General features: G+C 34.4%; 3 protein-coding genes and 1 long non-coding RNA gene across 4 annotated transcripts; 1 reads left to right on the top strand and 3 right to left on the bottom strand.

The window, feature by feature from the left end:
- Positions 1-29963: 29963 nt before the first annotated feature.
- LOC132273376 (uncharacterized) lies at positions 29964-31209 on the bottom strand. Its single transcript, XM_059774338.1, has one exon. It carries the CDS (start codon positions 31135-31137, stop codon positions 30322-30324), a length of 816 nt encoding a protein of 271 aa, XP_059630321.1. The 5' UTR covers positions 31138-31209; the 3' UTR covers positions 29964-30321.
- Positions 31210-32600: 1391 nt separating this feature from the next.
- On the top strand, positions 32601-34812 carry LOC132274598 (uncharacterized). The gene is made up of 2 exons (XR_009470481.1): positions 32601-33138; positions 33222-34812. It is a non-coding gene; the product is annotated as an uncharacterized LOC132274598 (long non-coding RNA).
- Positions 34813-37280: 2468 nt separating this feature from the next.
- On the bottom strand, positions 37281-38051 carry LOC132272962 (E3 ubiquitin-protein ligase SDIR1-like). The gene has a single exon (XM_059774020.1). It carries the CDS (start codon positions 38049-38051, stop codon positions 37281-37283), a length of 771 nt encoding a protein of 256 aa, XP_059630003.1.
- Positions 38052-39499: 1448 nt separating this feature from the next.
- LOC132272961 (E3 ubiquitin-protein ligase RDUF1-like) lies at positions 39500-40078 on the bottom strand. Its single transcript, XM_059774019.1, has one exon. It carries the CDS (start codon positions 40076-40078, stop codon positions 39500-39502), a length of 579 nt encoding a protein of 192 aa, XP_059630002.1.
- Between the last annotated feature and the right edge of the window lie 15765 nt (positions 40079-55843).

Genomic DNA, 55843 nt, shown 5'->3' with positions numbered 1-55843 from the left:
CAGCCGGACACTGCCGGAATTGGAGAAACGACGCACAGGGGAAGGAGCCTGCTCTATTTCAAGTAGAGCAGGCTCAATTAAAAAGTGGAGCAGGCTCTACTTTGTAGTGGAGCCGGCTCTACTTGGTAGTGGAGGCGGTTCTACTTGGTAGTGGAGGCGGCTCCACTTTGGGTGGAGCCGGCTCCTCCAAGGTTTCCAGTTTTTTTTTTTATTTTCTTTGTTTTCCCTGCGAATCTAGGCTACTGTATTTGGAATTTTGAAGTTCCAGAAGGTTTTAGGAATGGTTCTAGGGGTATTTTGTAATGAATAAACTCTTGATAAATTCTAAGAAGGCATGGTAACTCATAATATACCATAAGAAGCTAAATAAGGAACAGCCGGAGACTCTTAGGAAGTGAATAGTTTTACGGTGATGCGGATAATTCAAGTTGCTTGTTTTAAAGGTAGCAATTGAATTAGGAATTTTATGTGTAAATCATTTGACCGTGGTATTGGATTAAGCATCTCAAATTATATAATGTCAGTTATGTTTAACGGGGAATTAATTGATGTTTACAATGCTTAAGGAAGTTTGTGTGACGACTTTGTTACAGACAATTCAAGTTGCTTGTTTTTAAGCTTAGCAATTGAATTAAGAAGTTTATGTTTAAATCATGAAACAGTAATATGGGATTAAGCTTGTCGACGAATATAATTTCACTTAATGTTCAATAAGAAACTAGTTGATGTTGACCAAGAATTGTTTATGTCAACTTGTGGTATGTTGTGGAGTGATTACAAGTAAGCATGTAGATACTGTTAATGTTGTTATTATGCTTATTGTGAGTTACAGGATGGTTATATTTATTCTCTGCATTTAAAATTCGTTAGAGAATCAGGTACTGGATGCATTGAACAAGCATGCTGTAACACCCCCACATTTTTCACGCATAAGTTGATCAGGCTTATACACGAAAAACGAGGGATATCAAAACAATTGGCAATATACAAGCATGGAATACAAAATGATGGAATTAAAAGAATTTAGACAGGAAAGAAACATTAAATAATACAACATCCATCCATCCTTTATTTAATACAGTACTTCATTACAACTTGGAAATCCTACGTCAGGGATCCCTAAATATAACCCTGAGAGTTCAACGTCAAAAGTAAATAAAAACTGAAACTGAAATACTACATAAAACTTCTACCCTGCACTGGATCGTAGGAGTAGATGAGTTCGGATGATGGTCCCACACTGCTAACCTCAGCCTTGAAACGGATACTGACCGTATCCTGAAATAACAACAATGGTGGGTCAACCCCACGAGCAAGTCCTCTCTACTATGACCCAAATCAGAGAATCAAATAAATTAATCATTATGAATCGGATGAGTACTATATCTGTATACATCCTACGGGAACTATCCGATGTATAACATGACCTCAACCAGAATAGACGGTGATCACTTAGACTCACACTAGGTGGTCAAGTGTCGCCTTTCCCTACCCGGGAAATCAGCTATTATACATGGTGTACGGTACTGACAACGCAGACTATAACGAACTACACAGTGATAACACCTCGCAAAGTACTGATGAATATACTGAGCATATAAATTAGGCAACACATGCCAACAATATTAATAAATGTACCGAGAATGTCAATTTAGGCAACACATGCCAATAATATTAATAAATATACCGAGTATGTCAATTAGGCAACACATGCCAATAATATTAAACCACATACCCCGACAGCCACACATCTGTCTATCGCAACGAATGCATAAGGTATAAATGAGTCTAAACTTATTAGCCAGCTCATATGGTTCTATATGGCAACACATCCATATAATATAAATGCGACATAATTAAACAGTCCATTTATTTCCTGAAATGCACACAGCATAATAATCATGGTTTATATATCAATTAACAGTATAAACATCCTATAAGATATCATGGATAATTTATCTGATTAAAACCATGGCCTTATTTAATTTAACAGTAATGTTTGATACCATTAAATACGATAATAACACTATTTATATTTAACAATGTCGTTAAATAAATCACATTAGTATCCGTACTGCGAACGAGCCAATAAATGCTTAGAAAAGATTAATCAGCCATAAGAATAAGTAACGGGTGTTAAAATAATAATTTCGTGGCCCGTTAACCCGTAATTACCAACACAGTACCTAAAAATCCAAGTTTAAGGTTCTGGAATTTACAAAACAGGCCCTAAGGGTATTCTGGTAATTTCCAGCAGCTGTAGGGACCCCACACGCGCCCTCACGCGCCTCCCAGAGCCTCCCCACGCGCAGCCCAACCTTCCCACTCTCCCACGCGCCTCCACGCGCGTCTGGCATCAGCCACGCGCTCCCACGCGCGCGCACGCGCTGCCACGCGCGCACTAAGGGTGCCTTGCTGACGTGTCACTTCCTGGTTGGTTGGCTGCATCCGGATTCCGTACTCGCGTCACACCGGATCATCTCACCCTATCTTCCCTCCATCCAACGCCCACAGATCCGGGTGTACCGCGGTATCATGGACCGCGATGCACCGGATCAATCAGACTCCACTAATGGCCAGGATGCGCGCGTACACCCTCCTATGGTGTGCCGCGTCGCACCGGATCACTCCGGTCGTCTCCCCCACTGCCGGCGACCGGAAAACTCGCCGGAAGGTCGCCGGAAATTGCAGAAAATGCCCGGAAAAATCTAGAAAATTCTAGAAAAATCCCTAAAGTCGTATTTAATTATTTTTAGCCATTATTAATTTCATAGGACATTAAATAAATATATACCATCCTATATAATTAAAATTCCATTAATTTAATAAAATAAAATTAATAATTTATTAACCTCCAAACCTTGGCTCTATGCATAAAAATAAGCTAAACAATTAATTTATTAATTCAAAGGGGAAAAGTAGATAATAACTTGCCTTTTTGGATTTAAAATAAATCCGCCGGTCTGCGCGTAGTCGGGTAAAATTGCCTACACCGGTCCAAGCTTCTTTCTCTTTCTCTTTTCCTTTCACTCTTATAAAATAGCTCTCTAGAATTTATACTTTGCTTCTAACTCCCTTTTATTTTTTTTCTAAGGCAAGCTAGTTAATTTATACACAAAATATATAATATAAATATTACAAATATCTAATTTATAATAACTTCTCACCCATTTCTCATATTCCTACCTATATGGCTTTAAGACAATGCTATCTTTAATCAAGATATTTGATCCACCATTCTACCATAGTAAATGAAATTCTATCCTAGTATTTAATTTTCCATCATTACATTGATTTATTATAACTATTATTATTATTATTACTAATATTATTATTAATAAACTTTTATTATTATATGATTATTATATTATTATTTTTTTATTATTATTATTAAACTAATATAATTATTATTATTACAAAAGAATACATTATAACATCATAATACTATATAACACAAATATAATACTTTAATTAGCTAATAATGATTAATATAAGCATAACCAACAAATAAAATTATTATTAATAATACATGCATAATTAAATGAATAAATTTACTATTTTAACATACACAATTACTTTACATGCACAATTAAATGAACATAATATAATAATGTAGTATGCACAAATAAATAAAATTAATTAACCTAACACAAAATTAATTTAAATACATTCTTTAAAATTACGGGGTATTACATTCTCCCCCCCTAATAAAGGAATTTCGTCCCCGAAATTCACTACATACCTGTAGTAAAAAGTTCTGGATACTTGGCACGGATAATATCTTCCCGTTCCCAAGTAGACTCTGTAGCATTATGATGACTCCACTGTACACGTACTAATGGAATAGTCTTCGTGCGCAGTATCTGATTCCTACGATCGAGAATACAGTAAGGTTGTTCCAAATAGGTTGCATCGGGTTGCAACTCAATCTCACCCACATCAATGTGTTGGTATCGATCTTCATCCCGTAGAAATTTTCGCAGCATAGATACATGAAAAACATTATGTACCCTATGAAGATTATCTGGTAGAGCCAGACGATAAGCTACTGCCCCAATCCGATCTGTAATCATAAAAGGACCCACAAAACGAGGCGATAACTTACCCTTTGACCCAAACCGCATTACTCCCTTCATGGGAGAAACCTTAAGCAAAACCTGATCACCAACCTTAAACTCCAAAGCACGAGTTCGACGGTCAGCATAACTTTTCTGTCTGCTTTGAGCTGTACGCATCCGATCCCTAATGATAGCGATCTTTTCTGACGTGTCCTTAATAAATTCAGGACCCAGAAAGTTGTTCTCACCAACTCCAAGCCAACAGACAGGAGACCTACACGGTCTGCCGTACAAAGCCTCAAATGGTGCCATACCAATAGTTTTCTGATAACTATTGTTATAAGCAAACTCTGAAAGCGGCAAATATTCCTCCCAATTGCCCTTAAAATCAAGAACACATGCCCGCAACATGTCTTCTAAAATCTGATTAACTCGCTCAGTCTGTCCATCTGTTTGAGGATGATAAGCAGTGCTAAGATAAAGTTCTGTACCCAAAGCCTGCTGAAAGCTCCTCCAAAATCCCGATACAAACTTCGGATCTCTATCTGATACGATGGGCAATGGTACTCCATGAAGTTTCACCATTTCTGCAATATACAGCTTAGCATACTGTTCTGACGTAAAGTTTGAACGAACAGGCAGAAAGTGAGCGGACTTGGTCAATCTATCAACAATGACCCAAATAGAGTTGTGATTATGCTGTGAAGTAGGTAATCCCTCTATAAAGTCCATGGAAATACTCTCCCATTTCCACTCTGGTATGGGAAGTGGCTGTAACGATCCTGGCGGTCTCTGATGATCAATCTTAATCATCTGACAGGTGCTACATTTAGAGACAAAGATAGCTATATCTCTTTTCATGCCGGCCCACCAAAACTGGCGTTTCATGTCCTGATACATCTTGTCTCCCCCTGGATGTACAGAGAACTGAGAAGTGTGTGTCTCTCTCATCACAACATTTCTCAAATTATCAGCTGAAGGCACAATTAAACGTCCCTTGTACCTCAATCCTCCATCAGTCCCTATAGAATAAAAAGGAACATCTCCGGAGGCTAACTCCGAAACCCGATCAATACACTGTTGATCTGAGAGTTGCGCTTGAATGACCTGATGAATGATAGAAGGAGTTACTACCACACATGCCATAAAAGCGTCTGCTAACTCATCAACAGTCTTCAAAGCATCCCACTCTGTTGTAAACAAAGCTGAAAGGCTGACATAGGGTCGGCGGCTGAGTGCGTCTGCTACAACATTCGCCTTCCCTGGATGATACTGAATAGAGAAATGATAGTCTTTCACGAACTCCAACCATCTGCGCTGTCTCATATTCAGTTCCCTCTGTGTGAACAAATACTGTAGACTCTTATGATCGCTAAACAATCGAAAAGTCTCCCCCAAAAGATAATGTCTCCAAATACGCAAGGCAAAAACCACTGCGGCGAGCTCTAGGTCGTGAGTCGGGTAATTAAGCTCATGAGGCTTAAGCTTCCTAGACCCATAAGAAACTGGTCGCTCTTCTTGCATCAACACACAACCCAAACCCTTCAGAGAAGCGTCGGTAAATACTAAATACTCGATTCCACTCTGAGGTGTGGCTAAGACAGGTGCAGAAGTTAACTTACTCTTCAATTCAGCAAAAGCAGTCTGACAAGAATCATCCCATACAAATGGTACATTCTTCTTAGTTAGATGAGTAAGTGGACCCGCAATTTTGGAAAATCCCTGGATGAACCGGCGATAATACCCCGCTAATCCCAGAAAACTGCGAATCTCTGTCGGTGAGGTAGGCTGTCCCCACTCCATAACGGCCGCAACCTTGGCTGGATCTACTGCTAACCCTTCTTCTGACACTACATGTCCCAGAAATTTGACCTCTTTCTGCCAAAATTCACACTTCTCAAACTTCGCAAACAACTGATGTTCTCGAAGTGTCTGCAATACTGTGCGTAAATGTCTGGCATGGTCCTTCTCCGACTTAGAGTAAACCAGAATATCATCAATGAAAACAATGACAAACTGATCTAAGTATTCTCTGAATACTCTATTCATCAAGTCCATAAAGACAGCTGGAGCGTTCGTCAAACCGAAAGGCATAACACGAAACTCATAAGATCCGTACCTCGTGAGAAATGCTGTCTTTGGAACATCTTGTTCTCTGACTCGTAGCTGATGATAACCAGACCTCAAATCGATCTTTGAGAAGTAAGTAGCTCCCTTCAACTGATCAAACAGGTCATCAATTCTGGGCAACGGGTACTTGTTGCGAATAGTGACCTTGTTCAGTTCTCTGTAATCAATACAAAGACGAAGAGATCCATCCTTCTTCTTTACAAACAGTACTGGTGCTCCCCATGGTGAAGTACTCCTGCGAATAAATCCCTGGCTGAGCAACTGTTGAATTTGATCTTTCAACTCTCGCATCTCCACTGGTGCCATTCTGTACGGCGCCTTAGCAATAGGCGTAGTGCCTGGAGCTAAATCAATAACGAAATCTATCTCTCGACTCGGTGGCAAGCCTGGAATTTCCTGGAATACATCCTGGAATTCCTGTACTACCGGGATGCTGTCAAGAGATACCGCAGTCGCTTCCTGTGAGTCCTCCTCAAGAACGAATAAATAAGTGCTAGGCCCTCTATCAGGTTGTGGTACAACAAGAAGATACATCTCCTGTCCTGGTATGGAAAATACAATAGACTTTTCGTAACAGTTAACCTGAGCATGGTACTGAGATAACCAGTCCATCCCAAGTATAACATCATACGAATGCATATCTAACACTAACAAATTTGCAAGAAATCGAAGCCGGCCCATATCTATAAGGATATCACCGCTATACTCTCGTAAAATTGCGCCAACTCCCAATGGTGTATAAATATTAAGAGGTTGGTCACATAACTGAGTCGTCATACCAGATAAGATAACAAAAGATCTAGACACAAAAGAATGTGATGCACCAGTGTCAAACAGTATACGAGCAGTTCTACCATGTATAGAAAACATACCCTCAATAGCCTGAGGAGCCTGCGTATTATGTGGCATGAAGTTATAAACTCTGCCATGGTGCAACTGCTGTGGAGGTTGTCCCGGAGGAAATGGTGGTGCTGGAAGTGCCGGAAAATTCTGAACTTGCCCACGTGGCATCGGTGGGGCCGGTAGAGGTAACGGCTGATTAGGTCTCGGCTGCCCATACTGTCCCTGCTTAGCTTTGGGACACATCTTGGCCGGATGCCCAATCTCTCTACAGTGATAACAACGTCCCGTAAAAGGACCTGCCTGCCTTCTCTGTTGATTTCCCGACCACTGTTCCTGTCCGGTCTGAGGTATCCCACCTTGTCTACCCTGATTAGGGACTCCATCCCTCTGCACATCTAGGTTTCCTTTGTTTTTCTTCCAAGGTTGATGTCCTTGAAATCTGCCCCGATCATTGGACCTGGTACCACTGCTGCTTCCTTTCTCCACTGTCTGGTAGTCTCGGTTAGTCCGCTTATCTCCCTTGGACTTCCGGTAATCACTCCTCATCTGGCAGTGCTGTAAGGCGGCATTAACCACCTGGATATAAGTAGTATATGCTGGACTACCTAAGATCACCACTTTAATCGGCCATATTAACCCCTTCACAAAGCGGTCTCTCTTCTTTTCTTCCGTATTGACCTCCTCTGGTGCAAATAATGACAAATTTATGAACTTCTGTTCATACTCAGCCACAGTCATATCTTCCTGTTGCAGATCCAGAAATTCGGTCTTCATCGCTGATCTTACTGACATAGGAAAATACTTGTCGTCAAAGCGAGTCTGAAATTCAGCATACGTCAATCTGGTCCTGTCTTCGACAGTAGTAACAGACTCCCACCACTGCAATGCATTGCCTATCAGCATAAACGTAGCCAGCATCTGTTTCTGCACTTCGGTACAGATTACCATCCGAAGATGACGCTCGCTCTCCTGTTTCCACTGATATGCTAACAAGACATCTGTGGACCCCGCAAATGTCGGTGGATTTCCCCGGATGAACGAGTGACGAACTTTGTCCCATGACATTGGCTGTGCCACTGGTTCAGGAACAGGTACTATCGGAGGAGGTTGCTGGTTTCGTAGAGCAGATGCTACTCCTGCTGCCACCGCTCGTGCAATGATATCAGCAACTTGAGGAGAAAATTCCTGATTCTCATTTTGAGTTGGGGAAATACTGCGATGACGGTTCGCATTCCTTGTCCCACGCCGAGACATCCTTCTATTAAATTCAGAAAGAATCTAACGTCAGTACATTATCATGGACCGACTAAAAGAATACAAAGAACCCTAATACTTAGGCTCTAATTATCAGAATACACAACGCGGAAGTATAGTAATCACAGATCCCTAAGACACTCGAACCTGGAATGCTCTGATACCAACTGTAACACCCCCACATTTTTCACGCATAAGTTGATCAGGCTTATACACGAAAAACGAGGGATATCAAAACAATTGGCAATATACAAGCATGGAATACAAAATGATGGAATTAAAAGAATTTAGACAGGAAAGAAACATTAAATAATACAACATCCATCCATCCTTTATTTAATACAGTACTTCATTACAACTTGGAAATCCTACGTCAGGGATCCCTAAATATAACCCTGAGAGTTCAACGTCAAAAGTAAATAAAAACTGAAACTGAAATACTACATAAAACTTCTACCCTGCACTGGATCGTAGGAGTAGATGAGTTCGGATGATGGTCCCACACTGCTAACCTCAGCCTTGAAACGGATACTGACCGTATCCTGAAATAACAACAATGGTGGGTCAACCCCACGAGCAAGTCCTCTCTACTATGACCCAAATCAGAGAATCAAATAAATTAATCATTATGAATCGGATGAGTACTATATCTGTATACATCCTACGGGAACTATCCGATGTATAACATGACCTCAACCAGAATAGACGGTGATCACTTAGACTCACACTAGGTGGTCAAGTGTCGCCTTTCCCTACCCGGGAAATCAGCTATTATACATGGTGTACGGTACTGACAACGCAGACTATAACGAACTACACAGTGATAACACCTCGCAAAGTACTGATGAATATACTGAGCATATAAATTAGGCAACACATGCCAACAATATTAATAAATGTACCGAGAATGTCAATTTAGGCAACACATGCCAATAATATTAATAAATATACCGAGTATGTCAATTAGGCAACACATGCCAATAATATTAAACCACATACCCCGACAGCCACACATCTGTCTATCGCAACGAATGCATAAGGTATAAATGAGTCTAAACTTATTAGCCAGCTCATATGGTTCTATATGGCAACACATCCATATAATATAAATGCGACATAATTAAACAGTCCATTTATTTCCTGAAATGCACACAGCATAATAATCATGGTTTATATATCAATTAACAGTATAAACATCCTATAAGATATCATGGATAATTTATCTGATTAAAACCATGGCCTTATTTAATTTAACAGTAATGTTTGATACCATTAAATACGATAATAACACTATTTATATTTAACAATGTCGTTAAATAAATCACATTAGTATCCGTACTGCGAACGAGCCAATAAATGCTTAGAAAAGATTAATCAGCCATAAGAATAAGTAACGGGTGTTAAAATAATAATTTCGTGGCCCGTTAACCCGTAATTACCAACACAGTACCTAAAAATCCAAGTTTAAGGTTCTGGAATTTACAAAACAGGCCCTAAGGGTATTCTGGTAATTTCCAGCAGCTGTAGGGACCCCACACGCGCCCTCACGCGCCTCCCAGAGCCTCCCCACGCGCAGCCCAACCTTCCCACTCTCCCACGCGCCTCCACGCGCGTCTGGCATCAGCCACGCGCTCCCACGCGCGCGCACGCGCTGCCACGCGCGCACTAAGGGTGCCTTGCTGACGTGTCACTTCCTGGTTGGTTGGCTGCATCCGGATTCCGTACTCGCGTCACACCGGATCATCTCACCCTATCTTCCCTCCATCCAACGCCCACAGATCCGGGTGTACCGCGGTATCATGGACCGCGATGCACCGGATCAATCAGACTCCACTAATGGCCAGGATGCGCGCGTACACCCTCCTATGGTGTGCCGCGTCGCACCGGATCACTCCGGTCGTCTCCCCCACTGCCGGCGACCGGAAAACTCGCCGGAAGGTCGCCGGAAATTGCAGAAAATGCCCGGAAAAATCTAGAAAATTCTAGAAAAATCCCTAAAGTCGTATTTAATTATTTTTAGCCATTATTAATTTCATAGGACATTAAATAAATATATACCATCCTATATAATTAAAATTCCATTAATTTAATAAAATAAAATTAATAATTTATTAACCTCCAAACCTTGGCTCTATGCATAAAAATAAGCTAAACAATTAATTTATTAATTCAAAGGGGAAAAGTAGATAATAACTTGCCTTTTTGGATTTAAAATAAATCCGCCGGTCTGCGCGTAGTCGGGTAAAATTGCCTACACCGGTCCAAGCTTCTTTCTCTTTCTCTTTTCCTTTCACTCTTATAAAATAGCTCTCTAGAATTTATACTTTGCTTCTAACTCCCTTTTATTTTTTTTCTAAGGCAAGCTAGTTAATTTATACACAAAATATATAATATAAATATTACAAATATCTAATTTATAATAACTTCTCACCCATTTCTCATATTCCTACCTATATGGCTTTAAGACAATGCTATCTTTAATCAAGATATTTGATCCACCATTCTACCATAGTAAATGAAATTCTATCCTAGTATTTAATTTTCCATCATTACATTGATTTATTATAACTATTATTATTATTATTACTAATATTATTATTAATAAACTTTTATTATTATATGATTATTATATTATTATTTTTTTATTATTATTATTAAACTAATATAATTATTATTATTACAAAAGAATACATTATAACATCATAATACTATATAACACAAATATAATACTTTAATTAGCTAATAATGATTAATATAAGCATAACCAACAAATAAAATTATTATTAATAATACATGCATAATTAAATGAATAAATTTACTATTTTAACATACACAATTACTTTACATGCACAATTAAATGAACATAATATAATAATGTAGTATGCACAAATAAATAAAATTAATTAACCTAACACAAAATTAATTTAAATACATTCTTTAAAATTACGGGGTATTACACATGCTAGTTAAACATTCTTGTTATGCTTATGGTTGGGTATGTTGATATTGATATGTTATGCTGTCATATATATATTATCAATTCTGGATGAATGTTTTTGTATGCACCGGTATGGGACGGTGACATACTAGGGGGATTAGCTTAAAAATGCTAAGTCCTACCTACTCTGGAATAAGGGATGGATTAACTACAAAAGTTAAGTCCTACCTGTCTTCTATGTCAGATCAATAAATAATTGAGGGACACTTTGGTTTGGAATGGAATTTAAATATATTTTTATGATGCCACGATATGAGCCTGAGTCTCAGAGTCGTTGGTTAGGGAGCGTATATGCATTGGGATGCATAGCTGGCTATGATGGTTGGATGTGTACCTTGCTAGGACTAGGTAGTCATGTCCACCTTTGGGTGCGCTTTCGCATGGTGCCTACTAGTCAGGTTGAGACGGGCCTGTAGTCCAGTGAGAGTCCTGTAGTGTGATTATATATATATATATTTATCTACGGACTATTAGTTATTGTTGGATTGGTTAGGATGTACATGTTTATCGGGTCTCTGCTTGGGTTGTAATAGTATAGAACTTGCATGTGGGCCTGACCCACTCATCATTTTTCAGGTATCGGACATTTCCAGTCTAGAGCTTGTTCGTGCTGAGTAGGGACGATCTTCCATTCTACTGACGACGTAGGACTTCTTTCCAAATATTAGATTTGGATTTTATTTTCAATTTTTACTTTCATTCAGTTTGGGATTTTTATTAGGGGTCCACTAGAGATGGATTCCCGAGTTGTTAAACTGATGGAGTTTTGGATTATCAGATTCTAAGTATTTAATTATAAAGGATTTTACTTTTAGTTTCTTCCAGCTTAAACTTTATTTATTAAATTCATTTTGTCATCTGTGTTCGCTTTTAAAATATTAATTGTTTGATATTCCCTCGGAACTGTGCACGGACTTGATCACCCGTGGCTCTAGAATCGAGGGGTATCACACCGGTTAACGGTTCGGACCCACGGGTTCAGGTCGTTACAATCTTAATGTAATATTTTTGTTGACAATTAAAGTTTCAACCACCATGTATATGTATTTTTGTTTTATATTTCAAATTGCATCTCTGTAAGGATTATTGAGATACTTTATATTGTGTCTTTAATCATTAATAATTTAATATCTATCTATTACTTTGATAAACATTTAGTAATGGCTATAATGATCAAAGCTAATGATCTATGACTACCCAAAAACAAAAACAAGAGGAGAATTTTTTTTTTAAAATTGCAAAGCATGAAAAAATTATAAAAACATTGCAATTTTTGCTCTAGATTTTTTACAAATCATATTATTAAATTTGAGTACCATGCATTAAACTTGATGTGAAAAAAAAAAGAAAAAAAAAAAAAGAAAAAAAAAAAAGGATGATACAACTACGATAACTAAAAAGATAAGAAAATGGGATATGGAGGAAAAGAGACGTATGTAATGAAAACAAACAAGGGTAATAATGATGCTTGTTTAAGTTGAAATTTTAGAATAACCATGTCATATTTTTATGTGAATACATTTAATAAAGGAAATGTGAAATGCATTAAAATGTTAGTAAAATTTATATAAATGATGTCTCAATTTTGTATCACAAAGTTTTTATATGATCAAATATTAAATAGTTAAAGAGTATGTAATTTAAATATTTAAATTTTACTACATTAATGAGGAAAATGATAAATTTGACAATATATTTGTTATGGACAATAAATAATGAGACCTGCTACTTGGCTCGACAAATAAAAACCTAATACTTCACTGAATCTATGTGGCTACTCATTTGTCAAATATACTGGGACCCATTTTAAAATATAAGGTAATTGACTATTTGAAAAGTTGTAATTCCTTTTCTAGGTTTATCTTAATATAGTATCTTTGTTGACAATTATAGTTTCAACCACTATGTATATGTATATTTGTTTTATATTTCAAATTGCATCTCGACTATTGAGATACTTTATATTGGGTCTTTGATCATTAATAATTTAATATCCATTTATTACTTTGATAGACATATGATAATGGCTATATTGATCAAAACTAATGATCTATTGACTCCCCAGAAACAAAAACAAGATGAGAAATTTTTTTAAAAAAAATTTACAAAGCATGAAAAAATTATAAAAACATTGCAATTTTTCCTCTAGATTTTTTACAAATCATATTATTAAATTTGAGTACCATGCATGAAACTTGATGTAAAAAAAAAAAAAAAAAAAAAAAAAAAAAAAATGAGAACTAAAAAGATAAGAAAAGGGGATATGGAGGAAAAGAGATGTATGTTATGGAAACAAATAAGAGTAATAATGATTCTTATTTAAGTTGAAATTTTAGAATAATCACTTCATATTTTTATATGAATACATTCAATAAAGAAAATATGAAATGCATTAAAATGTTAGTAAAATTTATATAAATGATGTCTCAATTTTGTGTAACAGGGTTTTATATGATCAAATATTAAATAGTTAAAGAGAGTGTAACTTAAATATTTAAATATTATATATTAATGAGGAAAATGATAAATTTGACAATGTATTGGTTATGGACAACAAATAATGTGACCTGTTACTTGGCCCGACAAATAAAAACATACTAATCCACTGAATTTATGTGGCTACTCGTGTCAAATATACGGGAACCCATTTTAAAATATTAGGTAATTGACTATTTGAAAAGTTGTAATTCCTTTTCTAGGTTTATCTTAATGCAGTATCTGTGTTGACAATTAAAGTTTCAACCACCATGTATATGTATATTTATTTTATATTTCAAATTGCAATTCTGTAAGGACTATTGAGATACTTTATATTGTGTATTTGATCATTCATAACTTAAAATCCATTTATTACTTTGATAGACATTTGATAATGGCTATAATGATCAAAGCTAATGATCTAGTGACTCCTCAGAAACAAAAACAAGACGAGAAAGTTTTTAAAAAATTGCAAAGCATGGAAAATTTATAAAAACTTTGCAATTTTTGCTCTATATTTTTTACAAATCATTTGAGTACCATGCATGAAACTTGACGTGAAAACGGCGAAAAAAAAAAAAAGAAAAAAAAAAAGATGATGATACGGCTAGGAGAACTAAAAAGATGAGGAAAGGGGATATGGAGGAAAATAGAAGTATGTTATGGAAACAAATAAGAGTAATAATAATACTTATTTAAGTTGAAATTTTAGAATAATCACGTCATATTTTTGTGTGAATACATTCAATAAAGGAAATGTGAAATGCACTAAAATGTTAGTAAAATTTATATAAATGATGTCTCGATTTTGTTTAACAGGATTTTTATATGATCAAATATTAAATAGTTAAAGAGAGTGTAATTTAAATATTTAAATTTTACTACATTAATGAGGAAAATGATAAATTTGACAATGTATTTGTTATGGACAATAAATAATGAGACTTGCTACTTTGCACGATAAATAAAAACCTACAATTCACCGAATCTATGTGGTTACTCATGTGTCAAATATATTATGACCCATTTTAAAATATAAGGTAATTGACTATTTGAAAAGTTGTAATTCCTTTTCTAGATTTATCTTAATGTACTATCTGTGTTGAAAATTAAAGTTTCAATCACTAATGTATATGAATATTTGTTTTATATTTCAAATTACATCTGTATAAGGACTATTGAGATACTTTATATTGTGTCTTTGATCATTAATAATTTAATATCCATCTATTACTTTGATAGACATTTGATAATGACTATAATGATCAAAACTAATGATCTATTGACTCCCCAGAAACAAATGCAGGATGAGAAGTTTAAAATTTTTTTTGCAAGACACGAAAAAATTATAAAAACAATGCAATTTTTGCTCTAGATTTTTTACAAATCAGAGTATTAAATTTGAGTACCATGCATTAAACTTGATGTGAAAATGGAATAATAATAATAATAATAATAATAATAAATAAATAAATAAATAAATAAATGACGATAGGGCTAGGAGAACTAAAAAGATAAGAAAAGGGGATATGGAGGGAAATAGATGTACGTTATGAAAACAAACAAGAGTAATAATGATATTTATATAAGTTTGAAATTTTAAAATAATCACATAATATTTTTATGTTTGTCGATTTTAATTTGAGATATTAAAATCGTCAATAATATTATTTTTCATAAATAATTAAGATAAACACTTCTAAAAGAGAGATTATATTCTTTTTTAATACTAAAAGACTACTCCCTGTTAAAGTTGCACAAAGCCCACGGAAAAGGGAGAGTGATGTGAAGGTTAAACAATGAATGTTTGCATTGAGATATCTCTAGCCAAATTTCCCACCTTAATTTCGTATGCATTGGTGAGTTAGGCATACCACTATTTTAATTTTTTGATAACCGATTTATTATTATTTTTTTTTATAGTGAGAATTAGATATTAGGTACGTTCGGTACACCGTGCACCATACTCATTCAAGCTTAAGTTTTGTGTACGTGTTAATGATTATTATGCACCTACCACTCAGTTAAACCCAGCACGATGCGCCAACTACACCTAATCTTCTTTCCGAAGTGAGACCGACCTCACTGAATGTTGAATGTACATCCGGTGAACATATTCAAGGCTTATCTAATACTGACTATCTTTTTAGTGATGTGAATGTCTCGAGCAGTAAATGCTTGGATTAACAGAGGCTCAACCCCAACCTCAAGGTAAATTATATATTATTTATTATTAATTTTTAATGCATTAATTATGCTTCATTTTGGTGTATTAATTACCAAATAAATATATCCTCTCTTATTAATCTCGTTATATTACTTATATGTATTTTTTTTCCTTTTTGGCTTCTTTTAAATTTTAAATTATCTTTACATATTAATACTTGTTTAACATTAAATTTCTTTTGGACTTTATAATTTATTTCTACACTTATTTAGCATTATATTTCTTTTTAAACTTTGTAATCTATTGACTCTCTTACAAATTCCTGCACAACTAAATCACTATTATAAAAAATAATTTTTAAATAAAAATTATTAATATTATCTTAATATAGTTAATGATTTAATTTTATAAATCAAACCATAATCAAGTCAGCCCTGACATTAATTATGATTTCTTATGCAAGTGGTAATAAATGATCATTTGATCCGAAATACAAATTTAGTATCATGTTAAGTACTTCGGATAGACAAAATAATATAACCATAATAAGAGCATTACAAGTTTGGGTACAAATAAAAGACACATTACATAATGCAACTACCTTTCCCAAAATAAAAAATTACATCTGAAAATAAAATGAGTAATTAATATAAAGTAATCACTTAAAAGGATCCACGTAAGAAGGATGATAACTCTTATGCGGATAGTACTGTTTAGGCCTGTCCTTGTTACAAGGATTACTTTATATTTAAAAAATATTCAAAGAAATTGATGCATTTTGTAACTAAATGTAAAAATTCATGAAATTTTGTAATAGTACGATAATATTGACTGTTACATTAAAAAATACAGCACAATTATTGTATTGAATCAAACGATCCGCGACAATGTGGAGAGAGAGAAAATAATGGATGGGGAGGGTCCATAAAATAGAGTGAGTATTGTTCTGACACTCTGATAAAACATTTTGTGAACATGTTGTTATTAGAATATTGGCCTTGAACTATATCTCCGGTCAATTCAGTTGCAAAATGTCCCACCAACATCTTTCAATATCAGTATGCTTTTGGTATAAAAGCCCAAGCATAGAGGGATTATCGGTTGGTATTAGTTAAATCACATTATCTGGGCAGATAATCATATTGATTATGAAAAGACTGTTTTCCCATATATTGTTATTATTATTATTATTATTTTTACAAGTTTGATATATATAAAAAAAAAGAGTTTTAAGAAGACTATCTTCTAAATAATTTTTATTATTATTAGTATCAATTTATTATAAAAAATATATATAGATTTGTAACTACCACTTCCTAGAATGATTAACTTATTATTAAGGTAAAAAAAATACTTATTATTAAAATTTTATTATTTATAATAAATTTTTTTATACTCACTTTAAACTTTTTTACCATAAAATAACTTCTTTTTCATGCAATATATTCACAAAAAATTAATAAATACTTAAATAAAAAATACCTATTTTTTATGCAATATATTTATTAAAAATTAAGAAATTACTTAAATTGTTTTAAAATTTTGCACTTAATATTTTTATTTGAAAAATTAATTTCAAAAACTAAAGGTAAAATTTATGCAAATTTAATGAAAGATATGTCATCAAATTAGTATAATTTTTTTTTTTTCATAATTTATTTCAAAATGAAAAATCAGTTAAGTGTAATCTAATAAGAAAGGACATTATGGCCATTTAATGAAATATACTCAAGGCATTGGTACATTTTGCAACTAAATATAACAATTCATAGAGTTTTATGCACAAAATATACTTCAAGTGATTATTTGTAAATTTCAAAATAGTTTAGGAATATAAGAGAGAGAGAGAGAGTACCTTTATTTTGAAAATATAACACCTTTATTTATTACATCCTCAAAAGTAAATGGATTATATCAGTGTTATTTTATGGAACTTATAGTGTTGCATATTTATTAAAAAATATTTGCACCGGTTGAAGAAAGTCTTCTCGTTGATTAATATTGAAACATTTAGAGACATATTGACATATTTTATGAAAACGACACATTAAAAAGGAATGCTAGTTATGGTCGCAGCTATCTAAATAATTATCTCAATCATTTTAAACATATGAGCTCCGTTGTAGATCTTAAATAATCCAATGGTCTAATAATATATAATGGCAATCATAGAAAATGCCATCACATAGTACAATCATAGAATTGGATTGGCCCTATGCCAACGCTACATGATATTTGGACTAGCCATTATACAATGCAATCATAGAATTTGGACCCCCAAGCAAGATATTCTAATTCTGAGTTGGAAAAAAAAATCCATCATTTTGCCCTCACTTAACATTCAAACTCATCATAAGTGTTTGACTTCTTACGTATAAAGTTTATGCAACAAATGAGTTTGGATAGCTGCGACTATCCGCATGTAGATGTTCACAATATTTTTCGAGCTCATCCATTTACAATTGATGAAAATCCCACACCAATGTGTAAAAATTCACTTTTTTTTTTTTTTTTTTCTTTTCCAAAAAGTTGTGAATAAGATTGGACAAAGTAGTCTTACCTTACCACAAAAGGTGAAAAGAATAGCAATGTAAAGTTTCAAAAGGGATTGGATTCTTGATTTTGTTAATTTATAATGGATACCCACATTTTTATTAATTATTATTATTATTATTTTTTTCTACTGTAAACTTTGAATGATGATGAGGCATGAGCTCATCATGTTAAATACTTCTTAATAGTGATGGTGTAACAAAATGTTTATGTTTATACGAGTGTTGGTGTCAAAAGCTCTTTGTGAATAATCAAAAAGAGTAGCTCAAGCAAAAGCTGAACTGAATAAAAAGGGAGACAATCAATTCCTTTAGAAAAAGGCAGCAGATTTGAAAACATATTCCTTTTAGAGTAGGCACACTCACTTTCATTTTTTAAATCATTAATCATTCAGTGTCAAAAGTTGATTGAGAATCAACAACAGTATTTTCTTTTCTCCTTGGATGAAAAAAAAAAAAAAAAGTTATTATTTTGCTTCTACAAAGAAATATAATTGATATCCGAATAATCATGGTGTGTTCACTGCATGAATTTAGAATCTTAAAATTATAATTGGTGAATTTTTTTTTTAAAATAACTGAATTTAATTAGTTTCAAAGTCCATCTTATTTAGTTCCATAATTTATATATATATATATTATGGTTTTGTGAAAAATTACATTTTATTATAGGAAATGGTAGCCTTGATGTTACGGAATTTGAAACTGAAAATAACCTCTCCAGATTGGAGCTTGAGTTAGTCAATTTAGCACTCTTTACTTTTTGTTGCAAGTAAATATCTTCTCAATTCTATATATTCATAGAAAACATTATCTTTATTTTTAAATAATTTTTCATAATCAAAATCATATTCTCATGCTTGATAATCCGCGTCCCATTGTATCAAACAACAATCGTTGTTTGTTTTTTTTAGTTTAGATCTTAAATTTCTTCATTCAAAAAGGCAATGACGTCTAATTAGTTAGGTATTGAATGGAATCTTTATTAAATAATTGAAAAGAGCATCTTAAAAATGGATTATTTTGTTTGTACAAAGGATTTTAATTTTGTGAAACATTATTTTTTGTTGTCAGAGAGGGTAGCCTTGATGTTATGGAATTTGAAACTGAAAATAACATCTCCAGACTCTATAACGAAGTAAGCTTCTTTTTAGCACTTTATATTTTTTGTTACATGTAAATATCTTCTCAATTTTATATATTCATAAAAAATATTATCTTTATTTTTAAATTATTTTTTCATAATCAAAATCATATTCTCATACTAGATAATCGGCCTTGTTACCATTATATCAAACAATAATAATAACCCTCGTGTTTTTTTTTTTTTTTATTTAGATCTTAAATCTCTTCATTCAAAAAGGCAATGACTAATTAGTTAGGTATTGAATGGAATCTTTATTAAACAATTGAAAAGAGCATCTTAAAAATGGATTAGGTGGGTTACAGAAATTAGTGCATCAAAAGAAACAAAGAGACAAACTTTATCCTCATTGTCGAGATCATTAGGTTAAAGAACCAAAAATCTGATTATAAAGCAGCACATAGATTCATCCACAGACCGTGGAATATATATACATATTTTAATATAAAAGCCAATTATGCATGGAGTAGAGGAACCTTCCTTTTACATACATGTTAACTTCCTTATATTGGTGTTTATATCTTTAATTGAACACCCCTTTCTCTTTTTCTTTTTCTTTTTCTTTTTTTTTTTTTTTTTTTTTTTTTTTTTGTGGAAAATAGATATATGGTCCTTACCACAAAAAGAATGGCATGGTTTAATGGTCTCTTTAAAAGGATTGATTATTTAAAGAATGTAACAACCCTATAAAGTTTGTTCTACGCTTGTTAGCGGATTGGCATGGGGAAGCTATTCTTCTGTCGCATGCTAAAGAATTATATTTATGTGTGTGTGTGACAAAAACTATATGTAAAACTATGATGTAAATATGACATGGTTTTGTTCATTTAACTCCAATTATTTTCAATCGTTCTGAGTTTTTTTTGGGATATTTTGGTATTTTCATACTTGTAATATAATTTCTTCATTATTATAATGATTCGGTCATCGTAATTTAAATTTGCGTCAATTGCATAAAACATGGAAAATGATTTTTACACTTAATAGTTACAGTGAATTACTAGACCTACTATTTTAATTAGTCAATTATGTAATAAATAAAGAAGTGGAGTCATCCATTTAATTGTATTTTGTATAAATAGCCAATTAAAAATTATTGGGTTAGACAATTCGCTACAATTGTTCGGTGTGGGTATCACTACTCATAAAACATTCTTAATGTATATTTTGTATAGCACTTTCATCCTCTATTTAAAAAACTGTGTTAAAAATACTGTAATTGTTCGGTGTGAGTATCACTACTCATAAAATATTTTTAATGTATATTTTATATAACACTTTCATCTCCTATTTGAAAAAGTGTGTTAAAAATACCTCTATTCTTTTAAAATTGTGCGAAAATACCCCTCAACCAAATCTGACATAAAATAATGTTGTTGTTGAAGCATAAATCAGCGCGACCCGGAACGACACCATTTTTCTGCAAAGAAGAGGGAAGAAGATCAATGAACTTTGACCGACACCGGTGTGATGACTGTCAAGAGCTCTCCGACGATTAAGTCAGTCACCAAAGATCTAAAATAAAAGTAGGAATTTAATATGTTGTTTTTATCATACCCGTTCAGTTGGTGAGAGTTTGTACCGTATCGGGTAGAACTGTTGCCATTTCTTGATGATATTAGGAGATTTCTACGTATTTTGAATTTGATCCCTGTTATCCGCATTTGATTCAAATGTAGTTGGACTTCCTCATCTGGTTAGTTTGTTGAGCGACCTTATCTCAATTCTCCTTATCAATTGTAATACTCGTTTTGCACTTTTACTCTTTTAAAAATGCTCAAGGGGGTGTGTATGCTAATAATCTCATAGTATAGATGTGTTATGTGCGCATTAACTATATTTAACTCACTTTTAAGACTTTTCTATCAGCTTTTCGAAAAAAAAAAAAGTTCTCTATATATTTCCACTAAAAGTGTATTATCTCTTTAAAAATTTTGTTCTCACAATTATCAAATTAATGTACAATATATCATATGGATTGAAAACTTCAATTCCTTTTATAATTAAATAAAAAATAAAAAAATCCCAATTAAATTTTAATATATTTATCAATTTTCATTAAATATATATATGATTTACAAGATAAATTAAAGATACTTATTCATTATATATAAACAATGTACATTTAATTTTTTTAACTTTAGAATTTGCAATCAATTTTCACAAATATATATATATATATATATATATATATATATATATATATGGGATTTTTACATATAAATGTATTTATGGAGCCATATTTACTATATGGTTAAGTCAAAGTATGATAGTTTCAATAAAATGAGGTTGACCCAAATGCTGATGTGTACATGAATTTTTACTGTTTATTTTAATTTCTTACCTAAAATACCCTTTTTACTTTTGAATCAAATTACATTACTACCCCCTTTCTCTTTCCTCTTCGGAAGTTCGTTTTCTCTCTACTCTCTCTCATCAGACCAAATCTCATTATACCGCCCCTTTCTCTATGGCCATTCTCTCTCTACCCAACTGAAACCCAACAATTCAATCTCCTACCACTCTCTCTTTAAATTGAAAATTAGAAGCAAAACAGAGCTTAAGTATCATTTTGGCCCTACCTGGTACGAACTGGGTCTTGCAACTCTCGCCGAAAGTAAGCCCGCCGCCTCTTATCTTTTCCTTCCATCACATACATATTGCAGACACACCCATCATATACATCACACATATATTTGCACACACAGAGGTATATATATATATATATATGGGTAAATACATATATGTACATGTATATATAACAGAGAACATGAGAGATGGTCGACGACCATCGCAACGTGGCGAGCTCAAAACGGCGGTGGCCCTCCATGATTTCGCGATGTTCCACAACAAAGTTCACCAGTCACTACCACCACAAAGGCGGCGCCGTAGAGCTCGGATCGTCGCACCCGCCGTTCGCTGTGGGTCGAATCAAGATCGGGCTGTGGTCGTGGAACTGGGTTCGAGGAGCGTCGTGACCGGAATCGTTGCTGTCTCAGGCCTTTCGTTGTGGGTCGAATCAAGATCGTGATCCATGGTCGTGTCATCGGGTGACGATTGAGAGGTTGGGTATGGGGTTGATGATGAGGGCGATTGAGGAGGAATTGAGGGTGATATGGTGTATCAAACTTCTGTTGTCATAGAAGACCTCTGTTGTTGGGTTTCTTTGTGGAGAGAGACTGAGAGAGTCCATAGCGAAAGGGGACTGTTGAGAAGAAAAGAAGTTTTGGTCTGATGAGAAAGAGTAGAGAGAGAAAATGAGCTACGGAGGAGGAGAGAGAAAGGGCCAGTAATGTAATTTGATTCAAAAGAAAAAAAAAAAAAAAGGGTATTTTAGGTAAGCAATTAAAATAAACAGTAAAACTCCATGTCCACGTCAGCATTTAGGTTAACCTCATTTTATTGAAACTATCCAACTTTGACTTAACCCAATAGTAAATATGGCTTCATAAATACATTTATATGTAAAAATCCCTATATATATATATATATATATAATTATTTAGATAGCAACAATTGGGCACTCAATCTTTATTGGAAAAAACATAAACAAATGAGTGTTCAATCACCTACCATCATTACACGATTCAAATTGTGATAAAACTTCGTTCTCAATTAAATCTAACTGTTAAAATCAAAAGATTCAAAGTAACAATAATTTATGAAGTGCATAAAACACCTTTATAATATGCTTACAGTGCATATCAAACCCCTCATGTACTAAATGACCATTTTAGTCAATTCATAAAATGATGAAAATTTAAATAATATGTAAAATGTGTATATAAGGATAATTAAGTTAAATTATAACTTACATGTGTCAGAATGGACCTATTTGCACCAATTAAAACTTTAAAGATTTGTTATGCTCATAAGAGGTGTTATATGTACAATAAGCATACTATAAAGGTGTGCTGCACTTAACCTTTTAAATTTTAAGTAAACCACGCAAGTACATTGAGAGGACATTATTAGGAATTCATTCTCACTTTCTTCCTTCACATTGCTTCCATGACACATTTGGAGAAGAAAAGGAAATATAATTTTTTTGTACATAAACCATTTTTTTATTTCTTTTTACGATTGGATACTTTTTCCATTATCATGAATTGTGAAATTAATACCACAAGGTTTTGTTATCAACTTCGAACTGACTTGTTATTGTAATCGTTTATGTCTGAGCATGTTGTATATGTCTCCGTACATGTACAACATTGACAATCATGGCGCGCACAGTGTACCAAACACAACAAGTATCTATTCCATACCAAGGACAATAATTAATCTCGATGACATTAATTAAACATCGTTGGGTAGGAACAAGGACAATAATTAATGTTGATCGCATTAATTAAATACACATTGTTAGCTAGGAATAAGAACAATGATTAATCATGATCACATTAATTAATGAGACATTTTTACCTAGGAATATATTGTCCTCTTCTTTCATTCACATAGCTTCTCTTATTTGGGATGACTCCCACTGCACTGACCTGAATTCTCACTTGTCTCTTTTGAATTTATATAAAAAATGGAACTATTGAAGTGGGATAATTTTTCACTCTTGTTTTATTCGATCAACAAGCTTCTATTTAGTTGGCCGAGAGAAAAAATAAAAAATAAAAAAATAACTTTTATGTATTTGCATAAGTACCAGATTTTTTATTTTATTATTATTATTTTGATTCAATACTTTTATGTTAAAATTGCTCACTAAAGAGCATTGCTTTTACAATGTACCAAAGTAGTCATGTCGTCACCAACCACGAGAGCAAATTTTTTTTTTGGCATTAGTGTTGATGTCCCACTATTTCACTATAAAAAAAAGTAATATAATGTGCTATAAATTAGGTTCTCCAACATAGTGATAGCATAAAGAACATTTATTCAAGTACTTTTTTTTTTTTCCTTCCCTTTTTGTCCTTTATTTTGAAATTTTCATTGGGTGTGGATTGTTATATAAACCTTAATGCTATGTTTGGTTGGAGGGAAGGATTGAGGGGGGATGGATGAGAGGAGGGATGTATAAATATTTTCGTGTTTGGTTGGAGGGAAGAGAAGAAAAGGAGGAAACAAGGAGGGAAGCTTCATCCCTCATTCTTTTATGTTTTTCTATCTGCCCACTTTTGGGAGGAATAGAGGAGAGAAAGAAGGCATGACTTCTTATAAATTTGTAATTTACAAATTTAACTTTTTAAAAAATTTTGAAATAAATATCTACCTTAATTTTAATAATTTTATATAAAAGGATGTATTGGTAAAAATAATATAAGAACTCTACTTCCCTTCCTTCCAACCAAATAAGAAAAAAGTATCACTCCATTCATCCTTTCTACTATCCATTCTATTCAATCAAACATAAAATGGAAAAGACACCCTCCTATCCCCAGGGATATTTCATCCATCCCTCCCCCCATTTCTTCCATCCATTTTTCCATCCCTCCAACCAAACGAAGCATAAGGGACCACTCATAGGCAAGCACTTTGTAATTAATGCATAATTGTCATTTGAGTATATACTTAATCTAAGAAATCTAGAACACACAAACAATTTTACATGAGCGTCACATGTTGTGATTAGTAGAATGAAAAAAGGAATTTAGTAATGTACGGTGTCATTGAATTTAAAGACTCATGATAATTTTGTATATTTACAATTTTGTTAATGTTTAATTAGTTAAGTGAGTAAGTCATTCGGTCATGGTGCCTCATGACTCAGGTTTAAGGTTCGACTTCTCTTAGTATAAATAATTCTTTGGATGAAACTATTGTTATTAATTTTGTTATTATTATTAGTTAAAAAGGTCATTAATAGAGGGAAAAAGGGATTATTACATTCATTATTGAATTCAACTGAAGAAGGAGAAAAAGCCCAATTCTATCATAAATGTTGGCCTACATTCATATTTTGGGCCAGTTCTGTTATCCTATTCCAGAACCGGCCCATTACCAGTTTTGGCAACAAATGTCGTGGTTCTTAGGAGCATGAAACTCATCAAATGACATACCAGGCTACAATGAAATAAAATCACCCGAATTTGCTCATTCATTTAGTTAATTTATTTTTTCTTCTTAGTTGACACTCATTCACACATGCCTCCACTGAGACTCGAACTTCTAACTTCCCTTAAAGAAGTAGTAGTCTAGTACCACTGGGTCATTGATATGTTGTCATTTAAATGTCAACACAACATATACAAGTTTGGTGTAGGGTTTTTTTTTTTTTTTTTTTTTGGTAATCGTGGGTGTCCGGGCCAGTTTGCGTGCACCTCGACTAATCCCACGCAGTCCTGAAGTTTGTTGTAGAGTTACTTAGGCCATAGATTTTTATTTTTATTTATTTATTTTTTTTTTGAAAACATTGTGCCATTTTACAACTTAAAAAAAAAAAAAACTAAGACAATATGGATTAACATGTCACCTAGACAAACAAAAATCAATTCTATTTCTCAGAAAATGAAAATAATAATAATAATAATAATAAAGAAGGAAGAAGAAGGAATTGATGAAAATAAGAGCAGACAAATTTGGGATATTGCATCAACTTTGGTGCCAATAACAAACTCCTAAAACCAAAAGGGATTCTAAAAATAATATACAATCTATACAAAATTATAAAAATTAAGAAAAAAATAGATATGAATATTTAATGATTAAATTAACATAAAAATATTCAATGAAATTTGACCGAAAAATAACATTTAAAACATGAATCTTTTTAAAAAGATCTGATCAAACTGCACCTGGAAAAAAATCAGTAAAATCTTACATAAAAATTGTATTGAGTAATTACAATTCTACTGAAAAAGACATTGGCATTAGAAGCATATTTCAAACTAAGATTGAATAATGTACTTTTATTCCGGAATTTCACGACAACAAATTGGGCAGTTGTTGCGTCCTTCTAACCACTTAACGACACACTGATAATGAAAAAACATTGAGAACAGAGCAACCGAGTGAACTCAGTTCCCGCCAAAATACAATCCAAACAAACCACACAATTAGTACTAGTAGTAGTAGTCGTCTCATCCCCTCTAATCCACACTGAAATTTCTCTTTCTTCAACCCATCAATGGCAGATCCTGAGGCACCCCTTTTCCTCCTCCACACCGATTCATCATCCACCATCATGGACACGTCTTCTTCTTCTTCATCATCAGTCTCGAAAAACCAATCTTCATCACCAATTCTCATCAACCACTTCTTCAAATTCATTAATCTCCACAAAACCATCTTCATCACCAATTCCTTCAACAGCCACTTCTTCTTCATCATCAATAGCCTCTACTAAACCATTACCATTAAAAATTCGGTTTCCTTCTTCACCAAAATACTCAACTGCTATTATGTCAAAATTGACATAGAGGTCGACCACAACTTCAACATTCCTGAACAAGTAATTGCAGATTTTCTTTGTCAGGTAATCCACCGAACGGGGATCGAAGTTCTGGTCGGACCACCAGAGCTTGGCCCGGATGTGGCGCCGGAGGCGTATAGGCTGGTTGACGAGGGATTTGGGGACATGGAAACTTGTAGATGACTCCGACGAACCCATGTATTCTTCTACTCTACACAATATTATTTTGTCTCCTGTCATCCTTAGGAACTCCGTTTGATATTGGCGTTTGGTGTTGATTTCAATCACAAACGAATTATGGGATTGTGGGTTGTTGTCACATTCTAGTATTTCACCATAAATGAATATTGAAGAAGTATCCATGGATGAACTAGCGAAGTGTGTGTTTGTGTGTGAGAGAGCTACAGAGAGGACCGTGTTAGGTTGCACCCGCAAATAATAAAAAGAAAATCCACAGCTAGCTAAATAGTATGGGTTTCTTTTATAGGTTCAAGTTTCCTTTTATTTCCAAAGTTAAGTTCTCCTATTTCTAGTTGAATTGAGTTTTGCATTCCAATTTGAATTTGGATTAACCGTCGTTGTTGCAATGCTAATTTTTATTTTATTTTTCAATTTGAAGTTCTAATTAAGTTTCCTTATTCATTCCTTACTTTCCTAATTTGTTCTCTATTAAGTAGTCTCTGTTAAGGAGTAGTATTACTACTTAATAGTCCTTAATGAGAAAATGGACAAATCTTAGAAGAAAGGCTTGCCTAGTTGGTCATTTAATGGGTTGAACATTAAATTTTTTAGTGAATTCAAAACGTTATACCTTGGAGTTCACTTTACTAGACGAAAATTAATGATAAAAGTAAAAGCAAGAAAGTGGAGTGAAAGAAAAAAAAGTATAATAAATAACGGAAAATTTTTCTTGAAAATTTGTGAGAATATTATATGAGGGTCACATATAATGATGAGTAGAGGTAACAAAAAAAAAAAAAAAAAAAAAAAAAAAAAAAAAACAACCCTTAATAATGTACCATGTTATTGAATTTGAAGCCTATGGTTATAATTTTGTGCAGTGGTGCTAATGTTTCAATTAGCGAGTTTTTAGTAAACTATCAATTATACTTTCAGGTGTCAAAAATATATATATGTATATATACTTTAAAATAATTGTTTTGATCTAGAATTTTGGAAATTTAAGAGGGATAATTTTGTGGTTCATAAAGTGACCATTTAAGCAGACATATATGAGTCTATGACATGCACACAGAGAGAGAGAGAGATTTGACCATGGTGCCATTTTGAAGGGCCAGTTTTTTTTTATTTTTTTGGTAAATGAAGGAACAGTATTTAAGACCGTGAAAATACAAAATAAGATGAACCTATTGTTATTAATTTTTAGAGTAATGTGCAATAAACCCCTCAACTATACTCCAAATGCAACCTTAACCCCCCCAATTACAAATAACCCCTAAATTATGAAATTGGCCAAGTTTTAAGACAGAAAGTTTTTCAGGTGAACTACTAGCACTGGAAATATGTAAAGACTGTTTTACCCCTTTAATGGGAGTGCCGCATCAGCACGAGCAGTAGAACTGAGATAAATGATGTGGGACCCATCATAATCAGAAGAGCCACTAAACTGTCGACACATAGGCAACCTTGTCAAAACTTGACCCCTTTACTAGAAGGGTGCCACATCAAATGTTTCATATCATGTACCTTCCGAAAAAAATAAAAAAAATGTTTCATATCATGCTCCGTGGTTTTTTCTTCTCCGGCGACGGCTTCCTCTGGTTGGTTGTTGTTTTTTCTTCTACTGCTACCATGTCCACCACGAACGAACAACACCAATATCTCAAACATTCTTCCATCATTTTCTCAATAAACTTTTTTTTTTTTTTTTTTTTCCTCAATCCACCTTAACGCTGGCGCAGAGAAGAAAAAAAAAAAGATGATTTGGTACGTGATGGATCTGATTCGTAAATAATATCCCAAAACAAAAAATATTATTTGGTGTGTGATTTGGTACGTGATGGGTCTTTCTGATATTCATTATATTATGTTATGAAGGATAATTGCTGAACTGTCTTAATTTCTATTCTGTCAATTACATGGAAATGGATGGTTTAAATTGTTTATTCTTATTTGAAGGGTTTGATTTAGGATTCCATTCGGAATTTGATTGACAAAAATAGTCCTCAAAGATTGGTATGAAACGCCAACACTCTCCCACCGCTTTTATTTCACCATCAAGCTGACCATGTTTTGTATCCTATTGTTGATCCCCAAAACCTAATAAATCGGCCTCAAAACTTGTTGTGATTGACCCACCGGAGCATAGTTTCCACGGCGACAGAGGCGTAGATTGGAAGACGTGAGTTCAGTCACCTGCCAGAGGTGATGGTGGCGGCGCAAGAAGCAGTGAGGATGGAGACGAAGAGGATATATATATATATATATATATATATATTATACAGTAAAAGCGTAAAAGCATATGAATGATACGATGGAGAGGAGGTGGAAGTATAAGGGTTCTATGGTCATTTAAGTAAATTTAGGTTTGTCACGTGAGGGCCATGTGTTTAAAATCCATCCACCGGTGGCAAAATGCAACCAACAGCCATAGTTGAGGGGTTTTTTTTGTTACTTTAAAATTTTAAAAGGATTTTTTGCTCATTTAAGAATAGTTGAGAGGGATTTATTGCACTTTATCCATAATTTTATTATTATTATTATCATTATTAGTTTAAAAGATCATTAATAGATAAAAAGGAATTACATTCATTTTAAACTATTGTTATTAGTTGATAAATTGCTAAGCTGCCAGCCAGTCAAATGCCGAGAAGGTGAAAAGCCCCAATTTTTTTTCACCGGCAGCAAACCAAATTTGACCAAGTAGAAGCTATCAACATTGTCGGAGTAACCTGAAGCAATTTTCAATTCACAAAATTAAGAGATTGGATATTTTATTAATGAATTTATCAGCTTTGTATATGTTTTTATGTTAATAAATAAATTCTAAACCCAAAACGAATTATAAAAATAGTACAATCTGGCATTGTCTCAAAAAATTATAAAAATTATGAAAAAATATAGATAAATCCCTAATGATTAAACTAACACGAATAAAAAAAATTAGGAAGAATTCGAACTGTTTAAATCTCCAAAAAAAACAAACTTCAAACATTGAATGAAATTTAGTCAAAACATGTTACATTGAGAATTACAAATTCACTGGAAAAAAAAAAACACTAGCAGTAGACATTAGAAACATATTTCCAAATATCAAACCTATTAGAACACTTTATAATTCACCATTTCGCAAATACAAGCTTCGGTCCAACATCTAATCCGGAATTTCAAAACGACAAATTGGACAGTTGTTATTTTTTGCCAACCACTTAACGATACACTGATAATGAAAACTATGAGAACAGAGCAGACGGGTGAACTCATTCCCAACCGAAATCTCATCCAAACAAACCACACAATTAGTAGTATCAGTAGTAGTCGTCCCATCCCCATCAAATCCACACTGAAATATCTCTTTCTTCAACCCATCAATGGCAGATTCTGAAGCACCCCTTCTCCTCCTCCACACTGATTCAAAATCCACCATCATGGACCCTTCTTCTTCTTCATCATCAATCTCGAAAAACCCATCTTCATCACCAATTCCTTCATCAACCACTTCTTCATCTTCATCTTCATTATTCTCCACAAAACCATCTTCATTACCACCAATTCGGTTTCCTTCTTCATCAAAACGCTCAAATGTCAGCATGTGAAAAAGGACCAAGAGGTCGACATTCATGGCGGATGAAGCTAATGCTCTGGCGTGCAAGTGCGTGCAGATTTCCTTTGTCAGGAAATCGACCGAACGGGGATCGAAGTTGAGGTCGAACCACGAGAGCTTGGCCCCGATGTGGCGCCGGAGGCATATTGGCTGGTTGACAAGGGATTTGGGGACATGGAGACTTGTAGATGACTCCGGACCCATGTGTTCTTCTTCTCTCCGGTCCATTATGTTGTCTCCTATCATCCTTTGGAATTCCTTTACATATTGGCGTTTGGTTTTGATTTCAACCACAAACGAATTATGGGATTGTGGGCTGTTGTGACATTCTAGGATTTTACAACACAAGAATGAAGAAGCATCCATGGATTAACTAGCGAAGTGTGTGTGTGTGTGTGTGAGAGAGAGAGAGAGAGAGAGAGAGAGAGGCTGACCGTGTTCGGTAGCACCCACAAATATGTATCTGTTTAGTATGAGTTTCTTTTATAGGTTCTAAGTTTCCTTTTGATTTCCAAAGATGAGTTCTCCTATTTCTAGTTGAATTGGGTTTTGCATTCCAATTTGAAGTTGGATTAACTCTCGTCGTTGCAATGCTAATTTTTTTTTATTATTTTTTTAATTTGAAGTTTAATTAAAGTTTCCTTATTCATTCCTTACTTTCCAAATTTGTTCTCTACTTTTGTTGTTATTTTTAATTAAAGTTTCCTTATTCATTTCTTACTTTCCAAATTTGAAGTTTAATTAAAATTTTCTTATTCATTTCTTACTTTCCAAATTTGAAGTTTAATTAAAGTTTCCTTATTCATTCCTTACTTTACAAATTTGTCCTCTACTTTTGTTGATATTTTTAGCCTCATTGGTCATTTAATGGGCAGAACCTTAAAATTTTTAGGGGATCCCAAATGTTCTACCTTAGGTTTCATTTGGATGGACGAAAATTAATGACAAAGTGAAAGTAAGAAAGTGGAATTAAAAAAAAGAAAGATTAATAAATTTTCAACCAATAATGTACTAATTTGAAGCCTATGGTAATAATTTTGTGCAGTGTTGCTAATGTTACAATTGGGGAGTTTTTAGTAAACTATCAATTATACTTTAAAATAATTGTCTTGATCTAGAATTTTGGAAATTTTAGAGGGATATTTTTCTGCTTTATAAAGTGACCATTTATGCAAACACATATATATGTCTATGACATACAGAGACACAGAGATTTTACGATGGTGCAAGTTTTTTTTTGGGTAAATGAAGGAAGTCAGGAACAGTATTTAAGACTCTGAAAATACAAAATAAGATGAAACTATTGTTATTAATTAATTATTATTATTAGTTTAAAAGGTCATTAATAGAGGGTAAAAAGGGATTACATTTATTCTTGAAATTAAATGGGTAATTTATATATGCTTCGTCCATGGCGCATGGTTTATTAATATTCTCAGAGGAACCTGAACCCAAAAGGAATTAGTGAATAAATCAGCTTTGTATGTATGTATCCTGAAGCAATTTTGAATTCAAAAAATTAATAGATTCTATATTTTATTAGTGAATAAATCAGCTTTGTATATATATATATATGTTTGTATGTATCCTAATAATTAAATTCTAAACCCAAAGGGAATCCTAAAATAGTACAATCTGGCATTGTCTCAAAAAATCATAAAAAATATGAAAAAATAGAGGATTAAACTAACATAAATAACTAAGAAGCATTCGTTTAAATCTCAGCCAAAAAAACTTCAAATATTGAATGACTTTTGGTGAAAAAACAACATTTTGATTGAAAATGAATATTTTAAAATAATCCGATCAAATTTGTACATAATATTGAATTGGGTACTACAATTCCGCTAAACATAGACATTGAATTGAGTATTATAAAAAAACCACATACTCCTCAGACACATGTAATCTCCGATCTCACATCCAATCCCGAATTTCATCAGGGCAAATTGGGCAATTGTAGCTTTGTTTTAACCACCGAATGAAAACCACGAGAACAAAGCAAGCGTGTGAACTCGAAAATGCAGAGCAGTGTCATTTACCTTCTCCTCTTTGATTTCGGTTGCAAAACCTCAAAGACCTATAAACCCTAGCTCTTCGTGTAGATTCAACCCTTTTTCTGTATCCTTGCCTTAGATCGATTGATTTTGTCTCCGTCATTGAAGTCTCTGTGGTCATCGTTGCAGCGATTACCAAATCTGTTGTTCTTCGTCGTCGGGATTGAGTGGCTGGATTTCGGCTCCGCCTCTGGTGCCGAAGCACGTATGGGATGCTTAGGGCAACGTCGGTCCCCGAGAGCGCTGTCGAGTGTTCGAAGTCCCAGAGCTTGGCGATCCACGTTGCAGCTTGGACTCTGTTCGGGCTCTGGTACCTTTTCAACATATACTTCAATATCTACAACAAACAGGTTCGTGATTTTCTGTATCTAACGCTTTTCTTCATTTTATAAGGTAATTATGGTAGAGTTTCTGAAAGAGATGTTTTGTTCTGATGATGCATTCAACTACAATGAAGAAACTGGTTTCATATTTGCTTTCAAAAGGTTTGATTCTCTGTTTTTATGTTTAAGAATGTGTTTGTAGCTTAATTAAAAATTTTGAGTCTCTGGAATGTGCTGCTAAGTCAACAATAAAATAAAAAATAAAAAAAGCCCAACTGGCATTTGGAAAGATGTCTTACACGACCATCATTGTATAATTTTGGGTGTTATTTATTACAGTATTTTTTTGTGATTTATCATTGCATCTTTTGGGTTGCACGTAACATGTTTGAATGAATGCCGGTTTGAAAATGTGTTTTTGCAACCTTAACTAGTTTTGTTCTGTACTTATAAATTGGGAATGATGACATCAGGCTTATAATAACACTATATATATAGTAACATCTAGTTTGGTTCTATAGATTTACCGGAAAAAAAAAAAAAAAAAAAAAAAAATTTCTCGGGTACTGTAATTGGGAAAGATACATTCTTGATGTGGTCTATGTCGTAAATTTTATGAAATTGCCACAAAAGAACATTCATTCTGAATTTTATGAAATTATTTTGTTTGTATTTATGAGCACAGACCTTTAATACTTTCATGATCGCATTTCTAATTTCTAATTTCTAATTAATCCTTGTGCCTGAAACTGTAAAATAATATCATTGTTCTATGAAGATTATTTCTTAGCCCTTAGATTACACTCCGCAATGAGATGTCCTAACCTTGAACTTTCACTCTTTTATAGTATGGTGTCATGTGTATAATTCTTCCATTTTAAAAAATAAAAATAAAAATAATGATAAAAAGTATAGTATTGTATGAACTGAAGAAATATCTGTACCAAGGGAAGAAACCAAAAGTCCCATTGGGCAGCGAGGCAAGACCTCAGTACAGAAACCAGACAGAAAAGGATCAAACTAGAGGTCTGACCACTACTAATACAAAAGGTACCCAATATTTCAAAGCATTCCAGCCCAAAAAGACCAACAAAAAACTGCCCTTGATACCCAAGTACGTTGCAAGGCATGAAGGTAGCACAAAAAGATAGTACTAGTTTGAGCGGGTCTTATGAGGCCTGTTTCTAGTCTAAATATAAAGGGCTCTAATTTTATCAAACTTAGATTGAATTAACCATGCCCTATCACTTCCTTTATCTTCTTTCTTCCCCTTTCATCTTGAGTCAATAGATTTTAAGGTATTATGTTTTCTATTACAGACCCTTTGTTCTTAGAGCACTACTCTTTCTAAAAGTGTAGTGCCAATATTTTTGTTATGTTGAGGCTATACCTTGTATACAATGGAATGAAAAAAATAAAATTCAAGCAACTAACTCCAAATTATTGAGAAAAAGGAGTTGTTGAGTTGACTAGATTCTATCAAAATTTCATATGTTAATTTAGATCAATAACATCCACAAAAATCAGCTCTCTTAAACATATATTATCTATAAAGAAGACAATATGAACAAAAACAATTCGAATGGTAAGGAAATCATTTAAAAATAGTTAAACTAATAATACCTTCTTCTTTTTTTCAAAAAAAAAAAAAGGGAAAAGAAGAGAGAATCATTTCTTATATAATGAAAGGTACATTCTTGTTTACACAAACACATGACTTTCACCAGCAGAGTCCGGAATTTATTATTGGGTGATGGCATGATGCCTCTTGATAATAATTAGATAAAAGAGAGGAAATTTAAGAAAGGATGAAGGCGTATAGGTGTTACTATTCTGTGTTGTGGATTGTAACTTTCCATGAATTTCCCATTTGTCACTCGTAAGGAAAAAAGAAAGAGGTGAGAAAATGATATAATTATTTCAATCGAATATGCACGCGCACACATTCACATACGGAATCACACATGTTCGCATGCCTGCATGCAAAAAAATATGAAGATAGTTTTTACAGTCTCCAAATGGATGAAGATCATAATGAAACAAACAAACCTCTATATATATATACTCAGTTCACATTATAATTCCATAGATTAGGTCTGAAAAAATTATATACATGTCTTCGCAAATCTGATCTGTGGATCTTTACATCTATAATAGTTGACACAACCAAATTTAATTTTCTATTTCATGGAAATTTAATGCGCATATGCTCCTTTTTTTTGAAGGTAGGCTTCTTCAGTCAGACAGAAACATGTCAACAAGAAATCAACAGAGAGTTTTGGTGCTCCAAAACTCATCTAAGCAGCTTTGTAAATATGCTTTTAGATGGGCCCTGCATGGCTTATCACTTAAGCGTTGTGACAAAGTCAAATTTCTTGGAGTTGTTCAGCCTTTTAAGACTTCTAATACAGCACCTCTCATGGGCTGTATAATGCTTGGTAAGAATTCGTCTTTTTCAGATTATTATTGCAGTGATACATGTACCTCCTAGCAGGAAAAGCAATGACAATAGTTGGAATAATAATTTTTCTCCATTCTAAATTCCGGCTTACAATTTTCAGAGAATTTATAACGATTGAGTTTTTTAGATGTTAAAAACGATCTCCATATTCTTCCAACTCCTAATCGATATGCATATTAAGTTAGGGCTCGTCTATGTGTTGTTGCATTGAGTTTCCGAAGATCGTTTAAAATGATCGAATCCTGAATTAGGTGATTTTTCAGAAGCTCTCTGTGTACAATTAAGCAATCAGGTGAGAATTTTCTAGTGCTTTCTCTTTTTGGTTGTATCAGTAAATGCACCTACTTGTGTTTCTCTATTTCTATTTCTTCTTAGTCAATTTATTTATTTTTTAATAGCTTTGCAATTGAATGGCATATTGATTATTTTGAGGTTTATTTTGGTTTCTTAGTTAGACTTTGAATCAAATCACAAGTGTGAATGTTTTCATAGATTTTGTGTAGTTCAACTCCCTCGGTAAATATAAATTTTGTGTAGTTCTGAATAAAATAAGTATAAATTATCACTAGTGTGCTTACTGCCTAATTTGTCTGTCTTGGAGAGCTGAGTTGATTATGATAAAATTGAAGTGTTTCACATTTTTATTGGATTGTCGGAATCAGTTTTCTTACAAATAATTTGCATTTAAATCAAGGCACAATTCACCATTTTCTGTTCCTTTGCTGCCTTCAGATGCAGAGATATTTCATTTGGATTGTTTTCTTTGTCTGGATTGTCTTGGTCATTTTATGTTTCAGAGTATGTAACTGGGCAACAGAATTCATATTATACTGGATTTTCCACTTGGTTGTATCCATCAAAGGTAAGTTACCGGACTCTTATCCATCTATAATCAGTATGTTAATTTTTTTCCCCAAAATGAACAAAAACCCTAACATTCCATATCTTGGAATGCACATTCACTTCTATTGTAAAATGATCCTAAAATTTATTCTAATTCTTCTCTTTATAAGGGAAAACATCAAGAATTATGAACAAAATTCTTGTAGAATGGAGGTTTCTTTACGGAGATGAATAGGAAGTTACTATACTGACTACAAAGGTTTGTAGATCTAATTTAGATTTAATTGCCTTTATTATTTGGAATGGCAATTTGAAATCTTGTGTTTTTTGTTTATTATTATTTTTTTTTGAATTAACGTTTTCGAATGGGGAGTAACTAATGGTTATATTGATCTAGTTTTTTGTGATATTATAACAATTTTTGCAGCCAGAAGAAACTATCGTCATAGGAATGCAGGAGCCAGTTCCATTGACCTTTGCACTGAGGTACCTGAACTCCTTCACCGAAGCCATCCCACTGTTTGTGAACGTATATATATCATTTTTATAGTGAGTCAGATCTGTTACTATTATGGATAGGTTTGTATTCATTGTTTTAGGTTGAGATCTGTATAGATAGATAGATTTTGTATACTATTTTGTAGGTTGGATAAATTTTGTATAGGTTGAGAGTTCTTATATGTATAGGTTTTGTATAAACAAAAAGAGAAAACTGTAAAATTGTACATAAACATTGAATTGAGTTTTACAATTCCGCTAAACATAAACATTGAGACATTAGAAATATATTTCAAAGCGTTGAACTTGTTAGAGCACATCATAATCTTAATTCACCATATCCCCAATTTCATAACGACAAATTGGGCAGGTGTTGCTTTGTTGCAACCACTGAACAATACATTGATGATGAAAAACATGAGAACAATGCAAGCGTGTGAATTCCGTCCCAACCAAAATATCATCTATACAAACCACACAAGTAGTAGTAGTAGTAGTCGTCTCATCATCCCCGTTACATCCAAACTCAAATTTCTCTTTCTTCAACCCATCAATGGCAGATTGTGAAGCACCCCTGTTCGGCATCATCAACAGTTGTTCATCTCCATCAATCTCCAAAAAACCATCATCAAGATTATGATCGCCAATTACTGCATCATATTCATCATATACCTGCAGTTCTTCTTCTTCTACATCAACCGACTCAACAGTCACTATTTCGAACTCGACCGAGAGGTCCACCAACGCAACTCCAACATTCAAGAAGTACTTGGCGAGCAAGTGAAGGAAGATTTGCTTGGCCAGGTAATTGATGGAACCGGAACCGGGATCGAAGCTCCGGTCAGTCGAGGAGAGCTCGTTCTCGATGTGGGATTCTAGGCATAGAGGGTAGTTGATGAGGGAATTGGGAACATGAAAACAAGTAGATGACTCGGGACCCATGTAACGATCTTCTATCAAGTCTAAGTTGTTTCTCGTTCGTAATTTCTTTTGATATCTTTGTTTGGTGTTGATTTTAACAACAAAAGAATCTTGGGATTGTGTGTGGTCATGATCACACTCTTCTGCCTCAAACTTTAAGTATGTAGAAGTAGCCATTGATGAACAAGCAGAGAGCTAGAGAGAAGAGAATATCGCGCACTACCAGACAGACTGAGGCCACAACTTCACAAGAAGGGTTGGACTAATTAATGGTTAAGGTTTTGGAGTTTAAGTTTCCAATTCGGTGTAGGAATGCTATATATAGTTTTAGTTTCCTTTTGTATAAGCTATGTTATTCTATTTGAATTCGGTTTATTAGAGTTTAAGTTTCTTCGGTTTATTGGAGTTTAAGTAAGTTTCTTCAGTTTCTTGGAGTTTAAGTTTCTTCAGTTTCTTGGAGTTTAATTTGGATTTTACAACTAATATAGAGTTAATATATATTATGTTATATCATATCTGAACATATTTATTAATATTTGTTAAATATATATAGTTGGAATTTTTTTTTTTTTTTTTTTTCATTTCATTTTATAGGTTTAGTTTCCTTTTGGATAAGCTAAGTTTGTTTGTTTGTTTTTTTTTTTTTTTTTTTTTTTTTGAGATAAGCTAATAAGTTCTCCCTTTTGATAGGATTTGACAACTAGGTCCCGTTTGGCATGAGTTTTGTTTCTACTATTTTTATTTTTGGACCACTACAATGTTGATTTTGACAACAAAAGCATGTTTGGTGCGGCCTTCTTTTATTTTACACATTGCTAAAACACTTCGTGAACAGCCCAAAACCAAAACACTAAAAAAAAATATTTTTTTCTTATTTTGACAACTGTTCATGACCCAAAACCATAACAGTACTGCAACACGGGCCAAAAACAAAACGCCTAAAACATCGTTTTCCAAATGTGTTTCTGATTTTTTTTTCAAAACACTCTTACAACACCTAAAACATCGTTTTCCAGATGTGTTTCTGATTTTTTTTTCAAAACACTCCTACAACAAAAACACTATTTCTAATTGTTTTGACCAAAAACAAAACGTCATAAAACAAAACGCATACCAACTAAACGACGCTAAATAAAGTTAATACAGTATATATTACTATGTTATATCATATCTAAACAAAATTTTGAATTTAGGTGTGGTAGTCTTAATTGGTACTCCCAATCATTTCCAGGTTACAAAAAATAAAAAAATACGTATTTTTTAATATCGTAAATATATATATATAGTTTTGAAAAGTGATCTAATATATATATATATATATATTAGTTTATATAGCATAAGCTATGAATTCAGGAATTTGATTATGCATTAATATACAATAGCAGTTCAATCCTCTGCTGTGTGTGGATCGAGCTTGATTTCCTGTGGCTAGCATCATTTTTAAATGCTTCACAAAATTTTTCTGTTCTTTTTTCTTGTTTTGAGATCATATACAGATGTGAATAATAAATAAATAAATAAATAAATAAAATACAGTGTTGTCTCTGAGTATTACACTTCCACCCAAAAAACACATTGGCCATTGGAAGCATATTTCAAACTAAGATTGAATAATCTCAGTATATCTAATCTGGAATTTCATAACGACAAATTGGGCAGTTGTTGCTTTCTTCCAACCACTGAATAATACACTGATAATGAAAACCATGAGAACAGAGCAACCGAGTGAACTCATTCCCAACCGAAATATCATCCAAACAAACCACGCAATTAGTAGCAGTAGTTTCATCTCCATCAAATCCACACCCAAATTTCTCTTTCTCCAACCCATCAATGGCGGATTTTGAAGCACCACTATTCCCACTCCGCACTAAATATTCATCATAATCTTCCATATTCATCCTTAACCACTCTTCTACTTCACTGTCCAAAAAATCATCTAATTCATTACCAATTCCTTCATCAACCACTTCTTCTTCTTCATCATCAATCTCCGCCAAACCACCATTATCATTCCCAATTCGTTCTTCATTAACCAACTCAATTGTCAATGAACTAGAAAAGTGAGAGAGAAACAGACGAGGTGTGTTACGACAAACACCGCGAACGAAGAACAAATAAATAAACCAATACAAAATTAAACACTCGACACAAATCAATAAAACAAAAACAGAAGAAAGCAGACCCCAGAAAGAAAAGAACATAAAGAAGATTTATTACGTCCATACTCTTCCTCTCATACCACCACACAACTTTCAAAAGAAGGGTTGGAATTGGTATGAGTTTCTTTTATAGGTTTAGGGTTTCGTTTTCCATAAACTAAGTTCTCCTATTTATAGGAGTATTAGTACTTTTCAAGGACAATCTATTTAAATAATTTTTTACTCATGTTTCCATAATCAACTCCTATCTGAATTTAGTTTCTTTTGATTTATCCTTTTTGAAGTTTAATTGATTTTCTGTATTCCAAAAGTTTAATTAAGTTTTTGTATTCCAAAAATTTAATTAAGGATCTGTTTGACAATTGTTTTTACTGAACTTTCAAACTTCAGCTAATCTATAAGTGTTTTACAAGACTCAAATGAGGGCACTAAATTTGGGTTTGGATAACTGTTTTTGTAAACTAATTTTGATTTGCCAACTAACAAAGAGTTAAAATATACTCCAATATTCCAAATGCAAATCAAAGGTATTATATACACTAATATCCGTCCCTGGAGAGAGCGGCTTTGGCAGAAATTCGGGATGTAACTCCTTAAAATTTCGCTTTCGAATCACACTTCTAACTTGAATAGTACGTGTATTGTAAGGCCAATACACGTGTTCAAAGGGAAAATATATATATATATATATATATACACACACACTAATACCTTGATTTGCGTTTGGAGTATTATGTTATGTAAACAGATATTGGCTTTCCAGTATTCCATGATCAAGCATTCCAATCATTTTTAATTAATTAAAAGGATAGAAATACTTCTCTATTTTCCTTGTTTCTCTATTTTTTTTTTCCTTGGATTATTATAAAACCAAACATATCTAAATTACTAATTTTTTTTATTTTTATTATTATTATTTTTTTTCACCAATCAATTGATATTTCGCTATTTTCTTCTTCCATATCCTCAACTAGTATGTGAACCACTTCAAGCTTTGATGAAATCCCAAATTTTTGAAGGGATTTTTTGCATTTTTGGATTGTAACTTTTTTAGTTTGAAAAAGTTTTTTTTTAATTTTTTGGTGTGTATATAGCATTTTTTTTTTTTTTTGGAGAATACGAAGTGTATATAGCATAAATTAAGGATTCAAAAATTTTAATTATGCATTGAAAGACTTTGGAAATTTAAACCATCCATAAAGAAATAGTGGAACATATTTCTTACATGTTTAGATAAGTCTCGTGAAGTCCTACTAAATCAAAGCCAAGATGAAATAAACAAGTAAAAAAATAGATTTTATATATATATATATATATATATATATATATATATATATATATATATATGTATGTATGTATTAAAAATATTATCATCCCTGTCCCCAAAGTGCCATCAGTTCCCTACTTCTATGGATTCTCATCAATTCTTATTCTTTCTAAACAAAATTCTTTTGTTCTTTTTGAATTAGAGAAAAAAAAGAAAAAAGAAAAAAATAAAAAAATAGAACTACTAGAAAGTTAATGAAAAGTGTGTGATCTACGTTGGATAGCACGGTGTGTATGTCACAGTTGAATAATGTCCGAATTTACAAATAATTTTCTTTAAGTATATTTTGTGCACAATAATTTTTAAATTATCATACTTTGCTGTAAAATATTTCCATACCAGTATATATTTAAATAATTATAATGTTCTTTCTTATTGAATTACACAGTATACATTGAAACCATTTTTCTTATTAAAATAAGTTATTAAAAAATTCATGTTAATTTAATGAAATATTTTCCATTAAATTTGCATAAATTTAGTTTAAATTATTGAAATTAATTATTTAAATAAAAAGCATATGTAATTTTTTAAAAACAATTTAATTAATTTTTTAATATTTCATAAATATCTTGCATGATAAAGTAGGTATTCTTTGTTTAAGTAATTTATTCATTTTTTTTTATGCATATATTGCATGAAAAAGAAGTTAAATTTTTACGGCAAAAAAGTTTAAATTGAGTATAATAAATTTTATTTTAGATAGTAAAGTTTTAATAATAAGTTAATCATTAAAAAAAATGGAAGTTACATCTTTATTTTTTTTCTTTCTATTTTTAATGGTAAATAAATAAAGGTAAATGTAATAATTAATATTTAGATAATGAAAAATTAAATGACAAAGGGTAAAATAATTTTTTGCAATGGTTTTACTAGTTAAATTGAGTATAATAAGTTTTATTATAGATAGTCCAACATTGATATTTTTATTTTTATTTTATTTATTATTTTTTTTTTATAGGTAAAGTACAGCAACACTGGTTTGCCGTAATGTCAGCCATATACAAGTTGAGCATTTTTTTGGACAATGACACCCCCTATTAAAAATTGGATCCAAACATGTCCTTAAAAGTTGTGAAAAAGTCAAAATTACCCTTTAATATTTTATAAATTTAAATGATAAAATATAAAAAAATCTTAGGGTAAATTACACTTACCTCCCTTAAGGTTTGGGCAAATCTCACATGGGTGGAGCTTTGATGTTTTATTACTCTGACCTCCCTTAAGACTATCAAAAGTCAATTATATCTTTATATGTAATGTATTTTTATAATACAAAATATATTAAAAAATCTAAAAAAAAAATCAATTTTCTATATCATCTCTCTAATTACTTTCTATCTATTCTCCACCACCGTTACCTCCTCTAAAATAATATTGTAAATAAATAAATAATAATAATTGTAAGGGCAACTTCTTCATTTTATGAATTTTTTTTACAAGTTTTGACAAAGAAGGGGGGTCGGGCGGGCGCCCAAACCTTAAGGGAGGTCAAAGTAATAAATCTGAAACGCTCCACTTGTGTGAGATTTGTCCAAACCTTAGGGGAGGTCAGTGTAATTTACCCAAAATCTTAAATGACACTTTTACCCTCAGTACACCTCACTAATCTCTCTCTCCTTTCACCTCTTTCATCAGAAACTCTATTTTCTCTTTTTTATAGGATGCCCTTCTTTGATGACCTCGGTCAGATGATCGATCGCCTAATGTTGCTAGAGCAACCACCTAAACGAGAACAAAGCAGATGAGCGAAACCTGTTGCTATATTAGAATCATAGAAAGACGTTGTAGAAGCTGCCTGCTAACTAACCGTATGACTCGTCAGCCGTTCATGTGCAAATTTCTAGCGAACTCGGTCGAATTCTAAACGATGAAGGTTGATCCATCTTTGTTCCATGAGATCACATTATCAATCATACGATACGCTTTGGTTAAGAACAGCATAGGAAGAGATCTCGGTAAAGCGCCAGTCATCACATATCTTGATGCATCGCCAACATTAATTCTCCGCCCGGCCGTGGAGCCATCGCTGTCGCACCTAAACAATCAAACACCATCAATACATATAAACATACATTAAAGGCCCCAAAGCCATCTCCGCGCTTTTTCAGATCCTTCTCGCTTGGGGGCAAAGGCTGTGCTGGTGTCGGCGCCGCTTCTTCCGTTGCCGCCGTTGTGCTAGGAAGATCTTGGAAGTGTGTATGTGTGTGTTTGTATATATATTATAAATATAATAAAAGGTGTCAATTTATTATTAGTCCACATCAGCGGTCAGTATGGTGTAAGTCTTCACTAGTGAGGACATAAGTATATATATGTTGAATATTTAGGTATTTGAAAGTGATGGTGTGTGTGTCCAGACATGGACCCAACGTAGGACCAGTAGGCAGATGCCCCATTGGATTTTTTAGATTTTCATTTTATATCTTAATTATTTTAGAATTTATGAAGATGTCCTCACTAAAATTACAAATCGCCCCCACTTAATTTTTTTACGTCAAATTTTTGAAAATTTATGAAGATACCCTCACTAAAATTACAACTTGCCCCCACTAAATTTTATTTTTTTACATTTTATACTTTAATTTTTAAAAAATTTATAAAGAAAACTATATTGAAATTAAAAAAATTGACCCACTATATAAGTTTGGCCCGACAAATTAAAAAGCCTCCCTTTTACAAAATTTTCTACCTCTGTCATAGTGTGCGTCAATATATATATATATGGATGTTTTTTTTTTTTTTTTTTTTTTTTTTTTTTTTTTTTTTTTAACGCCAAACAATCAACTAACATTCAAATAACCGGAATTACATAATCTGAGAGAAGAGCTGTAATGACCCGGTCTTTTCCTTCTTTTCCATTTTCGACGATTTTTTTTTTTCGTCTTTTTCTTTTTTGTCTTTTCCCTATTACGTCTTTTTTCCCGTTTTTCGTTTTTCCTTGCATAACCTCACTTGTTGTGCTCGGATTTGATTCCGGTTTTGCATACATTCATGGTATTTGATTTCCATGACATTGGTATTTTTACTTTTCTTGAAAAGCATGCTAAATTAGTACGTTTCTTGTAAAGGGCATGAATGTGTAATTATTTATAACTTTTGGAGTTTTAGTGTAATTATGTAAAATAACTATTTTTTATTTTAGGGACCTTTTTGTAATTTATTTTAGAAGATATTTTGAAAAGGGGCTATTTTGTAATTTTTGGAAAGTGTGACAAGTGTCACACTCTTATGGAGCCATTTGTTGGCATTTGGGTGAAGAGACTTGGCACCATGACTTCTTGACATTTGGTGGGTGAAGATTCATCCATGTGTTGGCCTTAGATTAATACACATGTAGTCTTTGATTTGTGACAAATGTGGGCTTGGGATTTAGTCTTGGAAGAGGCATTGGATTAGTGACAAGTGCAGGATCAAGGTTTAGTCTTGCATTGTGTGTGTGTGAGAGGTAGTGCAAGAGCACATAGTGAGTGGAGGATTTCTAGCCCTTCCACTCACCATTTTACACTTTACCTTCTTCATTTCATTATCTCTCTTGAACCCTAGCAAATCCACCATTGGAGAAAGCTTAGTTCATAGCTTCCCCTTCAATTTGGTTCACTTCCTTACACCTTAGAGTAGAAACCTCGGGAGAGAAAGTTTCTCCTCACTCTCCTCTTCGATAACCCTAAACTTATTTTACATTTAGGGCTTAGTTGTTTGGATTATAGAGATTCAATTCTCTATTGAGGTAGGGGTGGTTATATGTTTATCCTCTTTGGGTTTTATATATATTGGAGCTTGATATATATTGATTACATGATTTAAAATTCTTGTATTTGCATATAAATAGAGATTTTGTATGCTTGACTTAGGATTTATGGATTAAAGCATGTATATGACTATTAAATTGTATAGATAGGTTATTGTTTAATGGTTTGCCTAATACTTGTGATTTTATTGAGGATTTATGATGAATATCTTGAAATTACTCTTGTGTTGTTAAGTAATATAGATTTCATTGAAAATCTTGTAAATATCACTTGAAATTACTTGTAGGTAAATTGCTATATTACATAATTAGTAATTGTGGCCTACATTAATATTAAATCCATGTGGCATAATGTGTAGTATCATTAGCTTGCCACTTTAGACATGAAATCTTAGGGCATGGTTTGTATGGTTTTACCCTACTTGTGCTTGGTAGGTAGTTCATGCATTGAGATTGTATAAATGTCATGAACTTGTTGATTTTTGGAAGCTTGTAAGGATATGAAATGTTTGATGACTAGAGTTTGGCTTTAGTACGGAGGATAGAAATTCTCGTAAGTCACAGTGCGCACTAGGTAGTACCTTGTGGGTCATAATTACTCAAAATAACTTGTATGGTCACGTGGCCACATATCCTAGTCTTTCCATTACTTGATTTTGCATTACTTTCCAAGTTGTAAATCATGGATTTCTTATAACTTGTGATTTGGTAAATCTTAGTTTTAATGTGGTTGGTGTACTTGCTTATGTATACTTGGATGTTACGTGTTTACCGTTCAACATTTGTATAGCTTGAGATGATCCCTTAGAGCACCATGGGAACATAGACGTTAGGTGGAATGCACCCTTGTGATGGTCTATGTTTGGTTCACATTATACTTGAAACTATAGGGTATGCGCATGCACCACATCCTACGAGTAACTTGATTACTCACCCTAGTGGTTTGGGTTGTTTTTCAGGTAAAGAGATTATGTTCTTGGAGGCTCATCATCCTTAGAAGCTTTTGAGCTAAATGAAACATTTTTGTATATTGACATGCAAGTGTTTAGCATGCCTTTCTTTTGATATCATATTTTGAATGCCATGGGTGTATGGTACTTTTGAAACTTTAGTAACTTTCTTGATATGTAATGACACTCAAATATTTATTTTTGACATTATAGACATGTATGTAAAGAGGCCAAGGGCCAAACATGTATACTTTTGTACTTAGACACTTTTGGTATCAACCTTTGCATCAAAAGTGTATTTAAACCAAAGTTTGAGGTTTGACATATGAAAATCTTGTAAATGATGTGTATGAGGCCATGGGCCATTGTTTTATGTTTATTTATTCATATCAAAGTTGTTGACATGTTCACATTCTCAAAACTCATGAAAAATCAATTTTACATATTTATTGTGAACCAAAACATCATGGGATTCAAAGTTGAGGTTGAACCTTAACACCTTGGACTCATAACAGCCTTTTTAGCAGCTTTTTGTGGTGTTTCGGCCATTTCGGTCGACCGATGGCAAATGGAATTGCCAATGCACAGTAAAATCACATTCCAGTAGCCAGATGCACTGTTCATGAGTCATTTCGGTCGACCGAACCTTTATTTCGGTCTACCGAAGCAACACGAACCTTTTCTTCATGATTTTAGGTCTCAGCACTTTCATTTCGGTCATCCGAAAGTCCATTTCGGTCGACCGAAATAGCTTGATCCCGAGCCTAGTCTCTGTGGAGTTCCAGCACTGATCATCCAACTTCAATGGGTCATAACGTCTTCGTTTCTAATCCAAATGGGGTGATTCTTGAGCCTAAACTCAAGGATTTTGAGTTAGCTTTCCAATGGTACCAATCCCATTCGCAAATTCCAAACATGGTGGGAGTTATGTATATTTTAGTGAAATAGTGTCAGTTTTCACTCCAACTGGGACGGGGCATTTTGTGGGATTCTTAGCCAATGTTCATGAAACCTCTTGGAATGTTTCAAAATGATTAGATTAGGTTATATTAACCTTGTTTGACTTGTTTAGAGTCAAGTTTTTCCTTTTAGTAGTGAATTGACCTTTTTGCCCCTTGGATAGCAAATTTTGTCCTTTTTGACCTTTGTTTCCGTTTTTGTCCTCTTTAAGTTTCGTGACCTCATGGAGGGTCACATTTGTGTCTTAGGAGTGACTCCTATCTCTAGAGACCTCGGTTTACCTTTAGCTTCCGCATTTCGGATCCGTTATTGGATCACTTTCGGTTCATCACTGACACACCGGGTTGAAAAACTTGGGCGATCACAAGAGCATTTAACAACCACGAAGGCCACATACTCCACTCTAAATCGCCACATTCGGCTTTAAAGGCATGTTTGCTCAACAAATGAGCCACCAAATTACCACCCCGAGGAACCCACGCTAAGGATGAGCCGTGACATTCTCGGAGCAAAGAGAGAATATCCTTAAATAGAACATGAAGAGCATCCTCCAACGCAATCAAACGCATGACTGGCTGGCAATCACCTTCCACAATCACCTTGGAATAGCCCCAACATTTGAGCAGCACAAGAGCCTCCCGAAGCATCAGACCCTCGGCCAACAAGGAGCTGCAAACATTAGGGAAGAAAAAGGTTAACAGGATGGCCGTGATGGTCTCGAAGAAGCACACCTCCACCACACAAACGACGGGAAGAGCAAAACGAGGCATCAAAATTAAGCTTATAACAATGAATAGCCGGCGCAGGCCAGCGCACAACAGAAGGAGAAACAGATAATAAAGGCTGAAAAGACATCCGGTTGGACTTATAGGCCTAATTTTGAAATTCCTGAAAACCATGATAAGCCAGCAAACTGACTTCATAAGGATCACGACGCCGTCGATGAAAAACCGGATCATTGCGACTTTTCTATAAGGACCAGCAGACAAAAACCGTCAAGCCGATACATTCATCCGAGACTAGAGAATCAGCCCACATCTCACAAAGAGAAACCCAAGTCCTCGGCCAAAATGACGACTGCAACCCGGTAAAATCGACCCGCAAAGGACATAATTGCCAAACCAAGCAAGCAAATGGGCAAGAACAAAGAAGGTGAGCAATGGACTCAACAACAGACTCACATACCAGACACAACGGGAAATCAACAACTCCACGATGCCAAAGTAAATCATTCACTGGAACACGGTTATGAAGAGATTGCCAAATGAAAAGTTGGATCTTACGATGGGCATAAAGCAACCCCACTTGACGCCACAATGAACCGCGATTAGCATCAAAGCTACTCCCGGCCGGAGAGAGAGAAAGAACACTGGGACAAAGAATGGAATCGGCAACATAGTAGGTACTCTTGACCGAGAATCAGCCATTACGGGAAGCGCCCCAAATTTTACAGTCCAAACCACTTGACAAACTTAGAGGAATTTGCAATATAAGATCACAATCACAATGGTTAAAAAACCGACCAATCAAATCAGAGTTCCATTTGTGAGCCGTGGGGAGGATCAAATCTGCAACCAAGGAGATGGCAGTCCCTTGAGGCCGAGAGGTCATGGAGAAATTAACCGGATCTGGGAGCCAATTATCATGCCAACAATGAACTTTAGAACCATCTCCAATGTGCCAGCGTATGCCTTTCTTAATAACATCTTTGGAGGACAAAATACTTTTCCAAATCCAAGAAGCAGATGGATGATTAGGCGCATCAACAAAATTACACAACTTAAAATACTTTTGCTTAAAAGATCGGTGCAAAAGAGAATCATCGCCAATTTCCATCCGCCAGGCAAGTATAGCAAGAAGAGCGAGGTTAAAAGCCTCAAGATTTTTAAAGCCCAGAACTTCACCTTGCTTAGGCTTACACAAAGTATCCCAACTGATCCACTTTATCTTATGAGGTTTCGCCATTCCACTCCACCAAAAATTGGAAAACGTACTCGACAACTGGTCACAATTTTTTTTCAGCAATTTGAAACAATGCATAGAGTATGTGGGAAGAGCCGAAAGGACCATTTTCACCATAATCTCCTTCCTTGCCTTGGATAACAAAGAGCTTTTAATGGATGCAATCTTTTAGAGACACAATCGTGAATAAAGCTTAAGGCACCCACTTTAGACCGTCCCAAAAGAGATGGAAGCCCCACATATTGATTATTCCAATCCACATTCTGAAGACCAGGAGCCTGGCGACAAAAATCTTTCTGAGAGGGAGGAGTATTGGGAGAAAAAAAGAGATAAGATTTCTCTAAACTGATGAGTTGGCCAGTGAGAGACTCATAACGGTTAAGAATAGCTTTAACTCGACAAACCTTCGGAGCCCTGGCCTAACTAAAAATAAGGGCATCGTCAGCGAACAGAATGTGGGAAATGGGAGGACAACTGCGGCCCATTCGCAAATCGAAAACCTGCTGCTTCCTCTCGGCCTCATGGAATAGAATAGAGAGCCCCTCTGTACAAAATAAAAAAAGAAAAGGGGAGAGGGGATCACCCTGACACAGGCCCCTGAAAGGGAGAAAACAATCACCCCGTTCCCCATTAATCAACACCGAATATGAAACTGAACTAATACACTCCATCATAAGATTAACCCATCTCTAATCAAAACCCAAATGACTTATAAAAGCACCCACGAAAGACCAGCTCACCCGGTCATACGCCTTGGCCATATCTAATTTCAAGGCTAAAAAGTAAGAGTCCCCGTGTTTTTTCCACTTAAGGACATGTAAAAGATCGTGAGCTAAAACAATATTGTCATGAATGAGCCGAGTAGGGACAAAAGCACTCTGGGTATCGGAGATGAGAAGATGCAGGAAGGGCTGAAGCCAATTAGCCAATGCTTTCGAAAAAATCTTGTAGGAGGCATTGCACAAAGCTATCGGCCTAAAGTTGGACATAGTAGTAGGATGGTTCACCTTTGGAATTAGAACGAGATTAGTAGAATTAAAACCAGGAGGGAAGAAACCACCGTGAAGAAATGAATTAATCCCGAGTAAAGCACTGCCCAATTCGTCTGGAAGAACATATGAGTAAAACCATCTGGCCTCGGGGCTTTAAAAGAACTCATACTAGTTAGGGCTGTGAGAAGTTCAGCTTCCGTGCCGTCCTTGAGGAGTGCCCTGTTCATTTTCGGAGATACTTTGGGAGTAATACAACTCCAAAACTCTTGATCAACCGAATCTGGGATGGAGGAGAATAAATTATGGAAATAATCCTCCGATGGAGGAGAATAAATTATGGAAATAATCCTCCGCCACTTTGCGAACATCGTCTTTAGAATCTTGCCATTGGCCTTCGTAATCAAACAACCCAAAATCTCATTTTTGCGGCGCCTAATTCGAGCTTTACGATGGAAAAACTTCGTATTTTTATCCCCATGAGATAACCACGCAATTCTAGATTTCTGAAGCCAAAAGAGCTCCTCGTCACGCCAAGCCTGACCCAATTGTTGTTCTAATAGATAACACTCTGCCCGATCAAAACCTCCTGCTTACTCCTTGAGAGATTTCAGGCGAGCCTCCAAAAACTTAATCTCAGCCTGAGAATTGTTAAATTTGCCTCTGCGCCATCTAGTAAGGCCTACTTGACATTGAGAAAGTTTTTGAGAAATGGTGAGTAAAGGGGGACCAATACATGGAGAGTCCCACGCTGAAGCCACAACTGACTGAAAATCATCTTCTTGCACCTAGCGGGCATCGAATTGAAAATTACGCTTAAAGTGAGAAATAAAGTCATTTAAGCAAAGCATAAGGGCATTATGATCGGAACCATGAACCGTAATATGGTGGAGCATGCAATGAGGAAAAAACTGAAGCCACTGACAAGAGCCCAAAGCACGGTCCAGACGAGCCTGAGTAAGCTTTCCAGAATCACGGTTATTCCGCTAAGTAAATGGGTAACCTTTAAAACGCATGTCCAATAGACCACAATCCTCAAGAAATTAAAATCTTTCAACATCCAACCTTACTTTGCCTGACCTCCCCGCTTTTCATCCCGATGAAGGAGAGCATTAAAATCCCCTATCAAAAGCCAATTAGGCCCAAGCTAAAAAGATAAGTTGTGAAGATAACGCCATTGAAAGAGCCTTTCAGTCTCCGTGCAGGAACCATACACACCAGTGAAGAACCAAGGACTATCACCTCTTCCCCTAAGCGCCTTACAAGTAATCTGGAACCCAGAAAAATCAATAATATCAATAGTCCAGTCCTTAGCAAATAATAAAGCTAAACCACCAGCACGACCCACAGAGGGAACAATAAAAGATTCATAAAACCCCAAAAGAGCACAAACTTCATCAACCCGAGTCCCATCATTTTTTGTTTATGACTGAAAAATTAACGGCGGAGAATGGAGGCGCACAAGCTTCCTCAACTGGGAAACTGTTAGGGGGTTCCCCAAACCCTGACAATTCCACACCAGAACCCTCATTGAGGGGGTTGGGGCCACACAAGGCTGGCTACCACCACCGGATTGGACATATAGACGGGAGATGTAAACTGGGAGGAGTCAGGAAGAGTACCTGAAGCCTGAACTCTGGATTTCTTAAGACCCGGTTCCAGGGGATGGGGCAGGACCGCAGATTTGCGCTTAGAAGTTAACAAAACTGCGCTACCGGATGGTTCCGGTTTGGACCGTGCCTTGAGCTTCCAAGACCGATGAGTCAAGCCAGGTGGGTCAGGCTCGGCTGGAAGAGAAGGAGCACGAAGAGGGGATGAGAGATCTAGAGGGGATGGAAAACCGTCGACTGGAGCAGAATGAGCTCTAGTTGGGCCTCTTGGGTCAGGTTGAGGGAGCCGACGTTGATCAGTGGGCTGGGGCACTAAAGAAACTTGGGCCTCAGGGCCCCAAACAAGTGAATGGCCCTCAGAAAGCTGACCTGAACCAGAACCTATAAGAGACGGCCCAACCCAGTGAGGAGATAATGGCTTTAGTACTGAAGACGGGTCCATTCTACCTAAATAAGCATGAGGCTCACCAACGGCAGCAGCCAACACAGCCGTTCCTCGAGCCGCGAACGGAGACTTTGGATGCGTAGATGAGACAACAACACTCTTCCCACTGTTGACGTCATCAGAGGATCGGGTCGGCGTCGGAGAAGGAAGGACCGGATAAAGGGTACCGGTAGTCTGCAAGGAACTCGGAGTAGAAGAACTGGGTTTATCATTCCGGAGCCGACCAGCCTTCCTAGAAGCCTTCAACCAAGAATTGAAGTGTCAATCGTCCACAGGTTCATTCAACTTCCACGGACATGATCGGAGTTCATGGCCCACCCGGCCACAATTATAATAGAGAGATGGCAGGCATTCATAGCAAAACTTCGTCCACTGGCGTATCCCACTGTGGAAAATTTTTAACCCCCGGCGAAATTAATTGGAGACATCGACCCCCACTCAAATACAGAGATAGCGGCCGCTACTAGTGAGACCTAAATCTCGAACTTCCACAGTGTCACAGGAAAGAAACGAAGAGGCAATATCGTGAGCTACTTCTTCAGTTGTCAATTGAATAGGAACATTAGTGATCCGGATCCAAAAGGGAACGATCAAAAAGGAAGAAGTCTTGAAATCAAACATTGGCGACCAAGCTTGAATAGAAAGTAGATCTCCATCAAAACTCCAAGGACGATTGCCGAGAATCCGTGCACTGGCTTCCGTACTGGGAATTAAAAATTGAAACATAAGATCACGAATATGATACATTTGGAGACCTTCGCAATCCCAGGCTTCACAAAGGGCTTTGTGCATACTGAATAGCTTCACAAGTTTGTCAGTAAAGAGTTTTCCGACTAAACTATGGCACACCATTTAACCCCTTCTTAAGCAGCTATCTCAGTAATAACAACCTCACGCTCTTCTTCTTCCGAAAGCTTACAGAAATCAAGAAGGGAGGTAAGATCATCCTCCATAATAATAATAAAAAAGAGAACTTGGCAAACCAAGAGACAAGAAAACCAGATTCACTTGACAATCAGGAGAAAATGTTCTAGAAACCCCCCTCACTCGCCCGCCGGAGAATGAAGGAGAACACCCTCTAGTCGTAACTAAGGGGAAAAATATATATGGATGTTGAAGAGTGGTGAAGTAAGTGTTGATGGTGGTAGGTCACGGCGGTAGAGATGGTTTTGATGGGTTGATAAAGCAAAGCCATTGATGTATATGAAAAACCCATCAATACCCATTTCTTTAATCCTCTTTTTTTATGGCAGAGGTGAGAGGAGAGAGGTACAGTGAAGTGTATTGATGCATCAATATCCATCCTACCCATTTTTTTTGGGGTTTAATATTTTCTATTTTTTTTTTTTTTTTTTTTTTGTGTTTGATCTATTTTTTTTTTTTAAATATAAATATTATATGAGATTAGAATAGTAATTTTATTATGAAAAAAAATAATTTGTTAGTCAAAGACAACAATGTCAATTTATTAGGTATGTTAATTTTATTAAGATGTTATCATCCAAAAACAAAAAAGAGTCAACTTATATATAATTACCTTTATGGCAAATCTTGGAGTGTCCTTGTGCTTTACTCGTTTTTTTGTTTTTTTTTGGGCAAATTACACAAACCACCCTCGAGGTTTCTATCATTCGGATAGAAGTTGGCACGATAAATTGAACAACTACCCTTGTGGTTTTATTGACTTGACATATGACCTTGAACATCAAACCATTGAAGGAATAAAAAAAAAAAAATTGACCAAAATAACCTTAAGGCTCAATTACTAAACTGAAATTACTATATATTTTTTTGACAAAAATAACCTTTTTGTTTGGAAAAATTTGACCTCATTAAATACTGCCACATCATAAAAAAAAAATGTGGGTATTCATGTAATTTCAAAAACCAAAACACTTATCCTAATTCTTATCTAACCTAACCACCGCAATTGGGTCCGAGTGCCAAAACTTCACCTATTTCTCCAATATGGCTTCGTCAGCTATGGTGTTTTGATGGTGGTGGTGGTGGTGGTTTGGAGGTGAGGATAGTGGTGGTGGCACCACAAGTTACGGTGGTAGCGGTGGTGGTTCATTTGCCTGAAAACAGAGTGGCAATGATGGCTCGCTGTCAAATTTGCTCCACCAGAAGCCACCACACCAACTGGATCTGACCCAAAACTTTGATCTACAACACTAAACCCATGATTGAATTCCAAGTGTTGTCCATAGCTAGTTTGCAACAACCTGTTTACACAAACCACCTTCGAGTCGTCAACCTAATCCATATTGTTGACACAACAACATAACTTAATGCCATGTTTGGAATTGCCAAGACAATGGTTTTGGAAGAAAATATTCTAATAAAAGAATCAAGAAACAATCACACTGAACAAAAAGAAGGCACTTTTTCAAAAGTGAGGGTCATTCATTATGGTCGTAGAATTGAAAGATTGATAAGCTCAATTAAGTGTAAGAAAAAGAAAAAAGAGAAAATTTGAATCTTGCTTGTCTCTATTATCTAGTAAACCAAACAGAGCATTGATTTATATACATATGTATAAGAAAAATAGTTATTTTTTAGTTGCAAGAATATGATGGCATGAATCCATATACATATACACACACATATGTATAGAGAGAGAAAGAGAACCTTCAATCGGAATGGCTATGAGAATAAGGAACAATACAGTAAACCCATATTGGAAAGAAGCATGTGTTATCTAGCAGGAGGGGCAAAAATGTAACTTAATAATACCATATCCCTTCTAAATTTTTCCTTTAAACCAACCCAAGGTTATATGGGTAAATTCATATTGATGCACTAAGGTCAAATGGTCAACTAGGACCTTCTTGTTATATGGCGTCTACTATCATATTACCGCACGAGATGAAAACTTGGAGGGTATTTTCGGTAATTTGCCCTTTTTTTTTGGATAATTTGACTGACACCCCCTGAGATTTGGCCAAATATCAGTCTCAAATATCTTTCGAAAATAATTATCACTCACATTATAAACGTTTGTTCCGTTTTTCACTCACACCCCAAAAGTTAGTTGACAGGTTAGACCACTTTTTACATGTAAAAAGACATTTTTACTCTTTGACTTTGGTTTGACCCACTAAATTGTTTCTTTAATGATTAAAATTACATGTTTACCCTCATTTGACTTTAGTTTGACTATTCAAATGATATGTTTACCCTTCCTTTTCCATATACAAGAATAAAGGTGATCAACATCATACAGTTTGGTATTGAGGGCTATTATACGCCGTACAATTGTTCGGTTCTATATTTTTTTAAGGAAATTAATGAAATTTAAAAAGAGAAAGAGAAAAATAAGAAAAATTTTAAAAACTAAAATAAGAAAAATCACCCATTCATATATATTTTTAAAGAAATTAATGAAATTTTAAGTAAGAAAATTTTATTTTTTTAAGGAAATTAATGAAATTTAAAAAGAGAGAAAAAAAATAAGAAAAAATTTACAAGTATCTATTAATGAGGCCTGGAATCATTCAATAGCAAATATATACGGGCATTGATGCTCCCCCATGAACTAATTGAACCAATTCACTCGGTGCAAGCTTCATCTCTATACCCAGTTGAGGACCAAACACCAAAAATATAGATAGCTTCACAGATCGAGTGAACAGCGATCTAACGGGGTTTTAGTGACCATGAAAGCCCTGCAAAGGTACCGTGCTTTAGCTACCATGAATTTTTGCGAAGGTACAGAGATGAGAGAACGATGGTTGATGGTGATAATCTTGGCTTGGAGAGGGCTTGGAGAGGTCGTTTCTTATGTCGGATGGGTAATGGTGGTTGGTACAT

This window comes from Cornus florida, unplaced genomic scaffold (assembly GCF_030987335.1).
Source record: "Cornus florida cultivar Cherokee Brave unplaced genomic scaffold, ASM3098733v1 CherokeeBrave_3.0.0_Hap2_Chr09, whole genome shotgun sequence".
Classification (NCBI taxonomy): domain Eukaryota; kingdom Viridiplantae; phylum Streptophyta; class Magnoliopsida; order Cornales; family Cornaceae; genus Cornus; species Cornus florida.
The sequence above is the reverse complement of the archived record's forward strand: the minus strand, read 5'-3'. Positions and strand labels throughout refer to the sequence as shown.

Coding starts and splice junctions, on each gene's coding strand:
- LOC132273376 (XM_059774338.1), bottom strand. CDS start 31,137: ATGGATGCTTCTTCATTCTTGTGTTGTAAAATCCTAGAATGTCACAAC.
- LOC132272961 (XM_059774019.1), bottom strand. CDS start 40,078: ATGTTCTTTTCTTTCTGGGGTCTGCTTTCTTCTGTTTTTGTTTTATTG.
- LOC132272962 (XM_059774020.1), bottom strand. CDS start 38,051: ATGGCTACTTCTACATACTTAAAGTTTGAGGCAGAAGAGTGTGATCAT.